General features: G+C 44.6%; 10 non-coding genes across 10 annotated transcripts; 6 read left to right on the forward strand and 4 right to left on the reverse strand.

Moving 5' to 3' along the window:
- Positions 1 to 2,831: 2,831 nt before the first annotated feature.
- On the reverse strand, positions 2,832 to 2,913 carry trnas-gcu (transfer RNA serine (anticodon GCU)). The gene has a single exon. It is a non-coding gene; the product is annotated as a tRNA-Ser (tRNA).
- Positions 2,914 to 11,547: 8,634 nt separating this feature from the next.
- Positions 11,548 to 11,618, forward strand: trnag-gcc (transfer RNA glycine (anticodon GCC)). Its single transcript has one exon. It is a non-coding gene; the product is annotated as a tRNA-Gly (tRNA).
- Positions 11,619 to 23,198: 11,580 nt separating this feature from the next.
- trnak-cuu (transfer RNA lysine (anticodon CUU)) lies at positions 23,199 to 23,271 on the reverse strand. The gene has a single exon. It is a non-coding gene; the product is annotated as a tRNA-Lys (tRNA).
- Positions 23,272 to 25,983: 2,712 nt separating this feature from the next.
- On the forward strand, positions 25,984 to 26,073 carry trnap-ugg (transfer RNA proline (anticodon UGG)). The gene is given in 2 exon segments: positions 25,984 to 26,019; positions 26,038 to 26,073. It is a non-coding gene; the product is annotated as a tRNA-Pro (tRNA).
- A 514-nt stretch (positions 26,074 to 26,587) lies between these two features.
- On the reverse strand, positions 26,588 to 26,661 carry trnam-cau (transfer RNA methionine (anticodon CAU)). The gene has a single exon. It is a non-coding gene; the product is annotated as a tRNA-Met (tRNA).
- Positions 26,662 to 39,760: 13,099 nt separating this feature from the next.
- trnar-ucu (transfer RNA arginine (anticodon UCU)) lies at positions 39,761 to 39,852 on the reverse strand. The gene is given in 2 exon segments: positions 39,761 to 39,796; positions 39,816 to 39,852. It is a non-coding gene; the product is annotated as a tRNA-Arg (tRNA).
- A 2,631-nt stretch (positions 39,853 to 42,483) lies between these two features.
- On the forward strand, positions 42,484 to 42,556 carry trnar-acg (transfer RNA arginine (anticodon ACG)). The gene has a single exon. It is a non-coding gene; the product is annotated as a tRNA-Arg (tRNA).
- Positions 42,557 to 51,237: 8,681 nt separating this feature from the next.
- On the forward strand, positions 51,238 to 51,329 carry trnar-ucu (transfer RNA arginine (anticodon UCU)). Its single transcript is given in 2 exon segments — positions 51,238 to 51,274; positions 51,294 to 51,329. It is a non-coding gene; the product is annotated as a tRNA-Arg (tRNA).
- Positions 51,330 to 61,642: 10,313 nt separating this feature from the next.
- On the forward strand, positions 61,643 to 61,716 carry trnai-aau (transfer RNA isoleucine (anticodon AAU)). Its single transcript has one exon. It is a non-coding gene; the product is annotated as a tRNA-Ile (tRNA).
- Positions 61,717 to 62,486: 770 nt separating this feature from the next.
- On the forward strand, positions 62,487 to 62,559 carry trnak-cuu (transfer RNA lysine (anticodon CUU)). The gene has a single exon. It is a non-coding gene; the product is annotated as a tRNA-Lys (tRNA).
- Positions 62,560 to 72,089: the final 9,530 nt, after the last annotated feature.

Consider the following 72,089-nt stretch of genomic DNA (forward strand, 5'->3'; position numbering starts at 1 on the left):
GGTCTGATTCTCGGTCAGGGAGTTTCACTGTTTCAAATCCCGGATGAGCCCCGTTGTGTCCCCATTTTTAGTCAAAAATCACCAATTGGCTTCTCATTTCCTTTCAGTGGTGCAGAAGGCAGGTTTGACTTATCTCCAGCAGAGCTTGTCTGAGCACCAGAGGACAGAATGCAGAGGGTTTGTCCACGCAACACACGTTGACGAAATGAAGATAATCCTTCAAGAAGTTGGACAGATTGAAGCCGTCACATGGGCACAGAATTCAAAAGGTAAAGGATGCTGCATTGTCCTGGAAACAAACTCATGGTTTCCCGCCGGCAGGCAAGGGTTCCACACAGAACCACCAATGCAGACTGCACGAGTAGCGTTGGATCCATGTCTAGAACATGCAGTCATGCAGAGTTCCCGTATGTCCACCTCCAAGATTTCACGAATTGCCTTTAAGCTGTACCTTAAATTCTGCTCAATCACAGAATTTGGAGATTTATACTATTTTTCTTTTCATGTATCTCTCTCTCTGTCTGTGTTTCTTCTCTCTCTCTCTGATTCCCCCCTGATGGACTTATCCGGCTTCTTTGAACGGCCAGGTCTGGAAACCCGGGCGTTCCAGAAGGGTTTCTGTAACGCGCGGGTTTCCAGAATGTCGGATCTTCAGTCCAATTGTTGGATTTTGACGGGAGGGGCTTTGCGATTTTCGTCTCCGTTTTTGGAAAATATAAACCCAGATGGGTTTTCATCTCCTTGGGTCCCGTCAACATCGGGTAATGGGAATGAACCCAATCTATCATTCGGTCTTAATATCTGTATTCTCATTGCTTAAGAATAAAATTACGGGGTTACAGTTATTTTGAGGACACATTTTAGAAATTAACACATAACAGACTTATTCGAAAACTAGAAGCACGTGGGATTAAAGGACCGGTGGCAACGTGAGCACGTAATTAGCTAAAGGATCGGAGGCAGAGAGTCGTGGTGAACGGATGTTTTTCTGAATGGAGAGAAATATGCAGTGGGATCCCCCAGGGGTCGGTATTAGAACTATTGCTTTTCTTGTTATATATACATGACTTGGATGCAGGAATAGGGAGTACAGTTTCGAAGTTTGCGGATGATACAAAACTTGGCAACTGAGAACATAGTGAGGAAGAAAGTAGCAGACTTCAGGAGAACATGGACAGATGGTCAAATGGGCAGTCACGTGACAGATTTAACGTCGATCAGTGTGAAGTGATGCACTTTTGGAAGAAGAACAAGGAGAGGCAGTATAATCTAAATGGAACAATTTATGGGGGGTTGCAAGAGCAGAGGGACCTGGGGGAGCATATTCACAAAACAGGGCAAGTAGATAAGGTAGTTAAAAAAACGGATGGGATATTTGGCTTTGTAAATGGGGGCATTGAATTTAAATACATGGAAGTCACACGAAACCTTTACAAGTCACTGGTTAGGCCTCAGCTGGGATGCATTTTACACTTCAATGGCACCATACTATACAATGGATGAAAAGGGATTGAAGAGGATTCAGAGCAGGTTGGCCTGGATGATACCAGGGATGAGGGACTTCAGTTATTTGGAGAGATTGGAGAAGCTGGGATTATTCTCCTTACAGCAGAGAAGGTTAACGGGAGACCTAATAGAGGTATTCAAAATAATGAGGGGTTTTGAAAGAGCAAGTAGGGAGTAACTGTTTCCTCTGGCAAGTGGGTCGGTAACCAAAGGTTATAGATTTAAAATATTTGGCAAAATAACTAGAGAGGAATCTAAGAGATTTTTTTTCACACAGAGGGTTTGTTAAGATCAGGAACGCACTTCCTGAAAGGGTGGTGGAAGCAGATTCCACAGGATCATTCAAAAGGCAATTGGACATGTACTTGAGGAGGACTAATTTGCAGGGTTATGGGGAAAATCTGGGGTGTGGGTCTAATTTGGACAGGTCTTCGAAAAATAGCCGGCACAGGTACGATGGCCGAATGGACTCCTTCTATGCTGTAAGATTCTACGATTCTATGAATCCTTCTGAATCGTTGGAATTGATAATATTCAGTGTTGTGGAGACAAGAAAATTATAACCATGATATTCGGCTTCTCCATTCCCTTGTGAATATCGCAGATTATAACGTCCAGGCGGGGTGGGACTGAATGGGGGATGGAGTGCGGAGATTGGAATGGAAGCCCAGCAGAATGAATTTGATCTCAACAGCAGGCGGTGAACCTTCTTCTCCAGAGAGGATCTTCATTTCAGTTCAGTAGGAAAAAGGTATCAAGAAAATCGGGTGAAACAGATACGGAATGATCCGGGACTGACAGCACATCCCTTTTAAACATACACAGACACTGAATGATATGGGACTGACAGCACATCCCTTTTAAACAGACACAGACACGGAATGATCCGGGACTGACAGCACATCCCATTTAAACCGACACAAGCACGGAATGATCCGGGACAAACAGCACAACCCTTTTAAACGGACACAGACACGGAATGATCCGGGGCTTACAGCACATCCCTTTTAAACAGATAGAGACATGGAATGATCCGGGACTGACAGCACATCGCTTTCAAACAGACACAGACTCGGAATGATCCGGACATAAATCATAATTATGGTACATAAGTTTCTCTTACGTTGACTATAAGATTTACTCCTTTTACAATGACACGACTGTGCACTTTGATTCTTCGCGACCTTCCAATCTCAACAACTTCTTGGTTGGAACTGTTGCTGATTTCAGCAAACAATGCAAAAACCTCCGTTTGCCGTTTCGAGAAGGATGGGACCCGACCTTCTGGATGGACTGAATGAAATAAACAAAATTGAACACAACATCGACGAGAATGGGATTCGAACCCACGCGTGCAGCGCACAATGGATTAGCAGTCCATCGCCTTAACCACTCGGCCACCTCGTCACATGCAGAAACTCACACAAGCTCCTTTATTCAAAATGAAAATACTGGCTATGTTGCCAAACTGAAATGAAAACAGTAAATGCTGGATATCCTCAGCAGGTCAGGCAGAATCCTTCGATATAGAAACAGAGTTAATATTTCATGTAGGTGACTATCACATGAGTAATCTATTACAACCCTGACTTGCGCCTTGCAGATGGTGGGACGGCTTTGGGGAGTCAGGAGGTGAGTTACTCGGCGCAGAATATCCAACCTCTGACCTGCTCTTGTCGCCACAGTATTGATATGGCTGGTTCAGTTAACTTTCTGGTTCATGGTGATCACCAGGATGTTGATGGTGGGTGATTCCTGGAAAGATTCCATGAATGAGGGGCTTTAGTTTCATGGATCGACTGGAGAAGCTGGGGTTGTTCTCCTTGGAATAGAGACGGTTGCGAGGAGATTTAATAGAGGTATTCAAAATCATGAAGGATCTGGACAGAGCAGATAGAGAGAAACTGTTCCCATTGGCCGAAGGGTCAATGACCAGAGGACATAGATTTAAGGTGTTTGGCAAAAGAGCCAAAGGTGACATGAGGAAAAACTTTTTTACACAGCGAGTGGTTATGATGTGCAATGCACCGCCCGAGGGTTGGTGGAGGCAGATTCAATCATGGCCTTCAACAGGGAACTGGATAAGTACTTGAAACGAAAAAAAAATACAGGGCGACAGGGAAAGGGCGGGGTGGGGCGGTGGGGTCCAGCTGGATTGCTCTTGCAGAGAGCCGGCACGGACTCGATGTGCCGAATGGCCTCTTTCCATGCAGTAACCTTTCTCTGATTCGAATCTATGTGTCAGGGGCGATGCAAAGCGACCGGAGCATGACGTAAATGGACCTTCACATGTCCATTCCCTGATAATAAATCCTACTGTGATGCAAAGAAGAAATACATAATTATGGTACATATCTTTCATCTTATGCTCACCATAAGAGATACTTCGTTTACCAGGGGGCCATTGCGCACTTTGATTGATACTTCACCTGGATCACCCCTTACACTCCCAACACCTCCGTGCAAGAAACATTTTGGGTGGCAATTCAGACTTTGCTGATTTGTGCAAACAGATGTCAGCCAGCAATGCGGAAACGCATTTCTTTGGAAAGAAGATTTTTAGGTGAGGCGGCCAAAATAAACAGTTCCACCAAATGTGGCAGAGGGGGAATTCAAACCCACATGATCGAAAGATTGACACCAGCATCTTAGACAGTTCAGCTACTCTTCTACATACCAATCTATCCATTTCTGATGAAAAAGTTCGGAGGGCTGAAACCTTCCCTCTGGTTCTTTCTGCACAGGCGCTGCCTGACCTGCTGAGTGTTTCAAGCATTTTCTGTTTTCATTTTTGTAATTTCACAATGGCTGTTTTCCTGAAAACACCCAGTTTGACCAAAGGACAAAGCTCGCACTTCACTTTCCCCACGCACTTTAAAGTGTGTCGTTTCTGAACAAAATCCCCTCCGCGCCGGACATTCAAAGGACCTTTCGCTCACGGCCAAACTCCTGTAATCGACACTTTTTCACCATTCCCGCTCTTCTCATTTCTCCTCATTCCTTTTCAATCGGCCATTTCCACAGACCTATTAAGATCAAGCAGAACATTTCCGACTTGACAGCACAGCCCAGATTGCCAAAACTGCATCTTTCAGCCCTCATTCGCAGCTATGCAGCGCCGTCCGTCTCTCCCGCACATCAACTGCTCGGGGAAAAGCGCCAACGACCATGAAAACAAAACCCAGTTCTTCAGTTAACATCCCCCGTGTCACAAGATACCCCATAGAAATTTCATGGGAAAGTATGCCGCTGTCCTTCCGAATGCCAGCCCTGCTTTCTTCGTGCTTGTCTCTGGAAGAGTCACGGAGATCGAAATGTATCGATTGGTTTCAAGGCACAAATGAACATTGGTGCGAGCGGGACATGTGCCCCCGAGAAACAGAGGTCGATATCGAGCAAACATAAAGGCCTAAGAATGTGAAAGTAAATGTTAGAGTGGGCAAGGCCGCAGTAAAGTCTCAATGAAATGGATCATGATTGTGGAAGGAAGAAAAAGCTAGAAGAAGCGGCGGGTCTGAATTTTTGATCATCCAACAGAGACACATGAGAGAACAAAAACAGGATACGGACACAGGTGCTGGAGGCAGAAAGAAAAAGAACGAAAGAAGAGGAATGAAAAGAAAGTGACTTACTTGAGAGCGAAGAGACATTATTGTGTAGACATTGGCTGCAGCAGCTGGGTTGCACCTTTACTTTTCCTACCGTCTCAGTCATTCTTTAACCTTCTCTGCTGGTTTTGCAGGTTCGATCAGCCAACGCCGTTCAAGGAAGCCTGAGACAACACAAGAGACAGAGACAGGGAGAAATAGAGAAATGCATGCAAAAAAAATAAAGAGAATAAATAGAATCATACAATCATAAAATGGTTACAGCACAGAAGGAGGCCATTCGGTCCATCGAACCCGTGCCGGCTCATTGTAAGAGCGATCCAGTTGGTCACACTCCCGCGCCGCTTCCCGGTCGGCCTGAATTTATTTCCCTCCAAGTATTTATCCAATTCCTTTTTTGAAATTCACGATTGAATTTGCTTCCACCACCCTTTCAGGCAGCGCATTCCAGATTATAAATACTCGCTGGTTAAAGAAGTGTTTCCTCATGTCGCCTTTGGTTCTTTTGGCAGTCACCTCAAATCTGTGTCCTCTGGTTCTCGACCCTTCTGTCAATGGGAACAGTTTCTCTTTATTTACTTTATCTAAACCCTTCATTATTTTGAACACTTCGATCACATCTCCTCTGAACCTTCTCTGCTCGAAGGAGAACAGCCCCAGCACGGGGTAAATGCGGTCAATTATCTTCAATTCATTTATTTGTGCATTCAACAGCTCTTTAAACATTACTGTGACATTATGGTAGCGCGGCCACGCGGTCTAAGGTGTTACATTTAATTTGTATAGAGGCGTGGGTTTGAATCCCACTGCTCTTAGAGTTTCTGCCAATGTTTATTTTGACCTGTTCACAGAAAACCCGAATGTAGTGTGATGGAGCAGAGGATGTGAAAGAAGCTGAAAGTGAAAGTGCAGATATTATTTTCATCACGGGGACAGGACACGTTCCCACAGGTGAGGGCCGCTCACCTTAATATTCCATCCAGCAGAGTGGGACGGTTGATCAAAGTGACCGGGCTCTTGCGGCGCGATCAGTCAGTGCCCGGTCCTTATATGACAGTACAGGGTCGGGAAATGGCGAGGTTGTTAGTTGAGTCTCATCTAGATCAACCAATCCTTTTCTTTGTGAACATTTCGAACGGAGTAGAATGTGCAATTGGTGTGTTACAAAATGCATCTAGTTATTTGTTCAGCCATGTGGTTCCTCCGGCCTACGCTGTTGTAAAAACAGATGAGATGTTTAGTTTTATTAGTTTACAGGAAGGAGGCTGCGGAATTGGAGCTACAAACCGTGATTTTGATCCATCTACAAATTATGGGATTTAACTGGAGCTTTAAACCAGCGGGTTAGACCGCTCAGTCACGATACTTTAATTCTTGCGATTTTCAGGAGCTACAAGAGGGTTGTTTCCCTTCTTTGATGAACATTCGTGATCCTGTTGCGGTTTTGCTGCAAAGTTCTAATTCCCACCGCCAAAATTGAGCCCTGAACTTCAACGGTAGTGAAATTGGAATCCACAACTTTGGAACTGCTAATTGGAAGTCCAACGTGCGACCGATTGCGCCACAAATCGGCTGTCGATTATGTGATTTCACATTACCCATTTGCTGCTTATGACTTTTTGCTGCGGTGGAGCAAGTGGTTCGAAAGCTCAGTGGGGATTCACAGCAGCTCCTGAGAAATCTACACAGCGACGGTTTCTCCAATGCCTCGTGATCTGTCTGTCTGTCTGTCTCTCTCTATTCGTCTTGCTCTCTCTCGCTTTCATTCTTGAGCTCTTACTCTCCCCGTTTATTTCAAGAAGGCTGGAATACAAAGGGGTGGAAGCTATGTTACAGCTGCACAGAGCTCTGGTGAGACCTCATCTGGAGGACATCATTCAGTTCTGGGCACTCCACCTCAGGAAGGATGTGTTAACCTGGAGGCTCGAGGGGCTGAATGGCCGATTCCTGTTCCTATGCTCCAATAAATGAAAACATAATTCAAGTATAGAGACCCTAATGTATAAGGGTATCCGTTCACCACTACTCTCTGCCTCCCATTCCTCAGCCAATTAGGTGCCCACGTTACCACAGGTCCTTTAATTCCACGTGCTTCTAGTTTTCGCATAAGTCTGTTACGTGTTAATTTCTAAAATGCGTCCTGAATATAGCTGTAACCCCGTAATTTTATACGTAAGCAATAAGAATACGGATGTTCCGACCGAGCGATAGATTGGGTTCATTCCCATTACCCGGAGGTGACGGGACTGAGGAGGTGAAATCCCATATGGGTTTATATTTTCCGAAAACGGAGACGGAAAATAGCAAAGCTCATCCCGTCGAAATCCAACAATTGGACTGAAGATCCGACAGTCTTTTCCATCCCCGGTTTCCAGACCTGGCCGTTCAAAGAAGCCTGATAAGAGAGAGAAGAAACGTCGACAGCGATAGAGAGATGCATGCAAAGAAATAAAATAGTATAAATCTCCAAATTCTGTGATTGAGCAGAATTTAAGGTACATTTTTTTTGAAATTCTGTCTCAAGTCGTGAAATCTTAAAGGTGAACATTGGGCTGGATTATCCCTTAACCTCTGCCTGGTAATTACAGCTCTTATTTATTTGACTGTTTCACAATCGTCGTGTAAGCTGGTTTCGAACCCCCAGTGAATTTCACGACCATGCTTAATCTATAAGTTAACACAAAGGCATCGCGCGGCTGTGGAGTCGATTGCGCAGGGTAATCACAGGAACTCTGCCAGAGTGCATGTTCTAGACATGTATCCAAAGCTACACGTGCTGCCTGCAGCCGTGTGTCCATTGGTGGTTCAGTGGTGGAACCCTCGCCTGCTGGTGGGAAACCTGGGGTTTGTTTCCAGGCCAATGCAGCATCCTTTACCTTTTTTGTTCTGTACCCATGAGATTGTCTGAATTGGGATAAATTAATGTGCCGGCTTCAATCTACAACTTCTTCAAAGATGATCTTCATTTCGTCTACTTGTGTTGCATGGACAAACCCTTTGCTTTCTTTCCTCTGGTGCTCAAACATGCTCTGCTGGAGATAAGTCAAAACTGCCTTCCACACCGCTGAAAAGATGTAAGAAGCCAATTGGTGATCTTTGACTAAAAATGGGGACATAACAGGGCTCATTCGGAATTTTGAACGATTCGAACTTCCTGAGCGACATTCAGACCCAAAGACCAACAAGCAACAGAGCCGTGCAGCCGCTGTAAAATTTCGCTGCCATGCAGCCGTTCCGCCATCCATTCAGAAGGCTCTGTCCATACAATCCCGCTTTCTTCTACGATGCACGATGTGGAGCAATATCAGGTTCCACACTGATCATTTCATATCAACAATATTTCTCGCTTATTATCAAATTTGCTTTGAATGTAAGACTTGCATTATCAAGTAACACTTTGCAGAATGAATTGCTCTGAAACAACATAATCGTCTGTCTCGACATCGTCATAGTTCACATTCTACCATAAGTATAATTTACTCAAATTGCTGCTTTCAATCACTATGAGAGTAACATAAATGTACATATGCAGTGCGTGTACGTATGAGTATTGGTGGCTCTGGGATAGAATTCTGGCCTCTGACACGGATTCGATTCGCGGACAATGCATGAACGTTTCATGTTTTGCACCAATTAGGAAGATGAGTTTAGCCACTCGAGCCGGTTCCGCAAATCTATCAGTCTCAGGTTTAAAATCAACAATTAAGCTAACACTGTCGCTTGCAGAAGAGAGTTCCAAACTTCTACCCCCTTTGCTTGTTGAAGTGTAAACTAATATCACTCCTGAAATTCCTGACTCTAATTTTTAGGCCAGGTTCCCGAGTCCCAGACATTCGAACGAGCGGGAAGAGTTTCTCTCCATCAACACCAACAGTTCCCCGTAATATCTTGAAAACTTCAATCAAATCAGCCCTTATTCTACTGAATTCCAGGGAATACAACCATAGTTTGTGTAATCTCCCCTCGTAATTTAACACTTGGATTCCAGGTATCAATCTAGCAAAATTACACTGCACTCCCTCCACGGCCAAAATATCCTTCCTAAGGTGTGGTGCCCAGAATTGAACACAGTACTCCAGGTGTGGCCGAACCAGAGCTTTGTGTAGCTGTAGCATAATGTCTATCACCTTGTATTCTGGTCCTTTAGATATAAACGCTAGTTTTCCATTAGCCTTTTTGATTATTTTCTGTACCTGTCCATGACATTTTAATGATCTATGTATATGGACCGCTAAGTCCTTTTGGAACTCCACGGTTTCGAGCATTTCACCAGTTAGAACGTATTCTGATCAATGCTCTATAGGTCCAAGTTGGATGACCTCACACTTACCTAAATTGAAATCCATTTGCCACAGTTTTGCCCATTCATTTATTATATTAAATACTCTCTGTAATGTTCTGCTTCCATCTACTTTGCTTACAGTGCTGCCCATCTTGGCGTCATCTGCACATGTCGCTCTCTATCCCGTCATCTTATATCAATGAGACCGACTGCACTGGGGTAAATTCACATTCAGCTTCAATCTCCTCATCATATTGAGACATTTTTTTTTCACCTGTGTTGTGCCTTGGAAATTTCCGCACTCTGTCCTCTGGAGCTCAAACATTCTCTGGATATAATTCAATTCTACCAACAGCAAAACTGAAAAGATATCGGAAGCACATTGGTGACTTTTCACTAAAAGCACAGAAACAGGAGGGGTCATGCTGGGTTTGAAGCTGAGATCGCGCGCATATCACATAACACAACCCTCGAAGCGAAAATCATACCCCTAGACCAACAAACCACTGATGCTGAAGTCGTGAAGTCAGTTGAAAGGTGCGCTGCCTCCCACAGCCGATCGGCCATCCTTTCAGACCTCTTCTGTCCATCCAATCTCGTTTTCGGTTCCGGTGCACAGCAATATCAAGTTGTACATGAACTACTTCCAGTCACCAATATTAGTCTCCCTTTAACAAATTGGTTTCGACTGTACGACTTGAATTATGAAGTAAGACGTTTCAGAAGTAGTTGCTCTGAAACTACATTGCTTGGGAGGAGACTGAGAGATGTAGAGAAACAGCAAAACCTTGGAGTGCATGTCCACAGATCCCAGAAGGCAGCAGAACAGCTAGATAAGGTGGTTAAGAAGCCATAAAGAATATTCTCCTTTATTAGCCGAGGCATAGAATATAAGAGCAGGGGAGGTTCTGGTAGAAATTTATAAAACAATAGTTAGGCCACAGCAAGAATACTGCGTACAGTTGTGGTCACCACATTAGAGGAAAGATGTGATTGCACGAGAAAGGGGACAAAGGAGATTTAAGACAATGTTGCCAGAACTGGAGAATTTTAGCTCTGAGATTAGATTGGATAAGCTGGGGTTGTTTGCTTTGGAACTGAGGAGGCTGTTGGGAGATTTAATTGAGGTGGAAAACATTATGACGGGCCTCGATCGAGTGTATAGTAAGGACCTATTTCCCTTCGTAGGGAGGTCAATAATCAGGATACATCAATCTTAGGTAATCGGTAGAATGATTAGAGGGGAGTGATTTTTTTTTTCCATCCAGAGGGTGGTGGGTGTGGGGGTCGGAAAATCACTGCCAGAAAGGGTGGGAGAGGCGGAAACCCTCATCGCATTGAAAAATAAAAACTTCAATATGCACGTGAAGATCCGTAACCGACAAGATTCGAGACCAAACGCTGGAAAGTGAGATGAGGCTCGGTACCGATTTTTCGGCCGGCACAGGCACGATGTGCAGAATGGCTTCCTTCTTTGGCATAACTTTCTCGGATTCTATGATATAATTGCCGTCTGTCTCGGCATCGCGATAATATACACTCGACCAGAATTATACTTTAATCAAATTGATGCTTTGTTTCACTGTGAGAGTGAAGAGACATAAGTGTGTAGACATTAGCTGCAGCAGCTGGGTTGCACCTTTACTTTTCCAACCGTCTCAGTGCCTTTTTTTTACCTTTCTCTGCTGGTGTTGCAGGTGAGATCAGCCTTCGCCGTTCAAGGAAGCCTGAGAAGCCCGTCGGGCACAACAGAGAGAGAAGAGACAGAGACAGGGAAAGATAGAGAGATGCATGCAAAGAAAATAAAGAGTATAAATGTCAGGTTTTGCAAACGACCAGAATTTAAGTTACAGATTGGGAGAGATTCCTTCTCGGGTCTTGAAATCTTGCAAGAGAAGATTGGACGCTCAATTAAAAGTATCTCTGATGCTGGGAGAGAGGTAAATGCGGTCAATTAACTCCAATTCATCTATTTGAGCATTGAAGAGATCTTTGAACAGTTGGGGGTTGCGAGCAGAATTCAAACCTCGGCAGGAAAACCCAAATGGGGTTTTGAGACCAACGCTTGAACCACTCGGCCATCGCAGCTGTGAACGGCATGTTCGTTTAGACAGCATTCCATATAGGAGCATGTAACTTCTCCAAATGCAAGCATTGGTGGTTCAGGGGTAGAATTCTCGCCTGCCACGCGGGAGACCCGGGTTCGATTCCCGGCCAATGCAAGATCGTTTTGCATTCTGCACCAATGAGGAACTTCGGAACAGGATTGTGGTATTTGGTCCGTCGAGCCTGTTCCGCAACTCAATCCGATCATGGCTGAGTTGTGACCGAAATCCCTGTATCCGCCTTAGTCCCATATCTCTAAATATCTTTGGTTAACAAAAATCGATAAATCACGGGTTTGAAATTAACAATTGAGCTCGCATCAACTGCTGTTTATGGAAGAGAGTTCCAAACTTCTCCAACACTTTGCTTGCAGAAGTGTTTCCTAACTTCACTCCTGAAAGTCTGACTCTAATGTTTAGCCGATGTCCCCAAGTCCTAGACATCCCAACGAGCGGAAATAGTTTCTATCCATCTACCACATCAGTTCCTCTTAATATCTTGAACATTTCGATCACATCAACCCTTAATCTACTAAATTGAAGGGAATACAACTGTAGTTTGTGTAATCTCTCCTCGTAATTTATCGCTTAGAGTCCAGGTATCTTTCTAGTAAATCACACTGCACTCCCTCCAAGGCCAATATATCCTTCCTAAGGTGCGGTGCCCAAAACTGAACACAGTACTCCAGGTGTGGTCCAACCAGAGCTTTGTGTAGCTATAGCATAATGTCTATTCTCATCCTCTAAACATATAGGCCACCATTCCATTAGTCTTTTTGATTATATTCTGTTCCTGTCCATGACATGTTATTGATCTATGTACATGGACACCGAAGTTCCTTTGGAACTCCACAGTTTCGAATTTTTCACCTTTTATAAAGTATTCTGATCTATCCTTTTGAGGTCCAAAGTGGATGACCTCACACTTGCCGAAATTGAAATCCATTTGCCACAGTTTTGCCCATTCATTCATTATATTAATGTCTCTCTGGAATTTACCAGAATGATACCCGGACTTCAAGGGTTAAGTTACGAAGAGAGATTACACAAATTGGGGTTGCATTCTCCAGAGTTTCGAAGGGTAAGGGGTGATCTGATCGAAGTTTATAAGATATTAAGGGGAACAGATAGGGTGGATAGAGAGAAATTATTTCCGCTGGTTGGGGGTTTTGGAAGTAGGGGGCACTGTCTAAAAATTGGAGCCAGGCCTTTCAGAAGCGAGATTAGAAAACATTTCTACACACAAAGGGTTGTAGAAGTTTGGAACTCTCTTCCGCAAATGGCAATTGATACTAGCTCAATTTATAAATTTAAATCTGCGATAGATAGCTTTTTGGCAACCAAAGGTATTAAGGGATATGGGCCAAAGGCAGGTATATGGAGTTAGATCACAGATCAGCCATGATCTTATCAAATGGCGGAGCAGGCACGAGGGGCTGAATGGTCTACTCCTGTTCCTGTGTTCCTATTCCTATATAATCTGCACTGCTTATAACGCTGCCCATTTTGGTGTCATCGGCAAACTTCCACATGTCGTTCCCTGTCCCGTCATCCAATATCAATGAGACCACCTGAATAGGGGGAGATTCACATTCAGCATCAATCTCTGCATCATCTTGAGACATTTTATTTACTTCACATGTGTTGCACTTTGGAAACTTCAGCACTCTGTCCTCTGGAGCTCAAACATGCACTTTAATCCTACCAACAGGAACACTGAAAAGATGTCAGAAGCCAATTGGTGAATTTTACACTCAACGTAGCTGAACAGCAAGAGCTTGTTGGGGATTTTACCCCGGGACTCTCAGATATTAATCAACCAAAGCCCCCGAAACAAGAATCATACATCTAGACCAACCAGACGCTGTTACTAACATCATGCAGCCAGTTTAAAGTTTCGCTGTCTCCCATAGCCGATCGGCTACCCTTTCAGACCTCTTCTGTCCATCCAATCTCGTTTTCTAATCCGGTATACAGCAATATCAAGTTGTACACTAACTATTTCCAGTCACCAATATTAGTTTCCCTTTACTAAATTGGTTTCGTCTCTACGACTTATATTATCAAGTAAGACGTTTCAGAATTATTTGCTCGGAAACTACATTGCTTTGGAGGATACTGAGAGGTGTCGTTAAAAAGAGAGACCTTGGAGTGCATGTCCACAGATCCCTGAAGGGAAGAGGAGAGGTGGTTAAGGTGGTTAAAAAGGTATAAAGGATACTTTGCTTTATTAGCCGAGGCATAGAATGTAAGAGCAGGGAGGTTATTCTGGAACTGAATAAAACACTAGTTCGGCTACAGCTGGAGTATTGCGTACAGTTTTGGTCACCACATTACAGGAAAGATGGGACTACACTCGAAATGGTACAGAGATTTACGACGATGTTGCGAAGAGTGGAGAATTTTGGCTATGAGGATAGATTGGATAGGCTGAGGTTGTTTTCTCTGGAACCGACGAGGCTGAGGCGAGATTTAATTGAGGTGTATAAAATTATCACGGGCCTCGATAGAGTGGATAGGAAGGACCTGATTCACGTAGCAGAGAGTTCAATAAAAAGGGTCATAGATTTAAGGTAATTGGTAGAAGGATTAGAGTGGAGCAGAGGGTAATTTTGTTCCACCCAGCGGGTGGTGGGGGTCTGGAACTCACTGCCTGAGAGGGTGGGAGAAGCAGAAACCCTCATCGGGTTTAAAAAGGACTTCAATATGCACTTGAAGAGCCGTAACCGACAAGACTACGGACTAAACGCTGGTAAATCGGGTGATGCTGGATATCTCTTTTCCGGCCGGTACAAACATGATAGGCCGAATGGCCTCCGCTAACGTAAATTTTAATGATTCTATGATATGTTTTGCCGTCTGTCTCGGCATGGTGATAATATATACTCTCCCATAAGTATACTTTAATCAAATTGGTGCTTTGTTTTACTGTGAGAGCGAAGAGATCTTAATGTTTAGACATTGACTGCAGCAGCTGGGTTGCACCTTTACTTTTCCTCCTGTCTCAACCTTTCTTTCACCTTCTCTGCTGGTGTTGCAGGATCGATCAGCCGTCGCCGTTCACGGAAGCCTGAGAAGTCCATTAGAGGACAACACAAGAGACAGAGACAGGGAGAGATAGAGAAATGCATGCAAAGAAAATAAAGAGTATAAACAGAATCATAGAATCATAAAATGGTTACCGCAGAGAGGGAGGCCATTCGGCCCATCGAGCTCGTGCCGGCTCGTTGTTAAAGCAGTCAAGATAGTCCCATTCCCCCGCTCCTTCCCGTTAGCCCTGAATTTATTTCCCTTCAAGTATTTATCCAATTCCTTTTTGAAAGCCACCTTTCAATCAGCGCATTCCAGATTATAACTGCTCGCTGGGTAAAGAACTGATTCCTCATATCGCCTTTGGTTCTTTTGCCAATCACCTTAAATCTGTGTCCTCTGGTTCTCGACCCTTCCGCCAATGGGAACAGTTTCTATTTATTTATTTATCTCAACCCTTCATGATTTTGAACACTTCGATCAAATCTCCTCTTAACGTTCTTTGCTCGAAGGAGAACAACCCCAGCACCGGCTAAATGCGGTCAATTAGCTTCAATTCATTTATTGGAGCATTAAACAGCTCTTTAAACATTACTGTGACATTATGGTAGCGCGGCCTCGCGGTCGAAGGTGTTAAATTTAATTTCTATAGAGGCGTGGGTTTGAATCCCACAGCTGTTAGAATTTCTGCCAGTGTTTATTTTGACCTGTTCACATAAAACCCGATTGTAGTGCGAAGGAGCAGAGGATGTGAAAGAAGCTGAAAGTGAACGTGCAGATATTATTTTCATCACGGGGACAGGACACGTTTCTCACCTTAAGATTCTTTGCAGCAGAGTAGGAGAGGTGATCAAAGTGACCGGGCTCTAGCAGCGCAATCAGTCAGTGCGCGGTCCTTATATGAACGTACAAGGTCGGGAAATGGCGAGGTTGTTAGTCGAGTCTCACCGAGAGCAACGAATCCTTTTCCTTGTGAACGTTTCGAACGGAGCTGAACGTATAATTGAGGTGTTCCAAAATGCATCAATTATTTGTATCGCCACGTGGTTCCTCTTGTTGCAATATCAGATGAGATATTTAGTGTTATTAGTTTACAGGAGGGAGGCTGCGGTATTGGAGCCGCAAACTATGATTTTGATCCATCGACAAATTATGGGATTCAGCCTGAGCTTTAACCCTGCGCGTTCGACCGCTCAGTCACGATACTTTCCATCTTGCGATCTTCAGGAGCTACTTTCACAGGAATAGAATTACTGCAAGCAAGAAGTCTACCCCTCAAGCACCAATGCTCGCACGGCAGCAGGATGCATGTGTCCAGTTGGAAACCTGACTGAAGGAACATGCAGTCTGACAGAGCCGGAAGTCCAGCACATTGACTTTTGCGGTGAGCAGATGATGTGCCTCCTTCTTGAGAGTGTTTCGCCAATCCAGCTCATAGTGGATTCAGCATTATAAATTCGGGTGGGACTGGAGCCACTTGTATCAGATGAAGTGTAGGGGGTTATTTCCCTTCCTTGACGAGCATTAATGATCCTGTTGCGGTTTTGCTGCAAAATTTCACTTCCCAGCGCCAAAATCACCGAACCCTGAACTAAAATTCAACGATGGTGAGATTCGGACAGACCACCTTTGCAGTGATAAGAAGAAGTCCCACGTGCTATCCATGGCACCACAAATCGGCTGTCGATTAGGTTATTTCACGTTACCCATATGCTGCTTTGGAACTTTTGCTGCGGTGCAGTAAGTGGTTCAAAAGCTCAGTGGGGATTCACAGCGCTCCTGAGAAATCGACACAGCGATGGTTTGTGCAATGCATAGTCCTTTCTCTCTCTCCCATTTGCTCACTCTCGCTTTCTCTCTTGAGCTCTCACTCTCCCCGTTTATCTCAAGAGGGCTGGAAAACAAGGGGTGGATGTTATGTTACAGCTGCACAGAGCTCTGGCAAGACCCCAACTGGAGGATTGCATTCAGTTCCGGGCACCCACCTCAGGAAGGATGTATTAACCTGGACGCTCGAGGGGCTGGATGGTCTACTCATGTTCCTAAGTTCCAATGAATGGAACAATAATTCAAGTATCGAGACCCTAATATATCAGGATGAGTGAGTGAAGAATGTTTTCTGTTTGAAGTACTGATTTCATTAATTGAATACTCCCAGTGTCCTACCTCATTGCAGCCCAGTCCGGACAAACTGCTCGCACAAAGTGGCATTTTCTGTGAGAACACGAAAGACTTGTTCAGGCCATGACAGTACCGAGTGCGGGCAGGATTGTGCGTGAAATGGAAAATGAGGTGAAATACTCCAACAAGCAGCGGATGTCTCTGTTCCCATTTCCAAAATGCACGCACGCACGGGCCCATGATCCCCACTCACACTCTCCTTCCAATCTCACACACCTTTGCTTTGGTTTGAAATCGTGTATGTTTTCACAATGGGATTTAATTTGAAGAAAGCAGTGCTGTAACAACCCGGGGATATTGAAGAGATGCAGTACAAGAAGATACATAAAAGGCAAATGATAACAATGACTGTTCTCACACTGTGAGCTACAGTTAAAGGCTGACAACATTTAAAGTCTCATGCAGCAGGTCCGGGTCCAAATCTTTCACGTGGCATATCCTTCTGCTTCTGTCACTCCTTTTCCTCCACGGAGAGTGGATTTGGAATTCCTGTGTGGCTACATTGCGCATTTTCCAGATCTGCTTCGAGCGCAATTCACTCCAGTTCATCAATTGCACACATTAGTTTGATCAAGGAGAGAGGACACCTTTTCACAGACAAGGGCTGTTCATCCTATTGTTTTTCTAGCAGAGTAGGGCAGATCATCAAAGTAACCGGATTGGGTGAACTGTCCGTACAGGTGCCTGGTGGGCTCGTGGTTATGATTCGGCGTTCACACCTATAGAATTAATTACATGAAACCAAATAAACTCGACGAAAAGAGGAATATTTCTGTAAACACCATTAACCAACCTAAACATTCTGTTGCAGACTGAAAGAGACGCCAACGTGGTTACCGAGTGACAGTCACAAGTTTAATAATGATTTGTTTTGTATGTGAAACGCTTTTCAGACTGCATTTTAGGAGACTGGTTGTACAGCTTGCTAAAGTAAAACATGCCACAATGTCGTGATCGCGGGTTTGATTCCTGTATGGGTTGATAAGGGGCTTTGTTTTGGGTATTCGTAATTTTAAAATCCAAGCTTTACAATCAGATCCACAGACAAATTCACGGGACAATTTTATTGAATAACATCCATTGTAACTTTACCCCTGGGCCGGAGAAACAAGTCTTTATTTTTCTTTTTCTTTCTCCGGTTTGCAGAGAAACGTTTAACTCGCGGCCTGTTCCCATTAATGATCATCAGCAACAACAGAAAGACAGAGCGGGTCTGACCGCCCCGAGATGTGGAAAAAGGATCAGTTTAGAACAAATGCATCAAATCAAATGGTCACCCGGCACCGAGAGAGGAAAAACCAAGAGGAAAAGGCAGAAGGTAACAGAGAAATAAAAACCAAATGCAGACGATATAAATATTTACCATCCTTGATGTCTCTCTGTTCCATCCCCAATCCTTCAGTGGCGGGGATAAAATTTCACTGCAAATAAATGCGAGAATCGACCCAAAGAAGAAGAAACTAAATAACCAACCACAGTCCATAGATAAACACCACACTCATATATACACATCCACTGTTCAAGATATAAACACCGCACTCACAGACACACAACAGTTCATATATAAACATCGAACTTATATATACACACTCACAGTTCATATATAAACATCACACTCATAAAACACACCCACAGTTCATATGTCAATACTGCACTCATATATATACATCCACAGTTCATAGTTAAACATCACACTCATATATACACTCCCACAGTTCATATATAAACATCGCTCTCATATATACACACCCACAGTTCATATATAAACATCGCTCTCATATATACATACCCACAGTTCATATACAAACATCGCACTCATATATACACACCCACAGTTCATATATAAACATCGCACTCATATATACATACCCACAGTTCATATATAAACATCGCTCTCATATATACACACCCACAGTTCATATACAAACATCGCACTCATATATACATACCCACAGTTCATATACAAACATCGCACTCATATATACACACCCACAGTTCATATATAAACATCGCACTCATATATACATACCCACAGTTCATATATAAACATCGCACTCATATAGACACACCCACAGTTCATATGTCAATACTGCACTCATATATACACATCCACTGTTCGTATATAAACATCTCACTCAAATACACTCACCCACAGTTCATATTTAAACATCGCACACCTATATATACAACGACAGTTCATATATAAACATCGCACCCACATATACAAATCCACAGTCCATAGATCAACATCGCACTCATATATACATACCCACATTTCATATATAAACATCGCACGCATATATAAACACCCACAGCTCATATCTAAACATTGCATTCATATACACTCACCCACAGCTCATATATAAATAGCGCATTCATTGATAGTCACCTACAGCTTATATATTAAAATCGCATTTTTTTTATTCGTGCATGCGATGTGGGCGTCGCTGGCGAGGCCAGCATTTATTGCCCATCCCTAATTGGCCTTCCAGAACTGCTGCAGTCCGTGCGGAGAAGCTTCTCCCACAGTGCTGTTAGGAAGGGAGTTCCAGGATTTTGAACCAGCGACGATGAAGGAACGGCGATATATTTCCAAGTCGGGATGGTGTGTGACTTGGCGGGGAACGTGCAGGTGGTCTTGTTCCCATGTGCCTGCCGCCCTTGTCCTGCTAGCTGGTAGAGGTCGCGGGTTTGGGAGGTGCTGTCGAAGAAGCCTTGGCGAGTTGCTGCACTGCATCCTGTGGATGGTAAACACTGCAGCCACGGTGCGCCGGTGGTGAAGGGAGTGAATGTTTAGGGTGGTGGATGGGGTGCCAATCAAGCGGGCTGCTTTGTCCTGGATGGTGTCGAGCTTCTTATGTGTTGTTGAGCTGCACTCATCCAGGCGAGTGGAGAGTATTCCATCACATTCCTGACTTGTGACTTGCAGATGGTAGAAAGGCTTTGGGGGTCAGGAGGTGAGTCACTCGCCGCAGAATATCTAGCCTCTGACCTGCTCTTGCAGCCACAGTATTTATATGGATGGTCCAGTTAAGTTTCTGGTCAATGGTGAGCCCCAGGATGTTGATGGTGGGTGATTCGGCGATGGTAATGCCGTTGAATGTCAAGGGCAGGTGGTTAGACTGTCGCTTGTAGGAGATGGCCATTGCCTGGCCCTTGTCTGGCGCCAATGTTACATGCCACTGATGAGCCCAAGCCTGGCTGTTGTCCAGGTCTTGCTGCATGCCGGCTCGGACTGCTTCGTTATTTGAGGGGTTACGAATGGAACTGAACACTTTGCAATCATCAGCGAACATCCCCATTTCTGAACTTATGATGGAGGGGAGGTCATTGATGAAGCAGCTGAAGATGGTTGGGCCGAGGACACTGCCCTGAGGAACTCCTGCAGCAATGTCCTGGGGCTGAGATGTTTGGCCTCCAACAACCACTACCATCTTCCTTTTTGCTAAGTATGACTCCAGCCACTGGACAGTTTTCCCCCTGATTCCCATTGACTTCAATTTTACTGGAGCTCCTTGGTGCCACACTCGGTCAAATGCTGCCTTGAAATGAAGGGCAGTCACTCTCACCTCACCTCTGGAATTCAGCTCTTTTGTCCATGTTTGGACCAAGGCTGTAATGAGGTCTGCAGCCGAGTGGTGCTGGCGGACCCCAAACAGAGCATCGGTGAGCAGGTTATTGGTGAGTAAGTGTCGCTTGATAGCACTGTCGACGACACCTTCCATCACTTTGCTGATGATTGATAGTAGACTGATGGGGCGGTAATTGGCCGGATTGGATTTGTCCTGCTTTTTGTGGACAGCACATACCTGGGCAATTTTCCTCGTTGTCGGGTAGATGCCAGTGTTGCAGCTGTACTGGAACAGTTTGGCTAGAGGCGCAGCTCGTTCTGGAGCACAAGTCTTCAACAATACAGCCGGGATGTTGTCGGGGCCCATAGCCTTTGCTGTATCCAGTGCACTCAGCCGTTTCTTGATATCACGTGGAGTGATTCGAATTGGCTGAAGACTGGCTTCTGTGATGGTGGGGATATCGGGAGGAGGCTAAGATGGATCATCCACTCGGCACTTCTTCCTGAAGATGGTTGCAAACGCTTAAGCCTTGTCTTTTGCACTTACGTGCTGGATTCTGCCATCATTGAGGATGGGGATGTTTACACAGCCTCCTCCTCCCGTTCGTTGTTTAATTGTCCACCACCATTCACGACTGGATGTGGCAGGACTGCAGAGCTTTAATGTGATCCGTTGGTTGTGGATTCGCTTAGCTCTGTCTATGGCATGTTGCTTCCGCTGTTTAGCATGCATGTAGTCCTGAATTGTAGCTTCACTAGGTTGGAACCTAATTTTTAGGTACGCCTGGTGCTGTTCCTGGCATGCTCTTATGCACTCCACATTGAACCAGGGTTGATCCCCTGGCTTGTTTATTAATGGTAGAGTGAGGAATATGCCGGGCCAAGATATTACAGATTATGCTGGAATACGATTCTGCTGCTGTTGATGGCCCGCAACACCTCATGGATGCCCAGTTTTGAGCTGCTAGACCTGTTCTGAATCTATCCCATTCAGCACGCTGATAGTGCCACACAACACGTTGGATGGTATCCTCAGTGCGAAGACGGGACTTCGTCTCCACGAGGACGGTGCGGTGGTCGCTCCTACCAATACTGTCATGGACAGATGCATTTGCGACAGGTAGATTGGTGACGACGAGGTCAAGTAACTTTTTCCCTCGTGTTGGTTCTCTCACCATCTGCCGCAGTTCCAGTCTGGCAGCTATGTCCTTCGGGCCTCGGCCAGCTTAGTCAGCAGTGATACGACCGAGCCACTCTTGGTGATGGACATTGAAGTCCTCCATCTAGAGTACATCCTGTGCCCTTGCTACCCTCAGTGCTTCCCCCAAGTGGTGTTCAACATGGAGGAGGATTGATACATCAGCTGAGGGAGGGCGGTTGGTGGTAATCTGCAGGAGCTTTTCTTGCACTTGTTTGACCTGATGCCATGAGATTTCCTGGGGTCCAGAGTCAATGTTGAGGACTCCCAGGGCCACTCCCTCCTGACTGGATATCACTGCACCGCCACCTCTGGTCGGTCTGTCCTGCCGGTGGGACAGGACATGCACAGGGATGGTGATGGAAGAATCTTGGACGTTGGCTGAAAGGTATGATTCTGTAAGTATGGCTATGTCAGGCTGTTGCTTGACTCGTCAGTGTGACAGCTCTCCCAATTTTGGCACAAGTCCCCAGATGTTAGTGAGGAGGACTTTGCAGGGTCGACTGGGCTTGGTTTGCCTTTGTCGTGTCCGGTGCCTCGTGGTCCGATGCCGGGTGGTCCGTCCGGTTTTATTCTTATTATGACTTTTATTAGCGAGATTTTACAACTGAGTGGCTTGCTAGGCCTTTTCAGAGGGCAATTAAGAATCAACCACATTGCTGTGGCTCATTTATACTCACTCACAGTTCACATATAAACATCGCATTCATATATACTCACCCACAGTTCATATATAAACAGCGCACTCATATTTTTACAACCACAGTTCACATATAAACATCGCTCTCATATATAAACTCATTCGGTTTATAAAGCAACAGCGCGCTCATACACCCACACCCAGTTTATAGTAGCAGATCGGTACCGATCGCCGATAGAGCTCTCAGATTCCGAGAGTCCGAAGTAGCAGCGACCGAACAAATTCTGGATCTCATCCTGAACACAGACCGGTCGATCCACCTGTAAAATTACATCGCACTTGGATATCAGTTAGGGTAATGGTTTCTGAGAATGTATCAGGGAGCCTAATGGCTTCTTAGTGGCGATCCATCGGGGCAAGGGGATCTCAGAGAGGGGAAGGGACTGTCAGAGGGTATCAGAGAGTGCAAGGGGATCTCAGAGCGGGGAAGGGATAGTCAGATGTCATCAGAAAGTGTCAGGGGGCTCAGAGAAGGGAAGGGACTGTCAGAGGGCATCGGAGAGTACATTAAGAACTGAGAGAGGGGAAGGACTGCCGAGTCTGAGAGAGTGCAAGGGGGCTCAGGGCAGATCTGTGTAAGGGGCACTCAGTGGGTATGAGAGAAGGTAAAGAACGCTGACAAGGTTCAAAGATGATCATGGACTCTCTGAGCTCAGAGACAGAGTGTATCAGAGAAGTTAAGGAGCTCAGCGAGAATCAAAGAGGGTAAGGGGGGCTCAGGATGTATCAGAGAGGCGAATGGATCCAGAGATGTCATCTTCCAAATATTACAATTTCGAACATTCAACATTTTTGATAACAGCAATAAATGAAGCCGATTGAACCGATAATCTGCCGTGTCCCATGTGGAGGGAATGAGAAGGTAGAATCTGGAGGGACTGGATATTTGGCAACGCTCAAGGTTTCATTTCACACAGCTCAGTGTTGTGTCTGTTTTTTAACTGGATTTCATGAACTCGAGAAAAGAGGTTGCAATTTGAAAATTTTATTACCCATTGTGAAAAATAGAACACAAATCGCCCAACGTGGGTCTCGAACCCACGACCCTGAGATTAAGAGTCTCATACTCTACCGACTGAGCTAGCCGGGCTGGTTGCTAAAATTCTTCCCATTCTATTATTGTAGAGAGACAGCTGTTGGCTTTGCTGCAGGGGTTCAGTTCGTTCTGCAATCTCAGGGTTTCTCCTTCTGTGCACCTGATTTTCATTCTGGAGTCAGTCTGATGCCTTTTGCACGTCATTCAGCACCACGCTGAGCTGAAAAGGAACATCGGAACAGGAGAGGGCCATTCAGCCCCTCTTCCTGCTGTGCCATTCAATTCGATCATGACGTGATCTGCAACTCAACTCTCCTTCCCCGCCTTGGACACATATCCCTTGGAACCCAAACCGAGAAATGATCGATCAATATCAGTCTTGAAAATTTGAATTGAGCCACAATCCACATCCTTTTGGCCGAGAGAGTTCCAGCTTTCGGCCGTATTTTGTTTGCTAAAGTAATTCCTGATTTCTTGCCTGATTGGTCTGTCTCCAATTTCAAGATTAAAACCCCTCATTATGGATTCCGCCAACATAGAGAGAGATGACACAAAGATAGACAGAATTATAAGCAGTGCAGATGGAAAAATGAGATTACAGAGAGATATTACTAGATTAAGTGAATGGGCAAAACTGCGGCAAATGGATTTCAACGTAAGCAAGTGTGAGGCCGTCCACTTTGGACCTCAAAAAGATAGATCAGAAAACATATTAATGGATGTCACTCCAAAAAATTTACCTCTTGACATTTTGTGCGGATTCGCTTGTTTCTAAAGTCTGGCAAACTTTTAAAAGTTACCAAAATATTGCAATGGGCACCTTATGGCATCGAACCCGCGACCTTGGCGTTATTAGCACCACGCTCTAACCAACTGAGCTAACCGGCCATGTAACCGTTTTAGCTTTATGGGCTTACCCACGTGTTGGGTAGTTTGTGTTTATTTTTACACCTGCTGACAGGGTTTTTCAACTAATGTTGAATAAACCACATCCCTCAAACATTGTTACTTGTTTCTGTATACATTGTCGAGGATGTAGATCAAAATTAACAAACAAAGAGCACTTTAATGTAACAAATTAAATTCCGATCAATATTATTTTACTAACAATGAACAGCCCATCCATAAAACACTGCCCCGCTATAAAACCTGTGGGCAGGACCCTGAGCTGCTGTGAAAATGATATCACCGCAACGTGATTCGATCACGCTGCGTTTTGACGTTCAGTCAGATGTCTGTCTGTCAGTTTCTCCGTCTGATTAGGTCTCTGCCTTATTCTCAGGCCAGGCTTTTTCTTTGCTGGCTGCAGGCCTCGCTCCCCGACTGACTGAACAACGAACGGGCCGTGTGTCAGAATCAATGACTGTGACTGACTGTCTGCCCATTTATGGCCACATTTCTGAGTTCCTGCCTTCGCTCTGTGTCGCAGGCCTGTCTCTGTCCCTTAGGATCACAACACACCCACAAGCTTCACCACTGAACGCAGGTTTGGTCAGTTTGTCCTCGCAGGTCCTTCGGAAGCTAATGATTTTGAACTGAATTATTTTTCCTGAGTGTCTTGTGAAGTTTTGTTCAGTGATATGTTTGCGAAAGAGAACGGAGGAAACAGTTCGTGTGCAATTCGCCATTTCTCGACATCGGAATAGAAAACGTGATTGGATGGATAGAAGAGGTCTGAAAGGATGGCCGATCGGCTGTGGGTGGCACCGAATTCAGCAGTGGCTGCAGTGGTTCATTGCCGGTAATGAAAATGAGGTAATATACCACCACAAGCTGCCGGTGCAAATCATTCAATTTCCCAAACTTGACCCACCGAATCAAATGAAGCTCCTGGGAAAGCTACAAGACAACGCCGGTCTATCAGGCATCGTTTGAAGCAACTGGCAGTTTAAAGTGGCATCTACAGCCATGCAAGTACTGCCATGTGCCGCTGCGATCGCGGAGTGGTTGAAGCGTTAAATTCAAGATGAAATGGAGTTTTCATTCGCAGGTTTGATTTCTGCTCGCTGAATTATTGTTTAAAGATCCGTTCAATGCTCAAATGAATGAACTGGATCGAACTCACTTCATTTATCTCTCTCAGAGCATGAGAGATACTCGAACGTGGCCGGCGCTTTTAATTGGGTGCCCAATGTACTCTTGCAAAATTCAAATACACAAGAAAGAATCTTGCCCAATCTGCAACTAAAATTCTGCTACTTTGCAGAACCACCCATTTATACTCGACTTTATTTACATGAATCTCTCTATCTCTCCCTGTCTCTTGTCTCTATGTTGTCCCCTGATGGACTTCTCAGGCTTCCTGGAACGGTAAAGGCTGATCTAACCTGCAACACCAGCAGGGAAAGGTAAAGAAAATAAAGACTGAGACGGTCGGAAAAGTAAAGGTGCAACCCAGCTGATAAATTCGTACCTAATATCTCCACATTTTTGGCTCTTCGCCCTCACAGTGAAAGAAAACAGCAATGTGAGTAAAATATCCTTATGGTAGCTTGCATACTCTGACGATGCCGAGACAAATGCCAATGCAGCTTCAGATTAACTAATTCTGAAAAGTATTATTTGAAAAAACAAGTCGTACTTTGTAAACGAATTTAGTAAAGTGAGGCTAATATTGGTGACTGCAAATAGTGAGTGCACAACTTCATATTGCTGGACACTGGAATAGAAAACGAGATTGGGTGGACAGAAGCGGTTGGAAAGGATAGCCGATCGGCTGAAGACTATGGTGAAATTTTAGACCGTCTGCATGGCTTTTTAGCAAGCGGCTCGTTGGTCTAGGGGTATGATTCTCGCTTTGGGCGTTTATCTAATGGAATATGCGAGAGGTCCCGGGTTCAAATCCCGGACGAGCCCTCATATGTCACTGCTTTTTAGTTGAAAGTCACCAATTGGATTCTGACATTTTTGCAGTTGTCAGAATTTAATTATATTTGAGCTCCAGAGGACAAAGTGCAGAAGTTTCCAAGGCGCAACACACACGGAGTAAATAAAATGTCTCAAGATGATGTGGAGATTGAAGCTGAATGTGAATTTACCCCATTTTCGGCGGTCTCATTGATATTAGATCACGGGATCGAGAACCACATATCCAAGTTTGCCGATGACACAAAGATGGACAGAATTATCGGCAGTGTCGATGGAAGAATGAGATTACAGAGTGATATTGCTAGATTAAGTGAATGGGCAAATGGATTTCAACGTAAGCAAGTGTGAGGCCGTCCACTTTGGACCTCAAAAAGATAGATCAGAAAACATATTAATGGATGTCACTCCAAAAAATTAACCTTATGACATTTTGTGTGGATTCGCTTGTTTCTGAAGTCTGCCAAACTTTAAAAGTTACCAAAGTATTGCAATAGGAACCGTATGGCCCGTACGGGGATTGAACCCACGACCTTGGCGTTATGAGCACCACGCTCGAACCAACTGAGCTAACCGGCCATGTAACCGTTTTAGCTTTATGGGCTTACCCACGTGTTGGGTAGTTTGTGTTTATTTTTACACCGGCTGACAGGGTTTTTGAACGAATATTGAATAAACCACATCCCTTAAACATTGTTACTTGTTTCTGTATACATTGTCGAGGATGTAGATCAAAATTAACAAACAAAGAGCACTTTAATGTAACAAATTAAATTCCGATCAATATTATTTTACTAACAATCAACAGCCCATCCATAAAACACTGCCCCGCCATAAAACCTCTGGGCAGGACCTTGAGCTGCTGTGAAAATGATATCACCGCAACGTTATTCGATCACGCTGCGTTTTGACGTTGAGTCAGATGTCTGTCTGTCCATCTGTCTATCTGTTTATCCGTCTGATTGGGCCTCTGCCTTATTCTCAGGCCAGTCTTTTTGTTTGCTGGCTGCAGGCCTCGCTCCCCGACTGACTGAACAACTACCGGGCTGTGCGTCGGAATCAGTGACTGTGACTGACTGTCTGCCCATTTATGGCCACATTTCTGAGTTCCTGCCTTCGCCCTTTGTCACAGGCCTGCCTCTGTCCCTTCGGGTGACAAAACACCCACAAGCTTCACGACTGAACGCAGGTTTGGTCAGCCTGTCCTCGCAGATCCTTCGGAAGCTAATGATTTTGAACTGAATTATTTTTCCTGGGTGACTTGTGAAGTTTTGTTCAGTGATATGTTTGCGAAAGACAACGGAGGAAATAGTTAGTGTGCAACTCGACATTTCTCTTCATCGGAATTGAAAACGTGATTGGATGGATCGAAGAGATCTTAAAGGATAACCGATCGGCTGCGGCTGGTACTTAATTGTGCAGTGGCTGCAGTGGTTTATTACCCGTGGTTTGTTACCGGTGGCTTGTTAGCCTTGGGATGTGATTCTCACTTTCGAATATTTGACGATTGATTCTGAGCGAGGTCCAGTTTCTCAATGTTGTTTGAAGCTCAAATAAATATGAACCAGATTTTACCAAACCATATTTCTCTCCTTCTAACAGATATTTCAGCAGACAAGTGTCCAACAGTCTCTTACAAAACATTTGAAGGAATCTCTCCCGAGCTCCATGTTAAATTATTGCTCGTTCGCAGAACTTGATATTTGTTTCTATACTTTAATCTGTCTCTTGACTCTCTGTGTTTTCACCTCATGGACTTCTCAGGCTTTATTAAACGGCCAAGGATGATCGAATCTGTAGAGAAGTGTAAAGATAGGAAGACTGAGACGGTGGGAAAAGCAAAGTTGCAACCCAGCTGATGAATTCATAACTCATGTTCACTAATGTCTCTTCGCCCTCACAGTGAAAAAATCAGCAATTTGATTCCAGTATACTTTTGGTTGAGCGTATAATCGGCAGATGTTGAGACAGACACCAATCGAACTGTTGTCGTGGCGATGAAAGCGCCCAATGCTAAACACTAGATCACAAGGTAACGCTGAAAATTCTTTGCTGCGAACAAGCTGACCAACGCGGCCTTTCCCACTTGTCATTTTCGGGCCAGGCAAGCTGCTCGCACAAAACAGCATTTTCTGTTCGAACTACGATCGGGACAAAAGGTGATGTTCAGTCAATGACAGCACCAAGTGCAAGTAGCCATATACACGAAATAGAAAGTGAGGTAATATACTACCACAAGCTGCCGGTGAAAATCATTCAATTTCCCTAAATTGACGCACCGAATCAAATGTAGCTCCTGGGAAAGCTGCAAGACAACGCAGGTCTATCGGGCATCGTTTGAAGCAACTGGCAGTTTAAAGTGGCATCTCCTGCTGCTTCTGTGGGGAGTGAGAGAGAGAGATAGACTGTCGGTATCTGCGTACAGTTTGATTTTGTACAGAACTGCAGAGAGAAACAGCAAATATACCGGGGCTGTGAGATATGGTATCTTATTCATATTTAACTACAAGAATATCCGGAATTAAATGCTGAAAGGAATGGAGAGATCAGAGGCCTGAGAATAAACACAGAGCTGAATGAATCACGAAAGAGTGAAAGAGAAATAAATGTCATCAGTTCCACAGTGTCTGGTGCGGAATGTTGAGAACTTCCCGGTGGGCTGGTGGTTCGAATTCGGTGTTTTCACCGCCACGTGGTTCGATTCCCAGTCAGGGAATGAACGTTATACAAGAATTAAGAACCTATTGAATTAACTGCATGAAGCAAATTAATCGCAGTTCGTCGTTGCATCATTGTTTGAATCAACATTAATCAACAGGTCACTTTTTATTTCAGACTGAAGGAGATACTGACATGGTCATCAAGAGACAGTCAAAACTTTAATAAGATTTTTGCTCTTTGCATGAATTTTTATCATTTTACACATTGTAAGTCATAAAGTAATACAAAAAATTCAGAAGCCTTTAAACCGAGTAAGAGTCGAACCTATAATATTTTAAATCTATTAGAAGATACGTTATTTACTGCACCACTGGCTCAGATTGCAGAGAGTAAGCAGCAGCTCACACTCTCACAGCGCTGCGAGGTGAACAGGTCCAGAGTCAGCCTCGGTCATGAGCACGGGACACCACGAGTCTGAGAGCATCAAAAGGCGCTCACTAAACAATTACCAAAGAGAGGTACGTTTTTTTTCGGCCTCCGACAGCTTTGCTGGTCGAACAGAACACTTCAAAGGAGGAGATCTTTACGATCGTTCGTTCAATTCCGTCTCACAGGAGCGATCAAGCAGCAATTAGCTCAAGGACGCTCTCGGAAGTTTACAGCTTAAAATTTTGGCGCTGTGGCACAGGACGCCTCTTTTCCTTTCTCAAATCTTAAGGCTTTCTGTGTCTGCTCGAACACGGCTGTTTTGCTGGAGCATTTGCCTGTCCTCACCAGAAGGGAGCGCCTTCGAGCTGCAACACGTCAAACCGCACTCACTTTCATGCAAAAAATCTTTTCCCAGTCAGTCAGACAGACAGACTTTCCCTGCTTCCGAAAGCTCGGGGCGGCTGTTTCTTTCCCGTAACCTGATCTGTCTTCCACAGGCTCGGGCTCTTCTCAGCATCATTCATGATTACTGTGGTTTTCCGTTCTGCTGTTGTTCACTTGCTGATACTTGATACCGTCGATTGTAGCAAAGTAATTAATGTATTCAGGGAGCGGGCCAACCCAAGGCAAGATTTCTCTGCTGGTCGTGGAGGTGCTTGGAGGCGAGTGCGAAGCAGCTGCTGTGAAGGACAATCCGTTCTTATATTTCTTGCTGGTTTACTTAAAAAGAAACCTGCCGTGGACGGATATCGGGTTGATTTTCTGGAAGGATCAAATCAACAGCTCAGAAAAATCAACCAAAGCCAAAGGAACAAAAAAATCTCGGTAATTGTAAAGGATTAAATGCCGGAATTCAGAATCCAACCCACGCCTCCAGGAGAGGTGGAGACCTAAAAGCAACGCCTGAGACCCGCTCGGCTGTCCAAACTCCGAAACTGTGATTTACTGACCCTGATTTGCCCAATGAGGCGCCAAGAAAGTTTCACGTGGTCCGGTTTTCGGTGGATGCTGTTGGAAGGCAAAAGGATCCCGCATTGGTCAGAAATCAAACCTTTCAGGTGGTGAGCGAGAATTCGCCCCCTGAACCACCAATACTTACATCATCAGTAAATGCATGTGTCCTTTTGGAATCTTATCTGAAAGAACATGCAGTCGGACAGAGCTCCTGTGATAACCCAACTCAGTCTGACCGAGAGCCATGCAAGAACTGCCATGTGCCGCTGCGATCGCCGAGTGGTTGAAGCAATAAATTAAAGATCAAATGGAGTTTTCCTTCGCAGGTTCGAATTCTGGTGGCTAAATTATTATTGAAAGATCCGTTCAATGCTCAAATGAATGAACTAGATCTGATTGACTTCATTTATCTCTCTCAGACCATGAGAGATACTCCAGCGTAGCTGGCGTTTTTAATTGGGTGCCCAATGTACTCTTGCAAAATTCAAATACACAAGAAAGAATCTTGCCCAATCTGCAACTAAAATTCTGCTACTTTGCAGAACCACCCATTTATACTCTACTTTATTTACATGTATCTCTCTATCTCTCCCTGTCTCTTGTCTCTTTGTTTTGTCCGCTGATGGAATTCTCAGGCTTCCTGGAACGGTAAAGGCTGATCGAACCTGCAACACCAGCAGCGAAAGGTAAAGGAAAAAAAGACTGAGACGGTCGGAAAAGTAAAGGTGCAACCCAGCTGATCAATTCGCAGCTAATGTCTCCACATTTGTGTCTCTTCGCCCTCACAGCGATAGAAAACAGCAGTTTGACTAAAGTATACCTCTGGTAGCTTGTATACTCTGACGATGCCGAGACAGATGCCAATGTAGCTTCAGATTAACTACTTCTGAAAAGTCTTATTTGATAAAACAAGTCGTACATTGTAAACGAATTTAGTAAAGAGAGGCTAATATTGGTGACTGGAAATAGTTAGTATACTACTTGATATTGCTGTACATAGGAATCGAAAACGAGATTGGATGGACAGGAGCGGTTTGAAAGGATGGCCGATCGGCTGAAGAGGGTGGTGAAATTTTATACTGGCTGCACGGCCTTGCACCCAGTGGCTCGTTGGTCTTGGGGTATGATTCTCGCTTTGGGCGTTTCATTAATTGAATATGCGATAGGTCCTGGGTTCAAATTCCGGACGATTCCTGTTATATCAATGTTTTTAGTGAAAAGTCACCAATTGGATTTTGACATCTTTGCAGTTGTTCGAATTGAATTATATTTGAGCTCCAGAGGACAAAGTGCAGAAGTTTCCAAGGCGCAACACACACGGAGTAAATAAAATGTCTCAAGATGATGTGGAAATTGAAGCTGATTGTGAATTTACCCCAGTTTGGGCGGTCTCATTGATATTCGATGACGGGATCGAGAACCACATATCCAAGTTTGCAAATGACACAAAGATAGACAGAATCGGAAGCAGTGTAGATGGAAGAATGAGATGACAGAGAGATATTACTAGATTAAGTGAATGGGCAAAACTGTGGCAAATGGATTTCAATGGAAGGACGTGTGAGGCCGTCCACTTTGGACCCAAAAAGTTTAGATCAGAATACTTTCGAAATGGTGAATTACTCGAAACTGTTGAGGTTCAAAGGGACTTAGGGGTCTATGTACATCCATCATTAAAATGTCATGGACAGGTACATAAAATTATCAAAAAGGCTAATGGAATGTTGCCCCTTATATCTAGAGGGCTAGAATACAAGGGGGTAAAAGTCATGCTGCAGCTATATGAAGCTTCTGGTTAGACCAAACCTAGAGTACTGTGATCAATTCTAGGCACCGCACCTTAGGAAGGATATATCGGCCTTCGAAAGAGTGAAGCATAGATTTACTAGAATGATACCTGGATTCCAAGCGTTAAATTACGAGGAGAGATTATACAAACTAAGGTTGCATTCCCTGGAATTCAGAAGATTAAGGGATGATTTGATCGAAGTTTCAAGATATTAAGGGGAACTGAAGTGGTAGATAGAGATGAACTATTTCTGCTGGTTGGGAGTCAAGGATTAGGGAACATCGCCTAAAAATTAGAGCCAGGACTTTCAGGAGAAAAGTTAAAAAACACTTCTACACGCAAAGGTTGGTAGAAGTATGGAACACAGTTCTGCAAACGGCAGTTGATGCGAGATCAATTGTAAATTTTAAATCTGAGATTGACAGGTTTTTGCTAACCAAAGGTATTAAGAGATATGGGGCTACGGTGGGTTTTTGGAGTTAGGTCACAGGTCAGCCATTTTTTTGAATATTCATGGGATGTGGGCGTCTCTGGCAAGGCCAGCATTTATTGTCCATCTCCAATTGCCTTAGAGAAGGTGGTGGTGAGTCGCCATCTTGAGCCGCTGCAGTAAGTGCGGTGAAGGTTCTCACACAATGCTCTTAAATTGGGAATTCCAGGATTTTTACCCAGTGACGATGAAGGAACGGCAATATATTTCCAAGTCGGCATGGTGTGTGACTTGGAGAGGAACGTGCAGGCGGTGTTGTTCCCATGTACATGCTGCCCTTGTCCTTCTAGGTGGTAGAGGTCGTGGGTTTGGGAGGCGCCGTTGAAGAAGCCTTTACGAGTTGCTGCAGTGCATCTGGAGGATGGTATACACTGGAGCAGCGGGGCGACGGTGGTGAAGGTAGTGAATGTTTAGTGTGGTGGAAGGGGTGCCAATCAAGCGGGTTGCTTTGTCCTGGATGGTATCGAGCTTCTTGAGTGTTGTTGGAGCTGCATCCATCCAGGCAAGTAGAGAGCATTCCATCACACTTCTGACTTGTGCTTTGTTGATGATGGAAAGGCTTTGGGGAGTGAAGAGGTGATTCACTCGCCGCAGAATACCCAGCCTCTAACCTGCTCTTGTAGCCACAGTACTTATATGGCTGGTCCAGTTAAGTTTCTGATCAATTATGACCCCCAGGATGTTGATGTGAGGGATTGTGCGATGGTAATGCCGTTGAAAGTCAAGGGGAGGTGGTTAGAAAGTCTCTTGCCTGGCACTTGTCTGGCACGAATGTTACTTGCCACTTATCAGCCCAAGCCGGCATTTTATCCAAGTCTTGCTGCATGCGTGCACGGACTGCTTCATTATCTGAGGGGTTGCGAATCAAATTAAACATTAGCAGCAGCGAACACCCCGATTTCTGACCTTATGATGGAGGGAAGGTCATTGAAGAAGCAGCTGAAGATGGTTGGGCCTAGGACACTGTCCTGAGGAACTCCTGCAGCAATGTCCTGGGGCTGAGATGATTGGCTTCCAACAACCACTACCGTCTTCCTTTGTGCTAGGTATGACTCCAGACACTGGAGAGTTTTCTCCTTAATTCGCATTGACTTCAATTTTAATAGGGCTTCTTGATGTCACATGCTGCCATGATGTCAAGGGCAGTCACTCTCACCTCACCTCTGGAATTCAGCTCTTTTGTCCATGTTTGGACCAAGGCTGTCATAAGATCTCGAGCCTATTTGTCCTGGTGGAACCCAAACTGAGCATCGATTAATAGGTTATTGGTGGGTTCGTGCCGCTTGATAGCACTGTCGACGACACCTTCCATCACTTTGCTGTTGATGGAGAGCAGACTGATGGTGCGGCAATTGTCCAGATTCGATTTGTCCTGCTTTTTGTGGACTGAATGGCGGAACAGGCTTGTTGGGCGAAATGGCCGACTCCTCTTCCCGTGTTCCTCATTGGTGCAGAATGCAAAACGATCCTGCATTGGCCAGGTATCAAACCCGGGTCGCATAATCAGCAGGCGAGAATTCAACACGAATACCATCGATCCTCACTTGGCTATTTGCTGTATGTGTCCATTTGGAATCCTGTTTGAAAACACATGCAGTCTGGCGGAGGTCCTGTGACAACCCGACGCAGACTGGCCTGCAGCTGTGCAAGAACTGCTGTGTGCATCTGCGATGGCCCAGTGTTTGAAGAGTTCGACTCATACCCCACTGGAATTTTCTTGCACCGGTTTAAATTCTACTCGGTTAGTTACTGTTCAACGATCTGTTCAATGTCCAAATGAATAAACTGGAACTAATTGACCGCATTTACCTTTTTCAAAGCAGGAGAGGCATTCCACCGTGGCGGGCGCCCATTGTTCTCCAGCAAGATTTCAAGACACGAGAAGGAATATCTCCCAATCAGTATCTTGAATTCTGCTAGTTTGCAGAACCTGGCATTTATACTCTTTGTTTATTTGCATGCATCTCTGTATCTGTCACTGACTCTGTCTCTTGTCTCTCGGTTTCGTTCCCTTTTAGAATTCTCAGGCTTCCAGGAATGTGAAGGCTGATCTAACCGGCAACAACAGCAGGCTGAGATGTTAGGAATGGTAAAGTTACAACCCAGCTGATGAATTCATAGCCAATGTCTCCACATTTATGGAGCTTCAGAGCAATTCATTCTGCAATGTGTTTCATTATAATACAAGTCGTACATTCAAAACGAATTTGTTGAAGAGAGGATAATATTGTTGACTAGAAATAATTGGTGTTGAATCTGATCTCGCTGTACATCATATATTGTAGAAGAAAGCGAGATTGGATGTCCATGGTGTTCTGAAAGGATGGCTGATCGGCTGCGTGGCAGCGAAATTTTACAGTGGCTGCACGGCTCTGTTGCCAGTTGGTCTTTGCATCTGATTCTCGCTCAGGGAGTTTCACTGGTTCAAATCCTGGAGCTCTTCTCCACTTTCACTTGATTTCCCACGAAAGCCGAAATAAAGTTTCACTCTCTTCGGTCCTCCATAAATCCTGCTGTCGCAGCCTCTCTCACTCCGGGAGCTGGGGAATAACGGAAAACTGGTGGGTTTGTTGTCCCATCTGGAATGCGGTTTTGAACTGGTGTTTTTCGCCGAGACAGCGCTGCAGGAGCCTTTAATGATCACTCACAAATCAGCTGAACACGGTCGGAATGTGCAAACCATATTGCTTTTCCGAAATAAAGGAGTGACGTTCATTGTGAAAACACGGTAGCAGTCTGGTCTCGCTCACTGCACAAATATCAATATCTGAATGAACCAGCTCTCCGGCAACCATTGAGTCCTCCCTTCGGACCTTGTGTGTGAAGAAGAATTCTGAGTTCCGTGCAGCCAATCTCGGATTTTTAAATATTTTTCATGTGCCTGCTATCGGACCGCAGGGTCACTGGTGGAATATCAGCCGTGCTCCGCTGGCAATTTTTACCCTGCATTTTCTTGCAGACAAAACACACATTGGAAACCTGGCGCTGTGAGGCAATGAATTCTGAGGTAAAAGATATCCAGGGCGGGCTGAAACCACCAACCTTTCAATTAAAAGCCGAACGCCCTGGCCGATTACACCACAGAGACACTATGTTCTTTATACTAAACCATTAATTCACCGCGCTAAAGTTTGAGTTTGCAGCGACCAATACAGCAGCTGTCCATCATCAGTTTACTTTTCTAAATAAAAGGTGTGCAGCTTGCACGAGTGAATATTTTTGCTGCATTATTTCTGAGCATTAGGCTCATAACTGCCTGTATGTTTGAAGGCTCAGTCCGCAGTGGGAGAGAGAAGTGGTTTTTTGAACTGTTATTTGACCAGGTTCTATTTCAGTAAAATTCCCGTGACCAGAAAATGAGATGAGATGAATCGAGCAGGTCCAACCTGCCGTTCTGTAACACTACACGGCATCTACAAAGTTGCCTATTTGCACTTACAGTGAAGCGGAGGGCAGTTTTCACCCTAAAACCAGCAAGATAGTTGGCGCAGTAAATAGTGTCGATGGGAGCAGAAAGCAGCAAAGGGCCATTGATGATTAAATGTGAGGGCAAAACTGTGACAGATGGAGTTCAATGTGAGGAAGTTTGATATAATCCACTGAGAAACGAAGATAGATCAGAGTGTTTTCTAAATGGAGAGAAGTTAGGAACTGTCGAGGAGCGGAGATATTCAGGGGTCCAAGTACAGAAATCTTTGCGTCAACTGATTTTTTGCTGATCTGCTGGCTGGCAGCTGGTGTTTACGATATAATTGTTTCACTTTCATACTGCGGGTTCGATTCTCGGTCAAGGAAATCATTTTAACAAAACAAATATGAACATTACCAATTTAATACATGAAACCGATGATTCTCTGTGAAAGATGAATGTTTGTGATCGTCATTAATGAACCGATAACTTTCTGCTGCAGACCGGTGGAAATATTAACATGGTTAACGAGTGACAGCGAAACTTTGTGCTTTGCATGAGATGAACTTCCATCCGTTCTCATTTCCCAGACAGTATTTTAAGAGTCTGGTTAAAAATGTTCAGTGTTTATGACACCAGGACTGTGATAGAGCCGTTGTTAAATTGAACAGGAACAAACAATTGACGGCGCCTTTTCACAGGTGAATCTCAGCCCTGGAGGGTTATCAGGAGTAACTTCCCAAATAACGTTTCCGCCTCCGATCTAACCGGGGACTTTTCGCATGTGAGACGAACGTGACGACCGCTAAACTAGCGAAACCTTTGCTCAGTTCATAGCACTGTGTCGCTTCTCCGTTAGACAACATCACTTCTGTCCCACACTCAACGCCGCCAATCCTCTTCCGCTTTCCTTCACAAACATCTCAATGATCAAAACTTCACAAGTTACACAGGAAAAAATCTTCAAAATTTCAAAATCATTAAACTCCAGAAGGAACTAAGATGTTAATTCGTGGGATTTAGGTGTCGCTGGCAAGGCCAGCATTTATTGCCCATCCATAATTGCCCTTGAAAATGTGGTGGTGGGCCGCCTCCTTGAACCGCTGCATTCCGTGCGGTGAAGGTTCTCCCACAATGCTGTTAGATAGGGAGTTCCAGGATTTTGACCCAGCGACGATGAAGGAATGACGTCACCATTCCAAGTCGGGATGGTGTGTGACTTGGAACGGAACGTGCATGTGGTGTTGTTCCCATGTGCCTACAGCCCTTGTCCTTCTCGGTGTTGGAGGTCGCAGGCTTGGGAGGTGCTGTCGAAGAAGCCTTGGCGAGTTGGTGCAGTGCATCTTGTAGATGGTACACACTGCAGCAGAGTAAAGTTGCGTTCAGTCAAAGTCGGTGTGTGAATGTTGTGTGTGTATTGTCATCCTGAGAGACAGAGACAGGATTGTGACACAGAGCGAAGATATGAACTCAGAAATGTGGCCATTCAGGTTCATAAAAAGGAAGACGGTAAGTCAAAGTCATTCATTCTGACACACGGTCCGGTACTTGGTCATTCAGTCGGGGAGGGAGGCCTGCAGCCAGCAATCAAAAAGCCTGAGAATAAGGCAGAGACGCATTCAGACGGATATACAGGTAGACAGGCAGATGGACAAACAGACAGACAGGCAGAGAAGCAGACCGTGTCCTTTGCCTTTTATCCTGATTTGTCAGTAATAATTTTAAACAGCTTCTGGATCGGTCCCTTCCTTTAATCCTGTGCAGCAGCAGTGAAAACAACTTTTTGGATTTGAGGGTTGAGCCGAATCCGAGTCCGTACCCCAGTCCCCAGGAGAAATTCCCTCATTCCTGGGCACTTTGTGTTAAGCAGAGCTGAGCAGCAAAATGTTAATAATGGGAATAGTGGGACTGAGATTTGCTTAAACAGCCGGCACCCTGTAAAACAGAGCTCCAAGTATCGGTTTAAATAAAGTCCTGAACTGACAGAGGGGAGGGCAGATGAGGATTGAATTAAATCCCAATTCACTGAATCTAAACAAGGTTTAAAGAAGTGAATCTTTCAGGAGTTGGATTCCTGAGCCTGTGTGTGAGCTGAAACTGGATCGGTCCCGTTCAGTAAAAGAGACCGGCAGGCGGCTCCCAGACAGGGCTCAGGCCGGGACCGGGCAGCGGCTGGATGAGAGAGCGGGGCTCCTGCGCTGTTGCTGCGACTGCTTCCGCCTCTGAGAGTCCCTGCGGCGGCGGGTACTGATTTCCCTCTTATGGATCCGGCTCCAACCTTTCGTTGTGATCCTCGTGGCGCAACGGCAGCGCGTTTGATTCCAAATCCCAAAGATGCGTGTTCGAATTACGTTGGGGTTGTTACATTTTCACCACGTTTCAGTGTCACTCTGTTTTAACGCGGGCCAGTCTTTCAGGGATGGTCCATTCACTGCATGTAAAATAATATTGATCATGGAATGAACACACCACTGAAGGAGGCCATTCGACCCATCAATTCCTAACCTGCCTTTTGTAAGAACAATCCCATTGGTCCCATTCCCCGTCCCTTTCCCCGTGGCCCTGCGTTTTCCCCTTCAAGTATTTATCAAATTCCTTTATGAAAGCCACGATTGAATCTGCTTCCATCACCTTTTCAGGCAGCGCATTCCAGATCATAACCATTCGCTGCGTAAATAAAATTTTGCTCATGTCGTCTTTGGTTCTTTTGCAATCACCTCAAATCTGTGTCCTCTGGTTCTTGACACTTCCGCCAACGGGAACAGCTTCTCTTTATTAACTTTATCTGAACCCTTTATGATTTTGAACACTTCTATCAAATCTCCTCTGAACCTTCTCTGCTCTCAGGAGAACAACCCCAGCACGGCGTAAATGCGGTCAATCAGCTCCAATTTATTTATTTGGGCATTAAACAAAACGTGAAAGACTGGCAAGGCGTTGTCCGAACAGAAGTCACTGCTTGAAGATAATAAATCCAATCGCTGCGTGGGCGCTGGGTTCAAATGCTACCACTGATAGAATTTCTGGCAATGTTCATTTTGACCTGTTCGCAGAAAACCCGATTGTCGTGCGATGGAGCAGAGGATGTGAAATAAGCTTAAAGTGGAAGTGCAGATATTAGTTTCAATACAGTGACTGGACACGTTTCCACAGGTAAGGGCCCCTCACCTTATGATTCTTTCCAGCAGAGTGGGACAGGTGATCAGAGTGACCGGGCTCCAGCGGCGCAATCGGTCAGTGCGCGGTCCTGACATGACAGAACAGGATCGGGAAATATCGAGGTTGTTAATTCGAGTCTCACCGAGATCAAACAATCATTTTGCTTGTGAACATTTCGACCGGAGTTAAAGGTACAATTGGTGTGTTCCAAAATGCATCCATTCATTTGTATTGCCACGTGTTTCCTCCGGACTACGCTGTTGCAATAGCAGATGAGATGTTCAGTATTACTTGTTTGTCCGAGGGAGGCTGCGGTTTTGGTGATGCAAATTATGATTTTGATCCATCGACAAATCGTGCGATTTAACTGGAGCTTTAAATCAGCGCCTGAGACCGCTCAGCCAGGATACTTTCCATCCGACACTTCAGGAGCTAGTTTTACAGGAATAGAATTACTACAAGCAAGAATTCTACCCCTCCAGCACCAATGCTCACACGGCAGCAGGATGCATGTGTCCAGTTAGAAACCTGTCTGACGGAACATGCAGTCTGACAGAACCGTAAGTCCAGCAGATTGACTTTCGGTCTGAGATGATGTTGAGTCTCCTCCTTGAGAGTGTTTCGCCAATCCAGCTCAGAGTGGATTTAGAATCATAAATTCTGGTTTGACTGGAGCCACTTGTGTAAGATGAAGTGCAGGGAGCAGTTTCCCGTCCTTGACGGACATTAATGATCCTGTTGCGGTTTTGCTGCAAAATATCACTTCCCAGCTCCCGAAACTAAAACCCAACTCTGGTGGGACTCGAACCCACAACCTTTGAATACCTCCTCCAATCATTCAGTAGAAGTCCAACACGCTATCCATTGCGCCACAGAGTCAGTTATGTAGTATGCGGGAGAGCGGGGATCTTGTGCTGTGGTTGAGGCGGTCAGGCTGCTCCTGCTTCCGCTTCTCACATTCCCAGAGCCGCGGCGGCAGTCTGCACGGATCACCCTCCAATGGATCCGGCTCCAGCCGCTTGTTGTGGGCCTGGTGCAAGAACAGTCGCGTCTGACTCCAAATCAGAAGGCTGCGTGTTTTGAACCAGTTTGAAATCACAGCATTTTCACTGTGGCTCAGGGTCCTGCCGATAGATTTTTGATCGGGACAGTGTTTCAGTGATGGGATGTTCAGTGTTTGTGCAACAATATCAAAATTAAGTTTGATACATAAATTAGCTTTTTTTCTGTTAATTTCTATTCACACCCTCTCCAGTTTTATGTAGAAACAGTTAACAATGTTTAAAGGATGTGGTGTGCAGTGTTTGTGGAATCAGTGTAATTAAATTTGATACTTTCATCAGTTCCTTCTCCAACCCAGACTCTTATCATTAGATTTGTAGCTTCACCCTGTTTAAAATAGGTTACTCAGTGATATAAATAAATCAGTTACAACCCCGAAACCTCAGCGGGTTTATTTGTTCCAATGCTTTATGATGATCTCGATTTCCATTGAAATTTTCAATCAGCAAATCCCAACGGGTGTTTTGGGTTTGACAAACTAATTTTTTACTTGCCTGGTTCCTGGAAATTATCCAGTGGGGATTTGCTTACCCGTACAGATATAGAAATAAATACATTCCATCATTTCACAAATGACAGTTGTGTAAATAAATATATCGCGATATCCAACATGGAAAAGCAGCTCTTCATGTTCTTAAACAAATTTCCTCATTTTATTTTATTAATCCACTTACGTTTCAATGTAAAACATATATTCAGAGTATCCCTCTAAACTTAAAGAATGGTAAAACAATTGCAGGTTTTACAAACACATAACATGCGATCGTATAAGTAAGATTAAGGCTGACTTTGTGAAATTTTTATTCTAATTATCTTTATGATGGTGCGAAAAATATTTCTCGATGTCCGTCCCCAACTTAACAGAGAAACTAAGATGAAAACCAAAAGGATTTTTCAAAAACTATTTGGAGCGATTTGATCGGTTCCACTTCTCCTTTCTTTAATTGTTACCTTTTGATAATTGTTCATCTTGATCCGTTTGCTTCATTTTTCCCAGTCATTTATGGTGAATTTTCTGTCCGTTAACGTTCTTAAATATTTGATTTGTTTGTTCCCTACCTCTTCACTTGTGATTTGTCGACCTTCAGGTAAAAATCTGAAACAGAAATGTGTTTATATTCAGGCGTGACTCTGAAGTGTGAGACCGATAGGTGATGCCGGATGTGTGACCGAGAGAACAACTGCTGGAGGCAGAACTGTCTCCTTACATACCCCGTGTGGCATTGCTCATGGTAGGTCGGATGACAATGTTTTATATTGACTGAACGGCTATGTATATAACGCAGAACGGATTTTACTGCTGCTTTAACTCCACAAACTTTAATCACCATAAATGACCAAAGTCTCAGATCAGTAAGAATTGAATTGCTGTTGGTGAGGGGAGTTTGCACATTGGAAGGAGTTTATACAATTACAGCTCCAGGTGAAACCTGCAAACCTCCCTCGCCTGTAGATAACGTCACTATGAGATGTCCAGCTTTCTTTGCGCTTCTGGACTTCTGAAGTGTGATTGAACCTTCCCAAAAGTTTCCTATAATTAGTGAGGAAGGAAGGTATCAGTCAAAATGTGATATATAAACGTGGATGTTTCACTGGGTACCATGGGAACCTGATACACTGCTCATTCCAGTTATTTGTCCAGCAGGAAACTGAAATCATTCTCTTCAACTGTACTCGCCCGAAGGAAAAGGAAACAAACAAAACTGCTCAGTTCTTTGTTTTAGCTTCTTCTGCTGGTTTACGTTCACTCACCGAGAAAGTGACAGAGAGACTGAGAGATTGGATTGGCTTTTTCACTTTGTAATCGATTATACTTTGTACTTATTGTAAGAGACGGTTCCATCCCAATTGTCATGTGCCTGATATTCTCATTAATACTATGATGTGTTCAAAATGAGTTTCTGCTAATTTTACAAAAGCTGAACAGCGAAACTGCTCTGAAACGAGTTTCGCTTCGTAACTTTTAATGGAGAAGGGTTGCTGGTTGTAACTAAATTAGTTTGTAAAATCAGCCCTCTGGAACAGTATCCTCGAAACGTGTTTCGGACACATTGTATGAGAGCTCCATCTGTCCAATGAAGGAACACTTCCGCACTGCAGTTCTGGAATCCTTTCCTTGTTGACTCCGAAACTAATACAAACATTATTTTGTTAAAGATCATTTTGTTGTTGAACTCACAAATTGGGTAAATATCACATCGGAGGCTTAAGACAATAAAGGACCCGATGAAACAGGCACTTTGAGCAGCGAAGCCACGGAGCCAAATCAAGCTGCAAAATCACCATCTCCTCTCACTGACACCTGTCAGATACTCGCCACTGTGTGTTGGAGTTTGAGGCCGTTTGGTTCATTTCGATTTCGCTTGCACATTTCGCTGTTTTTATCTGTCAACCTGTCGGTTGATTCTGAATGAAAAGTGAAATAAAATACATCAACTCCCATGAATTGGGCCAGTGGCGCAATGGATAACGCGTCTGACTACGGATCAGAAGATTGTAGGTTCGACTCCTACCTGGCTCGGGTTTGTGCAATTTTATCTCTGACACTGGGGAACGAAGAATCAAATTTCCTGATCAGGTATTGTTTATGGTGAAGCAGGAAAGAAAACATTCCATCTTGAAAGATTTAGGTTCAATTACAAAAAGAAACTGTGACCACAACGTTTTCCAACAAGCCGCCTTTCAGTTTGATGTCAGACACACGAACATTGCAGCACGAGGTGGAGGCACCGCGCTGATGACCTTCAGGTGAAAACGGGCCGTTCAGACACTTCGTGTGACACAAGAGCTTTCCAATCCCCGCCAGCTCCTGGACGCCGAGACGTTCGTTGAAAGCAGCATTCACCGACAGGACCGCTATTCCGCTCCCTTTGCCGGTCTGCAGGAAATCCGATGCTGAAAATACAAAGTAGGACGGACAGTATCTGGAAAACAGTTATACTTTCAGTGTTCAGACTTTGGTGAGAACCATAAACAGGAGTTTGGATACATATAAACTAGGTGTGGAGTAGGAGAGCGCTGTTCTTTTATAAACTATGGGTGTGTATATGTGAGTGTGATGTTTATGTATGAACTGTGGGTGTGTATATATCAGTGCGATGTTTATATATGAACAGTAGGTGCGTATATATAAGTGCGATGTTTATATATCGACTATGAGTGTGCATATATGAGTGCGATGTTTATATATGAACTGTGGGGAGTATATATAAGTGCGATGTTTATATATGAACTATGGGTGTATATATATGAGTGCGACATTTTTATCTAACTATGAGCGTATATATATGAGTGCGATATTTATATATGAACGGTGGGTGAGTATATCTGAGTGCGATGTTTATATATGAACTCTGGGTGTGTATATATGAGTGCGATGTTTATATATGAACTGTGGGGATGTATGTATGAGTGCGATGTTTATATATGAACTGTGGGGATGTATGTATGAGTGCGATGTTTATATATGAACTGTGGGTGTGGAGATATGAGTGTGATGTTCATACATGAAGTGCGGAATGACCGGGAGGGGCAATTCCCCCTGGGGTTATATGTTCTTCCAACATAAGGACACAAAGATCAATTAACAGTGGGGTGGAAATAGCTCAGTTGGGAGGGTGTTTTACAAAAGGTCTAAAGATCTCGGGTTTTTGCAGTTTGAGTTATTTAATTTCTGCTTCTTTGAATCCGAGAATGGTTACAGCACGGAAGGTGGCCATTCTGCCCATCGAGTCCATGCCGGAACTCTGCAAGAGCAATCCAGCTCGTCACACTCCCCCGCAGTTTACCCGTAGCCCTGCATTTTTTTCCCTTCAAGTACTTATCCAATTCCCTTTTGAAAGCCACGATTGAATCTGCCCCCAGCGCTCACTCAGGCAGTGAATTCCAGATCTTAACCACTCGCTGTGTAAAAGCGTTTTTCCTCATGTCGACTTCCATTCTTTTGCAATCACCATAAATCTTTGTCCTCTGGTTCTTGACCCTTCCGCCTGTGGGAGCAGTTTCTCTCTATCTACTCTGTCTAGATCCTTCGTGATTTTAAATACATCGATGAAATCTCCTCTCAACATTCTCTGCTCGAAGGACAACAACCCCAGCTTCTCCAGTCTATCCACGTAACTGAAGTCTTACATCCCTGGAACAATTCTAATAAATGTTTTCTTCACCCTCTCTAAGGCCTTCACACCCGTCCCAAAGTGCGGTGCCGAGAACTGGACACAATACTGCAGTTGTGGCCGAACCAGTGCTTTATAAAAGCTCATCGTAACTTCCTTGTTTTTGTACTCTTTGCCTTAATTTGTAAAGCACAGGATCCCATATGCTTTTTTTAAACCGTTTTTCAGTCTGCCCTGCCACCTTTAAAGATTTGTTCACACATACCTCCAGATTTCTCGGTTCCTGCAGCTCCTTGAGAATTAAGCCCTTCAGTTCAATTCGCCTCTCCTCGATTTTCCAACTAAAATTTATCGCGTCGCTTTTCTACGCGTTAAATTTGATCTGCCATGTGTTCGTCCATTCCACCAGCCTGTCTTGTCCTATCATTATCCTCTTCAATGTTCATTACACTTCCAAGCTTTGTGTCATCTGCAAATTTTGAAATTGTACCCTGTACACCAAAGTCCAATTCATTAATATATATCAAGAAAAGCAGTGGTCCGAGTACCGACCCGTGAGGAACACGACTGTATACCTCCCTCCAGTCTGATGAACAACCGTTCACCACTGCTCTCTGTTTCCTGTCACTTGAGCCAATTTCGTACTGCCACTGCCCCTTTTATTCTATGGGCTTCAACTTTGATGACAAGCCTATTATACAACACTTTATCAAACGGCTTTTGGTAGTCCATATATACCATGTCAACCTCATTGCCCTCATCGAATCTCTCTCACCTCAACAAAAAACTCAATCAAGTTAGTTAAACACGATTTGCCTTCAACAAATCCGTGCTGCTTTCCTTAATTAATCCACACTTGTCCATTGGCGATTAACTTTGTCTCGGATTATCGTTTCTAAAAGTTTGCCCTTCATCGAGGTTAAACTGACTGGCCTGTAGTTCCTGGGTTTATCCATTCACGCCTTTTTGAACAAGGGTGTAATATTTGCAATTCTCCAGTCCTCTGGCACCACCCCCGTATCTAAGGATGATTGAGTGATTATGGCCAGTACCTCCACAATTTCCACCCCTAATTCCCTCAGCAAACTAGGATGCATCCCATCCGGACCAGGTGACTGATCTACTTTAAATACAGCTGGCCTTCCTAAGTGCTCCTCTTTATTAATTTATAGCCCATCTCGTATCTCGAATACTTTTTTTTCTGTAACTTGGCAGCATCTTCTTCCTTGGTGAAGACAAATGCAACGTACCCATTTAGTACCACAGCCATGCCCTTTGCCTCCATCCGTAGCTCTCAGTTTTGGTCCCGAATCGGTCCCACCCCTCCTCTTCCGACCCGTTCACTGTTCATGTGCCAAAATAAGACTTTTGAATTCCCTTTTATGTTAGCCACCAGTCTACACTCATTCTCTCTCCATGCCCCTTTTTTGCCCTTTTCACTTCCCCTCTGAACTCTCGACTGTATTATCAACCTGACATCTGTCCAACGCCTCTCTTTTCAACTTACTCTCTATCTCTTTCGTCATCCAGGGAGCTCTTTGCTTTATTTGCCCTACTTTTCCCCCTAGTGGGAATGTCCCTCGACTGTACCTGAACCATCACTTCATAAAGGTCGCTCATTGTTCAATTATAGTTTTCCATGTCAATCTTTAATTCCAATTTACCGGGGCCAGATGCGTTCTCATCCCACTGAGATTGACCTCCTCCAATTGAGTATTTTTACTAAGATTGGACAGAGTCCATTTCCATAGCTATTCTAATCCTTATGATACTGAATGCTGCTCCCTAAATGCTCCCCCACTGACACTTGCTCCACTTGGCCCGTGTCATTCCTTTGAACCAAATCCAGCAATGCCTCCTTCCTCAGTGGGCCAGAAACGGACTGGTCGAGAAAGTTATCCTGAACACATTTCAACAATTCTTCCCCTTCTTTGCGCCTTATTTTCTGGTTATCTCAGTCTCTATTAGGATAGTTGAAATCCCCTGTTATCACTACTCTCTGGCTTTTGCACCTCTCTGTAATTCCCCTGCAAATGTGCTCCTCTATATCCGTCCCACTAGCTGTTGGCCTATAGAATACACCAAGTAGTGTAATCGCACCTCTATTGTTCCTTGACTCGAACTCAGTACCCAGGAGAAATTCCCTCGGTCCTGGGAACTTTGTATTAAGCAGAAGTTAGCAGCAAAAAGTGTTCGTGGTGGGACTGCGAAATGCTTAAACAGCCAGCACCCTGTAAAACAGAGCTCCAAGTGTCGGTTTAAATAAAGTCCGGAACTGACAGAGCGGCGGGCAGCTGAGGATTAAATTAAATCCCAATTCACTGAATCTAAACAAGGTTTAAATCAGTGTATCTGTCAGGAGTGAGATTCCTGACCTTTTGTGTGAGCTGAAACTGGATCGGTCCCGTTCTGTAAAGAAAGAATGGCAGGCGGCTCCCAGTCAGGGCTCAGGCCGGGACTGGCAGCTCTCCGCTGGTAACGGCTGGATTCGAGAGCGGGGCTCCTGTGCTGATGCTGCTCCTGCATCCGCCTCTTCGAGTCCCTGTGGCGATCGGTACCGATCTCCCTCCTATGGATCCGGCTGCAAATGCTTGTGATGGACCTCGTGATTCCAAATCAAAAAAATGCGTGTTCGAATTATGTTGGGGTCATCGCAATGTTTCAGTGTCAGTTTGTTTTTTTTAGCTGTGCAGTCTTTTTGGGATTGTCTGTTCACTGTTTATAATAACATTTATCATAGAATCATAGAATGAACACACCACAGAGGAGGCCATTCGACCCATCAATTCCTTACCTACAATTTAGAACATAAGGACATAAGAAATAGGAGCAGGAGTCGGCCAATCGGCCCCTCGAGCCTGCTCCGCCATTCAATAAGATCATGGCTGATCTGATCCTAACCTCAAATTTAAATTCATGTCCAATTTCCTGCCGGCTCCCCGTAACCCCAAATTCCCTTTACTTCTAGGAAATTGTCAATGTCTGTTTTAAATTTATTTAATGATGTAGCTTCCGCAGCTTCCTGGGGCAGCAAATTCCACAGACCTACTACCCTCTGAGTGAAGAAGTTTCTCCTCATCTCAGTTTTGAAAGAGCAGCCCCCTATTCTAAGATTATGCCCTCTTGTTCAATTTTCACCCATCCTTGGGAACATACTTACGGCATCCACCCGATCAAGCCCCTTCACAATCTTATATGTTTCAATAAGATCGCCTCTCATTCTTCTGAACTCCAATGAGTAGAGTCCCAATCTACTCAACCTCTCCTCAAATGTCCGCCCCCTCATCCCCGCGATTAACAGAGTGAACCTTCTTTGTACTGCCTCGAGAGCAAGTATGTCTTTTCCTAAGTATGGAGACCAAAACTGTATGCAGTATTCCAGGTGCGGTCTCACCAATACCTTATATAACTGCAGCAATACCTCCTTGTTTTTATATTCTATCCACCTCACAATAAAAGCCAACATTCCGTTGGCCTTCTTGATCACCTGCTGCACCTGCATACTAACTTTTTGATTTTCTTGCACTAGGACCCCCAGATCCCTTTGTACTGCAGTACTTTACAGTTTCTCGCCATTAAGATAATAACTTGCTCTCTGATTTTTCCTGCCAAAGTGCATAACCTCACATTTTCCAATATTGTATTGCATCTGCCAAATCTCCGCCCACTCACCCAGCCTGTCTATATCCCCTTGAAGGTTTTTTATGTCCTCCTCACTCTCTACTTTCCCTCTCATCTTTGTATCATCTGCAAACTTTGATATGTGACACTCGGTCCCCTCCTCCAAATCGTTAATATAAATTGTAAAGTGTTGGGGACCCAGCACCGACCCCTGCGGAACACAACTGGCTACTGTTTGCCAGTCCGAGAATGAACCATTTATCCCAACTCTCTGCTTGCTGTTCGATAACCAATCCTCCACCCATGCCAGAATATTACCCCCAATCCAGTGATTCTTTCTCTTGAGCAATAATCTTTTATGTGGCAACTTGTCGAATGCCTTCTGGAAGTCGAAATACACTGCGTCCACTGGTTCCCCTTTATCCACCATGTACGTTATGTCCTCAATGAACTCAAGCAAATTTGACAGACATGACTTCCCCTTCACAAAGCCATGCTGACTTTGTCCTATTAAATTATGTTCATACAAATGTTCCGCTATTGGCTCCTTAATAATAGACTCCAAAATTTTACTCACCACAGGTGTTAAGCTAACTGGTTCATAATTTCCAGCCTCCTGCCCACTACGCTTTTTAAATAAGGGTGTTACATTAGCAGTTTTCCAATCTGCCGGGACCTTTGCCGAGTCCAGAGAATTTTGGAAAATTATTACCAAAGCATCCACAATCCCGACTGCCACTTCCCTCGTGACCCTAGGATGTAAGACATCAGATCCAGGGGATTTATCCGCCTTGAGTCCCATTAATTTACTGAGTACCAATTCCTTAGTGATTTTAATCGTATTTAGCTCCTCCTCCTAGTGCCTCCCGTTTGTCCAGTGTTGGGACATTCTTAGTGTCCTCTACCGTAAAGAATGAAACAAAATATTTGTTCAGCATTTTTGCCATCTCCATGTTTCCCACCATTAATTTCCCGGTCTCATCGTCTAAGGGACCGACGTTTGCCTTAGCCACCCTTTTTCTTTTTATATAACTATAGAAGCTCTTGCTCTCTGTTTTCATATTTTTTGCTAATTTATTTTCATAATCTATCTTCCCTTTCTTAATCAGTCCTTTAGTTACTTTTGCTGTCTTTTGAAGACTTCCCAATCTTCTATCCTCCCACTAAGTTTGGCTACCTTATATGTCCTTGTTTTTAGTCGGATACTATCCTTAATTTCTTTACTTAGCCACGGATGGCTGTCATTTCTTTTACACCCTTTTTTCCTCAGTGGAATATATATTTTTTGAAAGTTGTAAAATAACTCCTTGAATGAGCACCACTGCTCATGTACCGTCTTACCCTTTAATCTATTTTCCCAGTCCACTTCAATCAATTCCGCTCTCATACCATCATAGTCTCCTTTATTCAAGCTCAGTACGCTTGTTTGAGAACCAACCTTCTCACCCTCTAATTGGATATGGAATGTAACCATGTTATGGTCACTCATTCCAAGGGGATCCTTAACTAGGACATTATTAATTAATCCTGGCTCGTTACACAGGACCAGGTCCAAGGTTGCTTGCCCCCTTGTAGGTTCAGTTACCAACTGCTCAAGAAATCCATCCCTAATACACTCAATAAACTCTTCTTCAAGGCTGCCCTGCCCAATTTGATTTGTCCAGTTAATATGATAGTTAAAATCCCCCATAATTATAGCTGTTCCCTTATTACATGCCCCGACTATTTCCTGATTAACGCTTCATCCAGCAGTGTTGCAACTATTAGGAGGCCTATATAGTACGCCCACTGGTGTTTTCTCCCCCTTATTATTCCTTATCTCCACCCAAACTGTTTCATTGTCCTGATCCTTTGTCCCAATATAATTTCTCTGTATTACAGTGATTCCTTCCTTTATTAACACCTCACCAGTGATTCCTTCCTTTATTAACACCCCACCCCACCTCCCCTTCCTTCCTGCCTGTCCTTCCTGATTGTTAGATACCCTGGCATATTTAATTCCCAGTTGTTGTTACCTTGCAGCCATGATTCTATAATGGCCACAAGATCATACCCATACGTCGTTATTTGTGCCGTTAGCTCGTCCATTTTGTTACGAATGCTACGTGCATTCAGATAAAGAACTTTCAAATATGTTTTGTGACACTTCGTTCCTGCTTTTTCCTTTTTTAACACTTTACCTTTTACTCCATACCTTCTGTCCCTTCCTGACACGCTTTCCTCTGTCTCCCTGCTCAGGTTCCCAAACCCCTGCCACAGCTTTGATGCTGGGTTAATCGCCTTACTCCTTCTAGTTTTTATTTTATCTGTCGAGCCTAAAGTACACTTTCTTTCCACTGCTCTACGCTTTTCCCTTTCACTTGTTCTTGAACAACTTTTTGTACTATTTGTATTGTAGATTTCCCCTGGGTCTTCCCCTCTCTTGCTGCTTTCAACTTTATTCTCTTCTGACTCCACGCTCAGGTTCCCATCCCCCTGCCACTCTCGTTTAAACCTTCCCCAACAGCACTCGCAAACACCCCCTCGAAAACATTGGTCCCGGTCCCGGAATTGTTTTACCATTCTTTAAGTTTAGAGAGATGCTCTGAATATATGTTTTACATTGAAACGTAAGTGGATTAATAAAATAAAATGAGGAAATTTGTTTAAGAACATGAAGAGCTGCTTTTCCATGTTGGATATCGCGATATATTTATTTACACAACTGTCATTTGTGAAATGATGGAATGTATTTATTTCTATATCTGTACGGGTAAGGAAATCCCCACTGGATAATTTCCAGGAACCAGACAAGTAATAAATTAGTTTGTCAAATCCAAAGCACCCGTTGTGATTTGCTGATTGAAAATTTCAATGGAAATCGAGACCATCACAAAGCATTGGAAAAAATATACCCACTGAGGTCTCGAGATTGTTCCTGATTCATTTATATCACTGAGTAACCTATTTTAAACAGGGTGAAGCTACAAATCTAATGATAAGAGTCTGGGTTAGAGAAGGAACTGATGAAAGTATCCAATTTAATTACACTGATTCCACAAACACTGCACACCACATCCCTTAAACATTGTTAACTCTTTCTACATAAAACTGGAGAGGGTGTAAATAGAAAGTAACAGAAAAAAAGCTCATTAATGTATCAAACTTAATTTTGATATTGTTGCACAAACACTGAACATCCTATCACTGAAACACGGTCCCGATCTAAAATCAGTCGGCAGGACCCTGAGCCACAGTGAAAATGCTGTGATTTCAACCTGGTTCAAAACACGCAGCCTTCTGATTTGGAGTCAGACGCGACAGTTCTTGCACCAGGCCCACAACAAGCGGCTGGAGCCGGATCCATTGGAGGGTGATCCGTGCAGACTGCCGCCGCGGCTCTGGGAATGTGAGAAGCGGAAGCAGGAGCAGCCTGACCGCCTCAACCACAGCACAAGGTCCCCGCTCTCGGCAATGTTACATAACTGACTCTGTGGCGCAATGGATAGCGTGTTGGACTTCTACTGAATGATTGAAGGAGGTATTCAAAGGTTGTGGGTTCGAGTCCCACCAGAGTTGGGTTTTAGTTTCGGGAGCTGGGAAGTGATATTTTGCAGCAAAACCGCAACAGGATCATTAATGTCCGTCAAGGACGGGAAACTGCTCCCTGCACTTCATCTTACACAAGTGGCTCCAGTCAAACCAGAATTTATGATTCTAAATCCATTCTGAGCTGGATTGGCGAAACACTCTCAAGGAGGAGACTCAACATCATCTCAGACCGAAAGTCAATCTGCTGGACTTCCGGTTCTGTCAGACTGCATGTTCCGTCAGACAGGTTTTTAACTGGACACATGCATCTGGCTGCCGTGCGAGCATTGGCGCTTGAGGGGTAGAATTCTTGCTTGTAGTAATTCTGTTCCTGTAAAACTAGCTCTAGAAGTGTCGGATGGAAAGTATCCTGGCTGACCGGTCTCAGGCGCTGATTTAAAGCTCTAGTTAAATCGCACGATTTGTCGATGGATCAAAATCATAATTTGCGTCACCAAAACGGCAGCCTCCCTCCTGTAAACAAGTAATACTGAACATCTCATCTGCGAATACAACAGCGTAGTCCGGAGGAACCACGTGGCAATACAAATGAATGGATGCATTTTGGAACACACCAATTGTACATTTAACTCCGGTCGAAATGTTCACAAGCAAAATGATTGTTTGATCTCGGTGAGACTCGAATTAACAACCTCGGTATTTCCCGATCCTGCACTGTCATGTCAGGACCGCGCACTGACCGATTGCGCCGCTGGAGCCCGGTCACTCTGATCACCTGTCCCATTCTGCTGGAAAGCATCTTAAGGTGAGGGGCCCTTCCCTGTGGAAACGTGTCCAGTCACTGTATTGAAACTAATATCTGCACTTCCACTTGAAGCTTCTTTCACATCCTCTGCTCCATCGCACGACAATCGGGTTCTCTGCGAACAGGTCAAAATGAACATTGCCAGAAATTCTATCAGTGGTAGCATTTGAACCCAGCGCCCACGCAGCGATTGGATTTATTATCTTCAAGCAGTGACTTCTGTTCGGACAACGCCTTGCCAGTCTTTCACGTTTTGTTTAATGCCCAAATAAATAAATTGGAGCTGATTGACCGCATTTACGCCGTGCTGGGGTTGTTCTCCTGAGAGCAGAGAAGGTTCAGAGGAGATTTGATAGAAGTGTTCAAAATCATGAAGGTTTCAGATAAAGTTAATAAAGAGAAGCTGTTCCCGTTGGCGGAAGTGTCAAGAACCAGAGGACACAGATTTGAGGTGATTGCAAAAGAACCAAAGACGACATGAGCAAAATTTTATTTACGCAGCGAATGGTTATGATCTGGAATGCGCTGCCTGAAAAGGTGATGGAAGCAGATTCAATCGTGGCTTTCATAAAGGAATTTGATAAATACTTGAAGGGGAAAACGCAGGGCCACGGGGAAAGGGACGGGGAATGGGACCAATTGGATTGTTCTTACAAAAGGCAGGTAAGGAATTGATGGGTCGAATGGCCTCCTTCAGTGGTGTGTTCATTCCATGATCAATATCATTTTACATGCAGTGAATGGACCATCCCTGAAAGACTGGCCCGCGTTAAAACAGAGTGACACTGAAACGTGGTGAAAATGTAACTCGAACATGCATTTTTGGGATTTGGAATCAAACGCGCTACCGTTGCGCCACGAGGTTCATAACGAAAGGTTCGAGCCGGATCCATAAGAGGGAAATCAGTACCGGCCGCCGCAGGGACTCACAGAGGCGGAAGCAGTCGCAGCAACAGCGCAGGAGCCCCGCTCTCTCATCCAGCCGCTGCCCGGTCCCGGCCTGAGCCCTGTCTGGGAGCAGCCTGCCGGTCTCTTTTACTGAACGGGACCGATCCAGTTTCAGCTCACACACAGGCTCAGGAATCCAACTCCTGAAAGATTCACTTCTTTAAACCTTGTTTAGATTCAGTGAATTGGGATTTAATTCAATCCTCATCTGCCCTCCCCTCTGTCAGTTCAGGACTTTATTTAAACCGATACTTGGAGCTCTGTTTCACAGGGTGCCGGCTGTTTAAGCAAATCTCAGTCCCACTATTCCCATTATTAACACTTTTTGCTGCTCACCTCTGCTTAACACAAAGTGCCCAGGAATGAGGGAATTTCTCCTGGGGACTGGGGTACGGACTCGGATTCGGCTCAACCCTCAAATCCAAAAAGTTATTTTCACTACTGCTGCACAGGATTAAAGGAAGGGACCGATCCAGAAGCTGTTTACAATTATTACTGACAAATCAGGATAAAAGGCAAAGGACACGGTCTGCTTCTCTGCCTGTCTGTCTGTTTGTCCATCTGCCTGTCTACCTGTATATCCGTCTGAATGCGTCTCTGCCTTATTCTCAGGCTTTTTGATTGCTGGCTGCAGGCCTCCCTCCCCGACTGAATGACCAAGTACCGGACCGTGTGTCAGAATGAATGACTTTGACTTACCGTCTTCCTTTTTATGAACCTGAATGGCCACATTTCTGAGTTCATATCATCGCTCTGTGTCACAATCCTGTCTCTGTCTCTCAGGATGACAATACACACACAACATTCACACACCGACTTTGACTGAACGCAACTTTACTCTGCTGCAGTGTGTACCATCTACAAGATGCACTGCACCAACTCGCCAAGGCTTCTTCGACAGCACCTCCCAAGCCTGCGACCTCCAACACCGAGAAGGACAAGTGCTGTAGGCACATGGGAACAACACCACATGCACGTTCCGTTCCAAGTCACACACCATCCCGACTTGGAATGGTGACGTCATTCCTTCATCGTCGCTGGGTCAAAATCCTGGAACTCCCAATCTCACAGCATTGTGGGAGAACCTTCACCGCACGGAATGCAGCGGTTCAAGGAGGCGGCCACCACCACATTCTCAAGGGCAATTATGGATGGGCAATAAATGCTGGCCTTGCCAGCGACACCTACATCCCACGAATTAACATCTTAGTTCCTTCTGGAGTTTAATGATTTTGAAATTTTGAAGATTTTTTCCTGTGTAACTTGTGAAGTTTTGATCATTGAGATGTTTGTGAAGGAAAGCGGAAGAGGATTGGCGGCGTTTAGTGTGGGACAGAAGTGATGTTGTCTAACGGAGAAGCGACACAGTGCTATGAACTGAGCAAAGGTTTCGCTAGTTTAGCGGTCGTCACGTTCGTCTCACATGCGAAAAGTCCCCGGTTAGATCGGAGGCGGAAACGTTATTTGGGAAGTTACTCCTGATAACCCTCCAGGGCTGAGATTCACCTGTGAAAAGGCGCCGTCAATTGTTTGTTCCTGTTCAATTTAACAACGGCTCTATCACAGTCCTGGTGTCATAAACACTGAACATTTTTAACCAGACTCTTAAAATACTGTCTGGGAAATGAGAACGGATGGAAGTTCATCTCATGCAAAGCACAAAGTTTCGCTGTCACTCGTTAACCATGTTAATATTTCCACCGGCCTGCAGCAGAAAGTTATCGGTTCATTAATGACGATCACAAACATTCATCTTTCACAGAGAATCATCGGTTTCATGTATTAAATTGGTAATGTTCATAATTGTTTTGTTAAAATGATTTCCTTGACCGAGAATCGAACCCGCAGTATGAAAGTGAAACAATTATATCGTAAACACCAGCTGCCAGCCAGCAGATCAGCAAAAAATCAGTTGACGCAAAGATTTCTGTAATTGGACCCCTGAATATCTCCGCTCCTCGACAGTTCCTAACTTCTCTCCATTTAGAAAACACTCTGATCTATCTTCGTTTCTCAGTGGATTATATCAAACTTCCCCACATTGAACTCCATCTGTCACAGTTTTGCCCTCACATTTAATCATCAATGGCCCTGTGCTGCTTTCTGCTCCCATCGACACTATTTACTGCGCCAACTATCTTGCTGGTTGAAGGGTGAAAACTGCCCTCCGCTTCACTGTAAGCGCAAAGAGGCAACTTTGTACATGCCGTGTAGTGTTACAGAACGGCAGGTTGGACCTGCTCGATTCATCTCATCTCATTTTCTGGTCACGGGAATTTTACTGAAATAGAACCTGGTCAAATAACAGTTCAAAAAACCACTTCTCTCTCCCACTGCGGACTGAGCCTTCAAACATACAGGCAGTTATGAGCCTAATGCTCAGAAATAATACAGCAAAAATATTCACTCGTGCAAGCTGCACACCTTTTATTTAGAAAAGTAAACTGATGATGGACAGCTGCTGTATTGGTCGCTGCAAACTCAAACTTTAGCGCGGTGAATTAATGGTTCAGTATAAAGAACATAGTGTCTCTGTGGTGTAATCGGCCAGGGCGTTCGGCTTTTAATTGAAAGGTTGGTGGTTTCAGCCCGCCCTGGATATCTTTTACCTCAGAATTCATTGCCTCACAGCGCCAGGTTTCCAGTGTGTGTTTTGTCTGCAAGAAAATGCAGGGTAAAAATTGCCAGCGGAGCACGGCTGATATTCCACCAGTGACCCTGCGGTCCGATAGCAGGCACATGAAAAATATTTAAAAATCCGAGATTGGCTGCACGGAACTCAGAATTCTTCTTCACAGACAAGGTCCGAAGGGAGGACTCAATGGTTGCCGGAGAGCTGGTTCACTCAGATATGGATATTTGTGCAGTGAGCGACAGCAGTCTTCTACCGTGTTTCTACAATGAACGTCACTCCTTTATTTCGGAAAAGTAACATGGTTTGCACATTCCGACCGTGTTCAGCTGATTTGTGAGAGATCATTAAAGGCTTCAGCAACGCTGTCTCGGCGAATAACAACAGTTCAAAACCGCATTCCAGATGGGACAACAAACTCATCAGTTTTCCGCTATTCCCCAGCTCCCGGAGTGAGAAAGGCTGCGACATCAGGATTTATGGAGGACCGGAGAGAGTGAAACTTTATTTGGCTTTAGTGGGAAATCCAGTGAAAGTGAATAAGAGCTCCAGGATTTGAACCAGTGAAACTCCATGAGCGAGAATCAGATCCAAAGAGCAACTGGCAACAGAGCCGTGCAGGCAATGTAAATTTTCGCTGCCACGCAGCCGATCAACCATCCTTTCAGAATAGAATGTCCATCCAATCTCGTTTTCTTGTACAAAATATGATGTACAGCGAGATCAGATTCAACACTAATTATTTCGAGTTAACAATATCAGCCTTTCTTCACCAAATTCGTTTTGAATGTACGACTTGCATTATCCTGAAACACTTTGCAGAATGAATTGCTCTGAAGCGACATAAATGTGGAGATATTGGCTACGAATTCATCAGCTGGGTTGTAACTTTACTTTTCCGACCATCTCAGCCTGCTTGTCTTGCAGGTTAGATCAGCCTTCGCCATTCAAGGAAGCCTGAGAATTATATCAGAGAGACAAGAGACAGATTCAGTGACAGATAGAGAGATGCAAGGAAATAAACGAAGAGTATAAATGCCAGGTTCAGCAAACTAGCAGAATTTAAATTGCTGATTGGGAGATATTCCTTCTCGTGTCTTGAAATCTTGAAAGAGAACTTTGGGCGCCCGCCACGGTGGAATGTCTCTCCTGCTTTGAAAAGGGTAAATGCGTTCAATTAGCTCCACTTTATACATTTGGACATTGAACAGATCGTTAAACAGTAACTCACCGAGTATAATTCAAACCGGTGCAAGAAAACCCCAGTGGCTTATGAGTCGAACGCTTCAAACACTGGGCCATCGCAGCTGCACACAGCAGTTCTTGCACAGCTGCAGGTCAGACTGCGTAGGGTTATCACAGTACCTCCGCCAGACTGCATATTCTTTCAAACAGGATTCCAAATGGACACATGCAGCAAGTGGCCATGCGAGGATTGGTGGTGGTGGCGTTGAATTCTCGCCGACTTGTCATGCGACTCGAGCTTGATACGTGGCCAATGCAGGATCGTTTTACATTCTGAACCAATGAGGAACACGGGAACAGGACTCGGCCATTTCGCCCATCGAGCCTGTTCCGTTATTCAGTCCACAAAAAGAAGGACAAATCGAATCCGGCCAATTGCCGCACCATCAGTCTGCTCTCAATCGTCAGCAAAGTGATGGAAGATATCGTCGACAGTGCTTTCAAGCGGCACGAACTCACCAATAACCAATAAATCGATGCTCAGTTCCCTCTCACTCCCCACAGAAGCAGCAGGAGATGCCACTTTCAACTGGCAGTTGCTTCAAACGATGCCCGATAGACTGCGTTGTCTTGCAGCTTTCCCAGGATCAACATTTGATTCGGTGGGTCAATATTGGGAAATTGAATGATTTTCACCGGCAGCTTGTGGCAGGATATCACCTCATTTGCTATTTCATGTACATGTCTACTTGCACTTGGTGCTGTTATTGCCTGAACATCAACTTCTGTCCCAATAGTAGTTCGAACAGAAAATGCTATTTTGTGCGAGCAGCTTGTCTGGCCCGAAAATGACCGGATTTACAAAGGGGCAAGTGGGAAAGGCCGCGTTTGTCTGCTTGTTCACAGCAAAGAATGTTCAGCGTTACCTTGTGGTCCAGTGTTTCGCATTTGGCGCTTTCATCGCCACGGCAACAGTTCGATTGGCGTCTGTCTCAACATCTGCCTATTATACACTCTACCAAAAGTATACTGTACTCGAATTGCTGATTTTTTCACTGTGACGGCGAAGAGACTTTAGTGGACCTCAGTTATGAATTCATCAGCTGGGTTGCACCTTTGCTTCTCTGACCTTCTCCGTCTTCCTATCTTTACACTTCTCTGCAGCGTCGATCATCCTTGGCCGTTCAATAAAGCCTAAGAAATCCATGAGGGGAAAACACAGAGAGTCAAGAGACAGATTAAAGTAAAGAAACAAATGTCAAGTTCTGCAAACGAGCAAGAATTTAACACGGAGCTCGGGAGAGTTTCCTTTCAATGTTTTTTAAGAGACCATTGGGCTCTCGAATTAAACACGTCTGCTGAAATATCTCTTTGAAGGAGAGAAATGCTGTTGGTTAAATCTGGTTCATAATTATTTGAGCTTTAAACAACATTAAGAAACGGGACCTCGCTCAGAATGAATCGTCAAATATTCCAAAGCGAGAATTATACCCCGAAAATAAGAAGCCACCGGTAATATATCACCGGTAATGAACCACTGCAGCCACTGCAGAATTCGGTGCCACCCACAGCCGATCGGCCATCCTTTCAGACCTCTTCTATCCATCCAATCACGTTTTCTATTCCGATGTAGAGAAATGTCGAGTTGCACACTAACTATTTCCTCCGTTCTCTTTCGCAAACATATCACTGAACAAAACTTCACAAGTCACCCGGGAAAAATAATTCAGTTCAAAATCATAAGCTTCCGAAGGACCTGCGAGGACAGACTGACCAAACCTGCATTCAATCGTGAAGCTTGTGTGTGTGTTGTCATCCTAAGGGACCGAGACAGGCCTGTGACACAGAGCGAAGGCAGGAACTCAGAAATGTGGCCATTCAAGGCCATAAATGGGCAGACAGACAGTCACAGTCATTGATTGTGACACACGGCCCGGTCATTGTTCAGTCAGTCGGGGAGCGAGGCCTGCAGCCAGCAAACAAAAACCTGGCCTGAGAATAAGGCAGAGACCCAATCGGACGGATAGACAGACAGACATCTGACTCAACGTCAAAACGCAGCGTTATCGAATCACGTTGAGGTGATATCATTTTCACAGCAGCTCAGGGTCCTGCCCACAGGTTTGAAAGCGGGGCAGTGTTTTATGGATGGGCTGTTCATTGTTAGTAAATAATATTGATCGGAATTTAATTTGTTACATTAAAGTGCTCTTTGTTTGTTAATTTTGATCTACATCCTCGACAGTATATAGAGAAACAAGTAACAATGTTTCAGGGATGTTGCTTATTCAATATTCGTTCAAAAACCCTGTCAGCTGGTGAAAAATGAACACAAACTACCCAACACGCGGGTAAATCCATAAAGCGAAACTGTGTCCATGGCCGGTTCGCTGAGTTGGTTTGAGCGTGGTGCGAATAACTCCAAGATCGCGGGTTCGATCCCCATCCGGTTCCTGTTGCAATATTTTGGTAACTTTTAAAAGTTTGGCAGACTTTGGGAACAAGCGTATCCACACAAAATGTCATAAGGTTAATTTTTTGGAGTAACATCCATGAATATGTTTTCTGATCTATCTTTTTGAGCTCCAAAGTGGACGGCCTCACACTTGCTGACGTTGAAATCCATTTGCCGCACTTTTGATCATTCACATAATCTGGTAATATCTCTCTGTAATCTCATTCTTCCATCCACACTGCTTATAATTCTGTCCATCTTTGTGACATCGGCAAACTTGGACGTGTGGTTCTCGATCCCGTCATCCAATATCAATGAGACCGCCGAAATTGGGGTGAATTCACATTCAGCTTCAATCTCCACATCATCTTGAGACATTTTATTTACTCCGTGTGTGTTGCGCCTTGGAAACTTCTGCACTTTGTCCTCTGGAGCTCAAATATAATTCAATTCGAACAACTGCAAAGATGTCAGAATCCAATTGGTGACTTTTCACTTAAAAGTTGTGAGATAACAGGGCTTGTCTGGGAATTAAACCCGGGACCTCTCACTTTTTCCATTAGAAAAACGTCCAAAGCGAGAATCATACCCCTGGACCAACGAGCCGCTTGCTAAAAAGTCCTGCAGCCGGTCTAAAATTTCACCATCGTCTTCAGCCGATCGGCTATCCTTTCCAACCGCTTCTGTCCACCCAATCTCGTTTTCCATTCCAAAATACAGCAATATCAAGTTGTACACGATCTATTTCCAGTCATCAATATTAGCCTCTGTTTACTAAATTCGTTTACAATGTACGACTTGTTTTTTCAAATAATACTTTTCAGAATTAGTTAATCTGAAGCTACATTGGCATCTGTCTCGGCATTGTCAGAGTATACAAGCTACCATAAGTATATTTTACTCACATTGCTGTTTTCTTTCACTGTGAGGGCGAAGAGACAAAAATGTGGAGACATTAGCTACGAATTTATCAGCTGGGTTGCACCTTTACTTTTCCGACCGTCTCAGTCTTTTTTCCCTTTACCTTTCCCTGCTGGTGTTGCAGGTTAGATCAGCCATTACCGTTCCAGGAAGCCTGAGAAGTCCATCAGGGGACAACATCGAGACAAGAGACAAGGAGAGATAGAGAGATTCATGTAAATAAATTCGCTTATGAATGGGTGGTTCTGCAAAGTAGCAGAATTTTAGTTGCAGATTGGGCAAGATTCTTTCTTGTGTATTTGAATTTTGCAAGAGTACATTGGGCACCCAATTAAAAGCGCCGGCCACGCTCGAGTATCTCTCATGCTCTGAGAGAGATAAATTAAGTGAGTTAGATCCAGTTCATTCATTTGAGCATTGAACGGATCTTCAAACAATAATTCAGCGAGCAGAAATCAAACCTGCGAAGGAAAACTCCATTTGATCTTGAATTTAACGCTTCAACCACTCGGCGATCGCAGCGGCACATGGCAGTACTTGCATGGCTGTAGATGCTACTTTAAACTGCCAGTTGCTTCAAACGATGCCCGATAGACCGGCGTGGTCTTGTAGCTTTCCCAGCAGCTTCATTTGATTCGGTGGGTCAAGTTTGGGAAATTGATTGATTTTCACCGGCAGCTTGTGGTAGTATATTACCTCATTTTCATTACCGGTAATGAACGACTGCAGCCACTGCAGAATTCGGAGCCACCCACAGCCGATCGGCCATCCTTTCAGACCTCTTCTATCCATCCAATCACGTTTTCTATTCCGATGTAGAGAAATGTCGATTTGCACAATAACTATTTCCTCCGTTCTCTTTCGCAAACATATCACTGAACCAAACTTCACAAGTCACTCAGGAAAAATAATTCAGTTCAAAATCATTAGCTTCCGAAGGACCTGCGAGGACAGACTGTCCAAACCTGCGTTCAGTCGTGAAGCTTGTGGGTGTGTTGTGATCCTAAGGGACAGAGACAGGCCTGCGACACAGAGCGAAGGCAGGAACTCAGAAATGTGGCCATAAATGGGCAGACAGTCAGTCACAGTCATTGATTCTGACACACGGCCCGGTAGTTGTTCAGTCAGTCGGGGAGCGAGGCCTGCAGCCAGCAAACAAAAAGCCTGGCCTGAGAATAAGGCCGAGACCCAATCAGACGGACAAACAGACAGACAGATAGACAGACAGACATCTGAATCAACGTCAAAACGCAGCGTGATCGAATCACGTTGCGGTGATATCATTTTCAATATTCGTTTATTCAATATTCGTTGTAAAACCCTGTCAGCTGGTGTAAAAATAAACACAAACTACCCAACACGCGGGTAAGCCCATAAAGCTAAGCTGTCTACATGGCCGGTTAGCTCAGTTGGTTAGAGCGTGGTGCTAATAACGCCAAGGTCGCGGGTTCGATCCCCGTACGGGCCATAATGTTCCTATTGCAATATTTTGGTAACTTTTAAAAGTTTGGCAGACTTGAGAAACAAGCGAATCCACACAAAATGTCATGAGGTCAATTTTTTGGAGTAACATCCATTAATATGTTTTCTGATCTATCTTTTTGAGGTCCAAAGTGGACGGCCTCAAACTTGCATACGTTGAAATCCATTTACCGCAGTTTTGCCCATTCACTTAATCTAGTAATATCTCTCTGTAATCTCATTCTTCCATCCACACTGCTTATAATTCTGTCTATCTTTGTGTCATCTCTCTCTCTGTTGGCGGAATCCATAATGAGGTGTTTTAATCTTGAAATTGGAGACAGACCAATCAGGCAAGAAATCAGGAATTACTTTAGCAAACAAAATACGGCCGAAAGCTGGAACTCTCTCGGCCAAAAGGATGTGGATTGTGGCTCAATTCAAATTTTCAAGACTGATATTGGTCGATCATTTCTCGGAATGGGTTCCAAGGGATTTGTGTCCAAGGCGGGGAAGGAGAGTTGAGTTGCAGATCACGTCATGATCGAATTGAATGGCACAGCAGGAAGAGGGGCTGAATGGCCCTCTCCTGTTCCGATGTTCCTTTTCAGCTCAGCGTGGTGCTGAATGACGTGCAAAAGGCATCAGACTGACTCCAGAATGAAAATCAGGTGCACAGAAGGAGAAACCCTGAGATTGCAGAACGAACTGAACCCCTGAAGCAAAGCCAACAGCTGTCTCTCTACAATAATAGAATGGGAAAAATTTTAGCAACCAGCCCGGCTAGCTCAGTCGGTAGAGCATGAGACTCTTAATCTCAGGGTCGTGGGTTCGAGCCCCACGTTGGGCGCATTTGTGTTCTATTTTTCACAATGGGTAATAACATTTTCAAATTGCAACCTCTTTTCTCGAGTTCATGAAATCCAGTTAAAAAACAGACACAACACTGAGCTGTGTGAAATGAAACCTTGAGCGTTGCCAAATATCCAGTCCCTCCCGATTCTACCTTCTCATTCCCTCCAGATGGGACACGGCAGATTATCGGTTCAATCGGCTTCATTTATTGCTGTTATAAAAAATGTTGAAGGTTAGAAATTGTAACATTTAGAAGATGACATCTCTGGATCCATTCGCCTCTCTGATACATCTTGAGCCCCCCTTACCCTCTTTGATTCTCGCTGAGCTCCTTAACTTCTCTGATACACTCTGTCTCTGACCTCAGAGAGTCCATGATCATCTTTGAACCTTGTCAGCGTTCTTTACCTTCTCTCATACCCACTGAGTGCCCCTTACACAGATCTGCCCTGAGCCCCCTTACACTCTCTCAGACTCGGCAGTCCTTCCCCTCTCTCAGTTCTTAATGTACACTCCGATGCCCTCTGACAGTCCCTTCCCATCTCTGAGCCCCCTGACACATTCTGATGACATCTGACTATCCCTTCCCCGCTCTGAGATCCCCTTACACTCTCTGATACCCTCTGACAGTCCCTTCCCCTCTCTGAGATCCCCTTGCCCCGATGGATCGCCACTAAGAAGCCATTAGGCTCCCTGATACATTCTCAGAAACCATTACCCTCCCTGATATCCAAGTGCGATGTAATTTTACAGGTGGATCGACCGGTCTGTGTTAAGGATGAGATCCAGAATTTGTTCGGTCGCTGCTCCTTCGGACTCTCGGAATCTGAGAGCTCTATCGGCGATCGGTACCGATCTGCTACTATAAACTGGGTGTGGGTGTATGAGCGCGCTGTTGCTTTATAAACCGAATGAGTTTATATATGAGAGCGATGTTTATATATGAACTGTGGGTGTATATATATATGAGTGCGATGTTTATATATGAACTGTGGGTGAGTATATATGAATGCGATGTTTATAAGTGAACTGTGAGTGAGTATAAATGAGCCACAGCAATGTGGTTGATTCCTAATTGCCCTCTGAAAAGGCCTAGCAAGCCACTCAGTTGTAAAACCTCGCTAATAAAAGTCATAATAAGAATAAAACCGGACGGACCACCCGGCATCGGACCACTAGGCACCGGACACGACAAAGGCAAACCAAGCCCAGTCGACCCTGCAAAGTCCTCCTCACTAACATCTGGGGACTTGTGCCAAAATTGGGAGAGCTGTCCCACTGACTAGTCAAGCAAAGCCTGACAGAGCAATACTTACAGAATCATACCTTTCAGCCAACGTCCAAGATTCTTCCATCACCATCCCTGTGCATGTCCTGTCCCACCGGCAGGACAGACCGACCAGAGGTGGCGGTGCAGTGATATACAGTCAGGAGGGAGTGGCCCTGGGAGTCCTCAACATTAACTCTGGACCCCATGAAATCTCATGGCATCAGGTCAAACAAGTGCAAGAAAAGCTCCTGCAGATTACCACCAACCGCCCACCCTCAGCTGATGTATCAATCCTCCTCCATGTTGAACACCACTTGGGGGAAGCACTGAGGGTAGCAAGGGCACAGGATGTACTCTAGATGGAGGACTTCAATGTCCATCACCAAGAGTGGCTCGGTCGTATCACTGCTGACTGAGCTGGCCGAGGCCCGAAGGACATAGCTGCCAGACTGGAACTGCGGCAGATGGTGAGAGAACCAACACGATGGAAAAAGTTACTTGACCTCGTCGTCACCAATCTACCTGTCGCAAATGCATCTGTCCATGACAGTATTGGTAGGAGTGACCACCGCACCGTCCTCGTGGAGACGAAGTCCCGTCTTCGCACTGAGGACACCATCCAACGTGTTGTGTGGCACTATCAGCGTGCGAAATGGGATAGATTCAGAACAGGTCTCGCAGCTCAAAACTGGGCATCCATGAGGTGTTGTGGGCCATAAACAGTAGCAGAAATGTATTCCAGCATAATCTGTAATATCTTGGCCCGGCATATTCCTCACTCTACCATTAATAAACAAGCCAGGGGATCAACCCTGGTTCAATGTGGAGTGCATAAGAGCATGCCAGGAACAGCACCAGGCGTACCTAAAAATTAGGTTCCAACCTAGTGAAGTTACAATTCAGGACTACATGCATGCTAAACAGCGGAAACAACATGCCATAGACAGAGCTAAGCGATTCCACAACCAACGGGTCACATCAAAGCTCTGCAGTCCTGCCACATCCAGTCGTGAATGGTGGTGGACAATTAAACAACTAACGGGAGAAGGAGGCTGTGTAAACATCCCCATCCTCAATGATGGCAGAATCCAGCACGTGAGTGCAAAAGACAAGGCTGAAGCGTTTGCAAACATCTTCAGGAAGAAGTGCCGAGTGGATGATCCATCTCAGCCTCCTCCCGATATCTCCACCATCACAGCAGCCAGTCTTCAGCCAATTCGATTCACTCCACGTGATATCAAGAAACGGCTGAGTGCACTGGATACAGCAAAGGCTATGGGCCCCGACAACATCCCGGCTGCAGTGTTGAAGACTTGTGCTCCAGAACGAGCTGCGCCTCTAGCCAAACTGTTCCAGTACAGCTACAACACTGGCATCTACCCGACAACGAGGAAAATTGCCCAGGTATGTGCTGTCCACAAAAAGCAGGACAAATCAAATCCGGCCAATTACCGCCCCATCAGTCCACTATCAATCATCAGCAAAGTGATGGAAGGTGTCGTCGACAGTGCTATCAAGCGGCACTTACTCACCAATAACCTGCTCACCGATGCTCTGTTTGGGGTCCGCCAGCACCACTCGGCTGCAGACCTCATTACAGCCTTGGTCCAAACATGGACAAAAGAGCTGAATTCCAGAGGTGAGGTGAGAGTGACTGCCCTTCATTTCAAGGCAGCATTTGACCGAGTGTGGCACCAAGGAGCTCCAGTAAAATTGAAGTCAATGGGAATCAGGGGGAAAACTCTCCAGTGGCTGGAGTCATACTTAGCAAAAAGGAAGATTGTAGTGGTTGTTGGAGGCCAAACATCTCAGCCCCAGGACATTGCTGCAGGAGTTCCTCAGGGCAGTGTCCTAGGCCCAACCATCTTCAGCTGCTTCATCAATGAGCTCCCCTCCATCATAAGGTCAGAAATGGGGATGTTCGCTGATGATTGTAAAGTGTTCAGTTCCATTCGTAACCCCTCAAATAACGAAGCAGTCCGAGCCGGCATGCAGCAAGACCTGGACAACACCCAGGCTTGGGCTCATCAGTGGCAATTAACATTGGCGCCAGACAAGGACCAGGCAATGACCATCTCCTACAAGCGACAGTCTAACCACCTGCCCTTGACATTCAACGGCATTACCATCGCCGAATCCCCCACCATCAACATCCTGGGGCTCACCATTGACCAGAAACTTAACTGGACCATCCATATAAATACTGTGGCTGCAAGAGCAGGTCAGAGGCTAGATATTCTGCGGCGAGTGACTCACCTCCTGACCCCCCAAAGCCTTTCTACCATCTGCAAGTCACAAGTCAGGAGTGTGATGGAATACTCTCCACTCGCCTGGATGAGTGCAGCTCAACAACACATAAGAAGCTCGACACCATCCAGGACAAAGCAGCCCGCTTGATTGGCACCCCATCCACCACCCTAAACATTCACTCCCTTCACCACCGGCGCACAGTGGCTGCAGTGTTTACCATCCACAGGATGCAGTGCAGCAACTCGCCAAGGCTTCTTCGACAGCACCTCCCAAACCCGCGACCTCTACCACCTAGAAGGACAAGGGCAGCAGGCACATGGGAACAAGACCACCTGCACGTTCCCCGCCAAGTCACACACCATCCCGACTTGGAAATATATCGCCGTTCCTTCATCGTCGCTGGTTCAAAATCCTGGAACTCCCTTCCTAACAGCACTGTGGGAGAAGCTTCTCCGCACGGACTGCAGCAGTTCTGGAAGGCCAATTAGAGATGGGCAATAAATGCTGGCCTCGCCAGCGACGCCCACATCGCATGCACGAATAAAAAAAATGCGATTTTAATATATAAGCTGTGGGTGACTATCAATGAATGCGCTATTTATATATGAGCTGTGGGTGAGTGTATATGAATGCAATGTTTATATATGAACTGTGGGTGTTTATATATGCGTGCGATGTTTATATATGAAATGTGGGTATGTATATATGAGTGCGATGTTGATGTATGGACTGTGGATTTGTATCTGTGGGTGCGATGTTTATATATGAACTGTCGTTGCATATATAGGTGTGCGATGTTTAAATATGAACTGTGGGTGAGTGTCTTTGAGTGAGATGTTTATATACGAACAGTGGATGTGTATATATGAGTGCAGTATTGACATATGAACTGTGGGTGTGCATATATGAGTGCGATGTTTATATATGAACTGTGGGTGTGTCTATGTGAGTGCGATGTTTGTATTTGAACTGTGGGTGTGTCTATGTGAGTGCGATGTTTGTATATGAACTATGGGTGTGTATATATGAGTGCGATGTTTATATATGAACTGTGGGTATGTATATATGCGTGCGATGTTTATATATGAACTGTGGATGTCTATATATGAGTGCAGTATTGACATATGAACTGTGGGTGTGTATATATGAGTGCGATGTTTATATATGAACTGTGGGTGTGTTTTTATGAGTGTGATGTTTACATATGAACTGTGGGTGTGTATATATAAGTTCGATGTTTATATATGAACTGTTGTTGTGTGTATGAGTGCGGTGTTTATATCTTGAACAGTGGATGTGTACATATGAGTGTGGTGTTTATCTATGGACTGTGGTTGGGGATATATGAGTGTGATGTTTTATATGAAGTGCAGTAATGAACAGTAAGGCGTCGCTGGGGTGATATTTTCTTGCAAGACAATGGCGAAAAGTAGCATTTGCTTTGGTGTCCCAATAGCTCAGTCGCGGTTGCATTGGACTGAAAACTTAAAGGTCTTTGGTGTCATCCAGTGTTTGGCTGTTTTTGGTTATTTAGTTTCTTCTTCTTTGGGTCGATTCTCGCATTTATTTGGAGTGAAATTTTATCCCCGCCACTGAAGGATTGGGGATGGAACAGAGAGACATCAACGATGGGAAATATTTATATCGTCTGCATTTGGTTTTTATTTCTCTGTTACCTTCTGCCTTTTCCTCTTGGATTTTCCTCTCTCGGTGCCGGGTGACCATTTGATTTGATGCATTTGTTCTAAACTGATCCTTTTTCCACATCTCGGGCGGTCTTTCTGTTGTTGCTGATGATCATTAATGGGAACAGGCCGCGAGTTAAACGTTTCTCTGCAAACCGGAGAAAGAAAAAGAAAAAGAAAGACTTGTTTCTCCGGCCCAGGGGTAAAGTTACAATGGATGTTATTCAATAAAATTGTCCCGTGAATTTGTCTGTGGATCTGATTGTAAAGCTTGGATTTTAAAATTACGAATACCCAAAACAAAGCCCCTTATCAACCCATACAGGAATCAAACCGGCGATCACGACATTGTGGCATGTTTTACTCTAGCAAGCTGTACAACCAGTCTCCTAAAATGCAGTCTGAAAAGCGTTTCACATACAAAACAAATCATTATTAAACTTGTGACTGTCACTCGGTAACCACGTTGGCGTCTCTTTCAGTCTGCAACAGAAAGTTATAGGTTGGTTAATGGTGTTTACAGAAATATTCCTCTTTTCGTCGAGTTTATTTGGTTTCATGTAATTAATTATAGAGGTGTGAACGCCGAATAATAACCACGAGTCCACCAGGCACCTGTACGGATAGTTCACCCAATCCGGTTACTTTGATGATCTGCCCTACTCTGCTAGAAAAACAATAGGATGAACAGCCCTTGTCTGTGAAAAGGTTTCCTCTCCCCTTGATCAAACTAATGTGTGCAATTGATGAACTGGAGTGAATTGCGCTCGAAGCAGATCTGGAAAATGCGCAATGCAGCCGCACAGGAATTCCAAATCCACTCTCCGTGGAGGAAAAGGAGTGACAGAAGCAGAAGGAGATGCCACGTGAAAGATTTGGACCCGGACCTGCTGCATAAGACTTTAAATGTTGTCAGCCTTTAACTGTAGCTCACAGTGTGAGAACATTCATTGTTATCATTTGCCTTTAAGGTATCTTCTTGTACTGCATCTCTTCAATATCCCCGGGTTGTTACAGCACTGCTTTCTTCAAATTAAATCCCATTGTGAAAACATACACGATTTCAAACCAAAGCGAGGTGTGTGAGATTGGAAGGAGAGTGTGAGTGGGGATCATGGGCCCGTGCGTGCGTGCATTTTGGAAATGGAAACAGAGACATCCGCTGCTTGTTGGAGTATTTCACCTCACTTTTCCATTTCACGCGCAGACCTACCCGCACTCGGTACTGTCATGGCCTGAACAAGTCTTTCGTGTTCTCACAGAAAATACCACTTTGTGCGAGCAGTTTGTCCGGCCTGGGCTGCAATGAGGTAGGACACTGGGAGTATTCAATTAATTAAATCAGTACTTCAAACAGAAAACATTCTTCACTCACTCATCCTGAGACATTAGGGTCTCTATACTTGAATTATTGTTCCATTCATTGGAACTTGGGAACATGAGTCGGCCATTCAGCCCCTCGAGCATCCTTCCTGAGGTGGGTGCCCGGAACTGAATGCAATCCTCCAGATGGGGTCTCACCAGAGCTCTGTGCAGCTGTAACATAACATCCACCCCTTGTTTTCCAGCCCTCTTGAGATAAACGGGGAGAGTCAGAGCTCAAGAGAGAAAGCGAGAGTGAGCAAATGGGAGCGAGAGAGAGGACTATGCATTGCACAAACCGTCCCTGTGTCGATTTCTCAGGAGCGCTGTGAATCCCCACTGAGCTTTTCAAGCACTGACGGCACCGCAGCAAAAGTTCCAAAGCAGCATATGGGTAACGTGAAATAACCTAATCGACAGCCGATTTGTGGTGCCATGGGTAGCACGTGGGGCTTCTTCTAATCACTGCAAAGGTTGTGTGTCCAAATCTCACCATGGTTGAATTTTAGTTCAGGGTTCGGTGATTTCGGCGCTGGGAAGTGAAATTTTGCAGCAAAACCGCAACAGGATCATTAATGCTCGTCCAGGAAGGGAAATAACCCCCTACACTTCATCTGATACAAGTGGCTCCAGTCCCACCCGAATTTATAATGCTTAATCCTCCATGAGCTGGATTGGCTAAACACTCTCAAGAAGGAGGCACATCATCTGCTCACCACAAAAGTCAATCTGCTGGACTTCCGGCTCTGTCAGACTGCATGTTCCTTCAGTCAGGTTTCCAACTGGACACATTCATCCTGCTGCCGTGCGAGCATTGGTGCTTGAGGGGTAGACTTCTTGCTTGCAGTAATTCTATTCCTGTGAAAGTAGCTCCTGAAGATCGCAAGATGGAAAGTATCGTGACTGAGCGGTCGAACGCGCAGCGTTAAAGCTCAGGCTAAATTCCATAATTTGTGGATGGATCAAAATCATAGCTTGCGGCTCCAATACCGCAGCCTCCCTCCTGTAAACTAATAACACTAAATATCTCATCTGATATTGCAACAAGAGGAACCACACGGCGATACAAATAATTGATGCATTTTGGAACACCTCAATTATACGTTCAGCTCCGTTCGAAATGTTCACAAGGAAAAGGATTCGTTGATCTAGGTGAGACTCGACGAACAACCTCGGCATTTCCCGACCTTGTACGTTCATATAAGGACCGCGCACTGACTGATTGCGCTGCTCGAGCCCGGTCACTTTGATCACCTCTCCTACTCTGCTGGAAAGAATCTTAAGGTGAGAGACCCTTACCTGTGGAAACGTGTCCTGTCCCCGTGATGAAAATAATATCTGCACTTTCACTTTCAGCTTCTTTCACATCCTCTGCTCCATCGCACTACAATCGGGTTTTCTGTGAACAGATCAAAATAAATTTTGGCAGAAATTCTAACAGCAGTGGGATTCAAACCCACGCCTCTATAGAAACTAAATTTAACACTTTAGACCGCGAGGCCGCGCTACCATAATGTCACAGTAATGTTTAAAGAGCTGTTTTATGCTCAAATAAATGAATTGAAGCTAACTGACCGCATTTACCCCGTGCTCGGGTTGTTCTTAGATCAGAGAACGTTAAGAGGTGATTTGATCGAAGTGCTCAAAATCATGAAGGGTTGGAATAAATAAATAAAGAGAAACTGTTCCCATTGGCGGAAGGGTCGAGAACCAGAGGACACAGATTTAAGGTGATTGGCAAAAGAACCAAAGGCGACATAAGGAAACACTTCTTTACCCAGCGAGCAGTTGTAATCTGGAATGCGCTGATTGAAAGGTGGCTTTCAAAAAGGAATTGGATAAATACTTGAAGGGAAATAAATTCAGGGCTAACGGGAAGGGGCGGGGGAATGGGACTATCTTGATTGCTTTAACAACGAGCCGGTACGAGCTCGATGGGACGAATGGCCTCCTTCTCTGCTGTAACCATTTTATGATTCTATGATTCTGTTTATACTCTTTATTTTCTTTGCATGCATTTCTCTATCTCTCCCTGTCTCTGTCTCTTGTGTTGTCCTCTGATGGACTTCTCAGGCTTCCTTGAACGGCGTTGGCTGATCGATCCTGCAACACCAGCAGAGAAGGTTAAAGAAAGGTTGAGACGGTAGGAAAAGTAAAGGTGCAACCCCGCTGCTGCAGCCAATGTCTAAACATTAGATCTCTTCGCTCTCACAGTGAAACAAAGCACCAATTTGATTGAAGTATACTTATGGGAGAGTGTATATTATCACCATGCCGAGACAGACGGCAATTATATCATAGAATCATAGATTCATTAAAATTTACGTTAGCGGAGGCCATTCGGCCCATCATGTTTGTACCGGTCAGAAAAGAGATATCCAGCATCACCCAACTTACCAGCGTTTAGTCCGTAGTCTTGTCGATTACGGCTCTTCAAGTGCATATTGATGTGCTTTTTAAACCCGATGAGTGTTTCTGCTTCTCCCACCCTCTCAGGCAGTGAGTTCCAGACTCTCACCACCCGCTGGGTGGAAAAAAATTCCCCTCTGCACCACTCTAATCCTTCTACCAATTACCTTAAATCTATGACCCTTTTTATTGAACTCTCTGCTACGTGAATCAGGTCCTTCCTATCCACTCTATCGAGGCCCGTGATAATTTTATACACCTCAATTAAATCTCGCCTCAGCCTCGTCGGTTCCAGAGAAAACAACCTCAGCCTATCCAATCTATCCTCATAGCCAAAATTCTCCACTCTTCGCAACATCGTCGTAAATCTCTGTACCATTTCTAGTGTAGTCCCATCTTTCCTGTAATGTGGTGACCAAAACTGTACGCAATACTCCAGCTGTAGCCGAACTAGTGTTTTATTCAGTTCCAGAATAACCTCCCTGCTCTTACATTCTATGCCTCGGCTAATAAAGCAAAGTATCCTTTATACCTTTTTAACCACCTTAA

Source organism: Heptranchias perlo, chromosome 20 (assembly GCF_035084215.1).
Source record: "Heptranchias perlo isolate sHepPer1 chromosome 20, sHepPer1.hap1, whole genome shotgun sequence".
Lineage (NCBI taxonomy): Eukaryota > Metazoa > Chordata > Chondrichthyes > Hexanchiformes > Hexanchidae > Heptranchias > Heptranchias perlo.